A 62,642-nucleotide genomic window follows, 5' to 3' on the forward strand; every position below is an offset into this window, starting at 1 on the left:
AGCTTGGCAGCTTCTGTCTCTTTTACTGAAATCTATCAGATTGGATGGATCACAGAGATCTGTTAAAAGCCAGTCCGCATGAAAATAGTCATGAGCCGTGCAGTAGAATTAAATGGCACAGCCTGGAATAACCATCTGCTCACTTTACAGATTAAGGAGCCCTCGCACCATTACTTGAATGGCATTGCTTTCAAATGTCCTGTCAAAACAACTCGCATACTACAAAATGCCTCTGAGCAAACCACAACAATCATTAGCCAGATTCTTGGATTTATGAGGGCTCCATCTCATTCCCCTGGCACATGATGTCACGGCTATTCTTTTTCCTGTTTTTAAATCTACGTCCCCCAGCTTGTTTGGTGGATACGCCTCTACAAATTGCTAATGTGGTGTCTTACTTTCATCAACAAGTTCTCCTTGAGCATATTTTAAAGTAATATATTGTAACAGTTTATAATCTTACAAGAGCTAAGAGCCGAACATTGTATCCCTGATATATATTCAGCAATCCTAAAATTGGAATGAAAAACAGTCAGAGGCTGCACATTTGCATGGAGGAGTGGCAGGAAAATGCTGCTGAATGTTTCCCCCTCCAACCATTTTAATGACCCAAACCCAAAGCTGCTTTTTCAAAGCTGGAGAGGGCATTTTTGAATGCAGATATGACCAGAGAGGGATAAGTAGCTCCTTAAATTCCTCACTTTATGTGTGGCCCTCCAACAGATGATTTTATATATATATATTGAAACATTGGGAGACTGTTACATACAATAGTGAATTAGGGCTTAAACAAGATCAGACCAGAGCTCTTTATTTTTTAAAAAAAAATGAGTTCTGAAAATTTTCTACCAATCATTACATTAGGATTTTCAAATACTGTACTACGAAAGATGTTTGAAAATGGTTTTCTGTCTTAATATATTGAAACATGGAATAGGTCTGTTTTTGCTTTTTAATCACACATTCAGGAATGCGAATTGATGAGAGGGGAACATACCAGATAAATGCATGGCTGCTACGTTTAGTAAGGGTGGCAGCTACAGAAGAAAACAATTGCAAGGAACCTACATCTGCTCAGTGTGGGCTTTTGGTGTTGCCTTATGAAAACAGAAAACATACCTCTTTCTTTGGTTGCCTGTGTTTTAATTTGAAGAGCTGTGCTTGACTACATTGTCTTACCTGATCACAGAGTGGCAGAAACTGCTTTGTCAGTGGATCTCTGCTTTTGTGGGGTATCTGTCCGCTACTGCCACTTTTCAGTTCAGGTGCTATTTCACCCGGAAAAATACCCAAGAAACTTGCCTCCACATTGCAAGCAATTTAAGCTCTGGCTATAAATACATTCAGCGATTTGCAGCTGAATCATTACCATATTGCTGTGGGTCCCCAAGCTCATGCGCACACCTATCAGGGATGTTCGCCGACCAGAAATATGGCAACTGATAATGAAATGGCAGCAGCCCACATAGTGCTTGGCTGGTGGTGCAGAGATCATTTGTTAGGGAGAGTGGTTGAAGTACACTGTAGCCTTGAGGTTAGAATATGGCCTGAAAACATACATGACAAAACTCAGAAGGATATAGACATGAGATGGATGCAATGAGAACCCACTGGATGGCATTCAAGGAAACTGCAATCGCAGGTGGCGCTGTGGGTTAAACCACTGAGCCTAGGGCTTGCCGATCAGAAGGTGGCAGTTCGAATCCCCGCAACAGGGTGATTGCAGTTCACCGTTGCTCAGTCCCAGCTCCTGCCCACCTAGCAGTTTGAAAGCATGTCAAAGTGCAAGTAGATAAATAGACACCGCTCCGGCGGGAAGGTAAACGGCGTTTCCGTGCGCTGCTCTGGTTCTCCAGAAGCGGCTTAGTCATGCTGGCCACATGACCCGGAAGCTGTACGCCGGCTCCCTTGTCAATAAAGTGAGATGAGCGCCACAACCCCAGAGTCGGCCACGACTGGACCTAATGGTCAGGGGACCCTTTACCTTTACCTTCCACATGAAACACACATGATAAGATAGACACGTGTGCATTTATCACAGGCGCTGTGGGTAAAACCTCAGTGCCTAGGACTTGCCGATCGTATGGTCGACGGTTCATATCCCCACGGCGGGGTGAGCTCCCGTCGTTTGGTCCCAGCTCCTGCCTACCTAGCAGTTCGAAAGCACCCCTAAGTGCTAGTAGATAAATAGGTACCGCTTTATAGCGGGAAGGTAAACGGCGTTTCTGTGTGCTGCGCTGGTGCTGGCTCGCCAGAGCAGCTTTGTCACGCTGGCCACGTGACCCGGAAGTGTCTTCAGACAGCGCTGGCTCCCGGCCTCTTAAACGAGATGAGCGCGTAACCCTAGAATTGGACACGACTGGCCCGTACGGGCAGGGTACCTTTACCTTTACCTATGCTGTAACTACATAGAATTGATATTCGGGGCGGGGGCGGGGGGGGATCACTGTAAAGTGGCCCTAACTGGGACTATCTTTAGAAATGTATGGTAGGAACATCTGTACCTTAAGTTCTACCTTCTCATCCAATAGCTATGCAAACAGACTTCAACAGAGAATTATGCAAAATAAAAAGTGCACCTATAAATCACCCAGATTCAATCATAAGAGCCAGATTATCACACAGAAGAGGTGTTCAATTCACCTTAAGGTTTGCAAACAGACATAACTGATCAGATGATCAGTTTGCCTGAGCAACAAGCAGCTGTAGGCACAAGAAAAAAAGCAGTCCTTGAATCATGCCGCTAAAAGTAATGATACTTAACAATGCCTTGGGCTTCTGGAAACAAGAACCTGATGTTGCTTTTTTCAACTTTCTCCAGCTCCCCATATTAAATGAATGCAGAAGACAGATCAGAATAATGTAATTTGTAACTAATTTAATCATAAAAAATAAATCACTGCTGTGGGTGATTTTTCATTGATAGTTTTAATCCGAATCATAATTCCATAATAGGATTATTTTCCATTTATATAACTCCTTTGCATGTAGCACTCATCTTTCCAGTCCTTGATAAGCTTTAATAAATCCTCACAGCAACCCTGCATTATCCTTATTATACACCAATGAGGAAACTGACAGAATAGATTTGCAAAAGGCCACCAAGGAGGTCAGACCAGCACAGGGAAACGGCAGCAAAGACAAGACAATGCTATTAATAGCAGGCACTGTCGGCTGGCTTTACACCTCAGCAAGTGTAAAGATCAGAAATAAGCTGGGCTCTCATCTTAAAAGTGGTCATAGGAAGAAGAAGAAAACATTTGGGCAATATTTAAAGCAGCACAGAAACTCTCGAAAGTGGCAAGGCATTTGGTTGTGTTTCTGATAGAGGAAACACAAAAGGAGAACTTAACTGCATATTCTGTTCCTGGCATGGATAATCATGTTGAAGCCCTTTGTTCTGCAACATTCTCACTTGACCTTCTGAACAAGCATCTTGGCTTGCCATATGGAACAATCCCCCCTCTCCTACCACACGTAATGCTCTGGGGGTTCTCCTGGACCCCACCTGCCAGTCAACTACAAGAGCAATGGGGGGGGGGCAATTCCACTGCACAAGCAGAGGGTCTTGCTCAGGGCTACTGTTGATGGGACTCATCTGTTGAATCCTTCCCCACATGCATTCAGAAGTCCTGCTGAATCCAGATTGCTTGATTCCCAGTTATACAGGGTTAGGGTTGCACTTTTGTGATTATTTGAATTGTTTTGTAGTTATAGGTATTTCAGGTAGCAAAGCATGAGCTAGTAGTATATGGACTGGATCCAAACTACCAGAAATGATATAATGTGTATGAGAAGTGGAGAAACTACTACAAGAAAAATGATTGACCTCAGGTGATTTCCCATCTTTTCAATATAGGATACATAAAATGCACCAAAATTCCTTGTCAACTATTGTTTTTTTGATTACCAAATGTAGTGAATACCAAATACTTTCAAGGCTTACTGATCAAAAAGGAAGTAAAGGGGTTTTTTTAACCAAGATTTCCTTTATAAAGGTCTGCATTTTTACACAACTGCATTTGCTTGCTTTTAGACCAGTTACTATCATGCAAATTTGGTAATAAATATCAATATACAATAAACCTTATTTTATACTGGAGGGATGGGTGGGACGAACTCTTTGAAAAAGGACAGAGAGAATGGCAATCCAAAATGTCAATCATCTGCGATACTGCACAGATTTACAGACAAAGTTAAATTAAACTTTACCACTAGAAAATGCCCAAAAGACTCAGTGGCAGCTCATTTACAAATATACTATTTATAATGATACATTGATACAGAATGACTTATAAAAAAGCAAGGCAATCTTTTATAGACATAACAATCAACATTACAATAATTCAGAAAGTACAATTTTTGTAGACCGTTTTACACGCTTTCATTTTCAATCACAAATTAGTGTGGTCTTGTATTTAACAGGCAGAATCCTGCACTGTCCTGCTTAAGACCTAAACATTGAAATAATAAACAGAATCTTCAGATCTTTGTAGAATAAAAAAGCCATCAGATTTTTTTGCAGATATTATCATTAGTAATTGCCCTACATGTGCCTTTTAAAGTTGGTGTGTTGTGCAAATTACTGCCAAGTGTATACCTAATTAAAAGCAAGTTCTGACATGCTGATTAAATATACAATGGAAGTGCAATATTGACTATACAAATGCTCTGCTGCATTCAGGTTCTTGAATAATCAGGAAGGCATTATTCCTTTGATATGTGAAGAATACAAAACCATCCCAATGCCCCCATTCCAAAAATTGTCCAGGTCAAAGATGCTACTTTAAATTTTGCCTGCCATTTTGACAATAAGTAGCTACAGTTTTCTCTTCTTAGTACTACTATACAAAAACATTTCAATGAGCTAGAATCCCTCCTAAGCTTAAATATTTGCCAAGATAAATTGTGTAAATAAAGTCTGAAACATCAAAAAGCAAACACTGCAAAATTTTAGCAGGAAACACATTAGAAAGCCCCCACCAGGGAAGTTGGGTAAAGATCTTTAAAGCCAAATTATGCAGCCAAATTAATTTACTGCCATTAATGTAACATGAATATTATACTAAGATATATACACTGGTTTCCCAAAGAGTCAATGCCAATTATTATTCCTCCTTTGCAATTCAGTGTTGCAACTCAATCCTAAGAAGTGGAGGTTAGATTTTTGTAACTTCCCTAACTGTGGCAGAGCTGTACAAAGTGTACTTTGCAGCCCATCTAAGGGGTTCCTTCAGCAGTGCAGAGGGTGGTTTGTGCTCATTGTGCTAAAGCAGCTTTAGCACATGAGAACTGCCTTGTGTGCTAAAGCAGCACATGAGGCAGTTCCCGTCCTACTTGCCATTAAAATTCTGTTCTAACACAGTGGCACAGGGTTACTCCAACGAAGCACAGCAAGGGCTACACTGACATCCATATGCATCACATAAAAGTCATACAGGTTTTATCCCTTTGCTATACAGCTGCCAGAGAACAACACAAGAGCAGCAGCACTGATGGTGTCACCCGCATTGGAGCCAAGGTGATGACCTCGATGGACATGGCATCTGTTCTTGCACTGGGAAACCCATGTACGTGATTCTATGGGGAACAGTCTAGTAAGAATGCTCCAAATATATCTGCTGTTGTTTCCATGATGAACTTGGGAGGATATGCACTGACACCCATCAAAACTGCTTGAGAGACCTGAGAGGATTGTCACTAATTCTGAAGCTTCGCGTAGAAAGGTAGAACTGACTTAGTAGAGCTACTAAATGTGTAGTGTTACAAGAGCAAGGGGCACACTTACTAGACATCCCAAAAAGGACTATCTGGATATATGTATCTTGATAATGTTTCAGTATTACAAATCCTAGAATTTCCCCCAAATTTCTGATTGGCACAGATTCAGTTCTTAAATTCCAGTTAATACATCCTTGCTAGATTTAGGTAGACATTTCCTAATTGGTTAGAATCCATCATTTTGCCAAGGAAAGTAAATATATTCTGGGACACAATAACTTTCTATCATGAGAAATCAAATTCTAAAATTCAGAAGACAATCAGCTGCATTATGAAAATATTTTCTGATTTCTTTTTAGCCCAGAATTTATTGCTACCTCCGTCTAAATTTATTCCTTTTGCATCCTGTGCTGATTGCGGAACATAAACTTGGATTTGGGAGTCCTGTAGAGTCTGTGCTTAACAGACTATACTTTGACTCCTCTTTACATGTGATGCTGAAGTATAATTGATTCACCTTTTTTTAAAAAAGTTCATTTTTAAAATGTTTTAATGAATGAATAAAACCAGTTTCCAACATGCAAGTGATCTTTCAGAGAGAGAGAAACAGTCAGTCACATAATCCTTGGCAAGATGAACAATTGTATTAATATATTTACAGACAAAACTACCAGTTCCATAAATGCAGTTCAACTTCATCTACCCACAACTCCACAAAGTGGCAGAAGAACCCAGCCTACTAGAAGCATCCTATCCTACATCAATTCTGAAAAATCTTCCAAAGATACTATTCTCATTTTGCCTGGAATAATTTTCAATACATGGCTAAACTCTGGCTTTAAAAGTAACAGGTACAGACAATTGATTATAGAAAAGATTATCTCCCCCCTAAAAGTGCATATGGGCAGCATATAAAGACAGAGGCTGAGTTACTGGGACAAGTTTACAGCTTCAGCATAAAGTGGACTTTCACCTTTTAAACCACCACTTTGTATTTTAACACCTTAATGCTCAGATGGATAGGCTTTCACACAGCTGAAACTATACAATTTTATAAATCTAAACTGAAATAGCATTAGATTATTATTTTTCAGAAGACTGTAGTAGATATTCCTTTGTATATCCAGTGACATCTAGACTAGTTTTTGCTACCAGCTTAAGCCCGTTAAAGGTTTTATGTATCTTACCTGCCTTTCTTTCAAGATAAATTCTCCCTCGCTAGTGAGAAAACCAATCAATAAAAGCTACAATTCATATCAAAGAAAACAGAGCAAGGCAGTAAGTTATGATGGGCTCAAGCCAAAGGAACTCAGGCACATCCAAATCCCACTACAGCCTCTGACACTTGCAGAGCACTCTTAAGCATCTTTACTCAGAAGTAATTCTTAATTATACTGCCAGGAGTGTGCATCTTACTTATTTACATGGGGCAGGCATATGTGATAATCTCTGGTTTGTACTGATTAAATGGCTCTTAGTGCCAGAAATAAAAGTTCCAAAACCTTCAATAGATGAACAAGATTCCTCTGGCTTCTGTGGTGCGTACAATTGGTTCAAAAGACACAGCACTCTCTAAATTCCACAATCTCAGAAGCAAACCCAATGTAGTGAACTGACATTGAAAACAACTGCCCAGAATGCAAGATGAGTGCACAAAAAAACTAGAAATGGCACTGCAAGTGTTAGTAGCAAGTGTCTGTTTCACTGCAGCGTTATTAGCCCTTCATACAGCCACGAAAATGACAGTAAAACTGCATGTGAACCACTTTACTGCTCTTTTTTACAGAGCAAGTTTTAAGTACGAATGAAAAGGTGTCCTTTTAAAACAGACCGGTCTTTAATACTGCGATTGATAGGATGAAGCTGAGAGAATAAACCATGGTACTGAACTGATTACGTTGAAGCAAGCGTCCCACTTCTGCAGGGAAAAGTGCATTTAGTTCAGCAGCAAAACAGCACAGCATGAAAATATTGTGCTTGGATGCAGATGCTCCGTAACAATGGAAAGATGTACAAGGCAAGGCAAGATATAAAGCCAGAGTAACACTGTCAACCAACCATAAATCTTACATATACTGCAGTGCTTTAAAAGACACATTCATTAATTGTACAAAGACCGGGGGAGCTCTTACACTTGCCTGGTGTAATATATATTCATTCCTCGCCAATGCACTACTAGACCTTAACAGAATGTTGCGGGTTTTCAAATATATCTGTCAATTTATGTATCAGAATATGGTGCTTGCGCCAGATGAGGCCAACCGTAAAATAAGTGGATCAAATAAGATATGCTTACAAACGATAAACTGAAAAAGGCCTAAATTCAAGCTTTTGTTGAACTGCATCTTTTCCTACTTACACTTTTGTTTTAATATAAAATCAGACAATAAGAAGCCCTCGGCAGAAGCATATAAATTTTAGATATGAGTATAACAGAGCAAATCCAACAACAATAATAAAAAATAAAAATAATCCAGTGATTTACTCTGACTGTAAACAAATACAACACCATTTGTTTCAAATCTTAAAATAAGTTAAAGAATCTCCCCAACTAGAGGACAAATCACCCGAAAGGATTTTTGACACAGAGAATGTGCACAGAGGGGAATGATAATTAAAAAAAGTTTGTGTAATTTCAAGTTGCTTGTTTTTCCCATAGGAAGAGGGCTCCATCTAAAAATGTTTTGTCCCTTAAATTGTTCAGCAATTAGTTGGCCATTGTTTTCAGTGAACTGGTATCTCCAATTACCCAGACATCCATCAAATTCGGCAAAGAAAACTTAGACAAGCACTTTACAAAGAAAAAAAAATCTAAATGGCTATGCTTCCTCTATTAGCAGAAACACATAAACATGGTCTTGAATTTGCCTGTTTTATATTATTTATGCTTTATATATAATATAATATACAGCCTATATATTATATTATATATTCACACATACGCAATACCAATAATGCTCTTTGCATTTTGTACAGTGTATGGAACAATCCAACTTTTATCAAACCCTGGCACCGTGTGGCCTAGATAATATTATGTACACAATGATACCCTCAATGCAATTTATATTTTGTACATCATTAGGGCAGATATCCATCAGACCATGGAACGATATGGTCCCTGCATTTTGAGAAACTGGATGATAAAGGAAGGTCCACCTGCAACAATTTGAGCTGGAAGGGTATTGAGTGGGCAGTTCTCAATGCTCATTATAGACAATTTACTGCAGAGGGCCAGTTCAAAAGGAAGGCTGTTCAGATGAGGGTTGTCATTTAGATACAGTTCTTCCAGATTCTCCAGTGTACCTACAAAAGCAAAAATTGCCAATAATTAGCACTTAAAAACACCCTTGGCTGAAACTAATTTAGACCCAACTGGTGTCCTTGCACTTATGGAAGGGCTTTCCGGCTAAAGGAGAGGACGGGAGCCTGCTGTTGTTAATTCCCTCTCCCCATGGCAGTACTCCATATCACCTTCTATGCTGTTCTGAAGGATTAGACAACTGATTGGAGCAGATTTCTGGAAGGAGGGTGCCGGAGAGAGGATCACTCAATGAAAACTCCCTCCCTTCCTCTTTCATTCGGAGACACATCTGCTAGATCAAAAGCCTTCCCATGAGCGTGAGGGTGCCAACAAAACTCCACACACCACCCAGAAAGAAGCTCTCATTAAGATATTCTCAACACATAAATAGTTTGTTCTTCTGTCAGTTATCACAGTACGGCAACCCGTTTTTCCACAGGATCCAAACAGATGCCTTAAATTGAAGATGCATTTCTCATCTACTGCCATTTTCTATTGTTTGCATGCCAAACGAAAAGCAGTATGAAACTGAGAGATTGCGACTTCCCCTCATCAACTGAAGCCCATTGTAGGTAATAAAATTGTCTTATTTCTTCCTTTACTGTCTTCCCAGCTACAAAATCTTGAACTCCTAACTCCTACCTTCAAGAGACTTCATTATGCTAAAGGTCTTCTGATGAGAGATATGCTAGAAGAGACTCCCCAAACTGGCAAAGTATCTACCTAGTGCTTTCCAAATGTTACAAGAAATACAGTTCTGCCCACATTTTAAGAGAGTGCGTAGCATCCCTGGGACAATCCTGTGAGCAGGACACAACTGGAATGTAGCAAATACTGCAGATAATCAACACCTGTAGACTACATCTCCAGCATTTTACTGGTAGCTAAAACAAAACCACATCATTCCATGTATGGGTAAAACAAATATCATACCAATTTCCTCAGGAAGTTGTGTAAGAAAATTCTCTCCCAGTCCAAGATGTGTCAGATTGATGAGGTGGCCAATTCCTCTAGGAAGGGTGCTCAACTGATTATTTGTTAAGATCAACCTCTGGGAAGAAATATGCATATGTAAGCATCAAATTAATGTCATCTTCAATCACCCAGAACATAGATGGGTAACACTATCCAATCATTAGAATCACAGCCTTCCCCTCCCCGGCAACCATAGGGATGTAAGAAAAGCCTGCTGGATCAGGCCAATGGCCCACCTTGTCCCACATCCTGTCCTCACAGTGGCCAACCAAATGCCTGTAAGAAACTTGCATACATGACCCAAGCAGAAGGACACTCTCCCCACCAGTTCCCACTGTGGTTTCCAGCAACTGGTATTCAGAAGCATTACTGTCTCCAACCATGGAGACAGAGCATAGCCATAGTAGCCATTGATAGCCTTATCCCCATCCAAGTTTGTGGTCATCACTGCCTCCTGTGGGAATGAGTTCCATAGTTTAACTATGTGTCGTGTGGAGAAGTAGAAGCCTAGCATGGAATTTGTCTTGTTCACAATGGCTGCACACCAGGCCAACGTCTTGATCGAGCTATCTACTAGGACCTCAAGGTCTCATAACACATCAGTTACCCCATGCAACATGTCATGACCCAGAATTTAGGTTTTAGCACTCTGCAATGTTATCTACCATACATAGAAACCGGGAGATGTCCACACAATGACTTCTACAGTTACTTCCAGATTATCCACCCTCCTTACATGGCAATGCCACATACTGGTGAAACGTGTGTACAAAGAGACAGTCCCTAATACCAAATCAGGCAAAAAGACCCATTGATAGAGGTTCCGTTTTTATGTGGTACAGATAGGTACCTGAAGTTCCCGAAGGTACGCTATTTCATTGGGCAAGGATTCCAGCTTGTTTTCCTCTAGATCCAATTCTCTTAACTTTCGCAGGTTCCCAATGCCATGGGGAAGGTTTCTTAGAAGGTTGTTCGACAAGACAAGAACCTGAAGAAAGACGAATGTTGAACTTTTAATAAACCAGCAAGTTATTGGCGAAGTAAACATTCAGTAAACTAAGGGTTCTTCAATTAAAAAGCTGGAGGTGGCTTAATTTCGCCTACAAATGCCACATTTCAGGGATGAGGAAGTGTCCCTTGGCCTATGCCAAACTCCTCACTAGTTCTGCTTAGCATCCTCCCTGAGTGCTTCTGCCTGGTGGGAATGTGTCCTTCAACTGTGATAACGCCTCTAAGCTGGATAGAAAGGAGTGTGTAGAAATATCAGAGTTTTGCAGATTGGATCAAACGTCGCCTACTGTAGAATAAACTTTTGTCTCTGGTCCACTCATCGCTAGCATGTGGCTCTGAGAAGGTTGCGTACAAGGGAACATGGCCACTCAAGCAGAAAAAGGTCCCCTACCTCTGCCACACTGACTCCAGCAAATGAGAATCATGAAACGGCTCTCTCTCAGACAGCTATACTTTCACATTTTTTCCAGCCAATGTTTATTTTAATTAGGACAGTTTAGCAGGTTTTGCAAAACAAAACAAAAAACCCCAACCCAACAACACACATATAAAGTAGTTTAATCTTCAGTTCTAAAATTAGTTAGAGCAAAGACTGAATAATTTTAGCAACCATTTAGGAAAAAGAAACAGTACTGAGAGTAAAAGCAACCTTTCCCAGGAAATGTTTACAAAATTTATGTGTAGCTTTTTGTGAGTTCTGCACAAACCTCTTTTCTATTCCACTATTGTTGTTGTTGTTGTTGTTGTTGTTAATTAGATCAGTGTTTCCCAACCTTGGGCCTCCAGCTGTTTTTGAACTACAATTCCCATCACCCCTGACCACTGGTCTTGCTAGCTAGGGATGATGGGAGTTGTAGTCCAAAAACAGCTGGAGGCCCAAGGTTGGGAAACACTGAATTAGATTTCTATACCACCCTTCATCACAAGAGCTCAGGGCAGTTCACAAGATCTCAGTGTATTCCACTCACCTCTAGGGAAACAAGTCCAGACACATCCTCAGGAATCTTGTTGAGTTGATTTGTAGCTAAGTTCAGTTCTACCATGCTGGTCCATGTCCCAAAGTCCAAGGGAAGCGACGTCAGCTGATTGTCCTGTAATTTCATATGAAGAAGGTTTAGGAATGTGGTTGAAAAAGTAAAAGACAACTACTTGAAAAGGACATTAACTGGGTACACGAGGAATAAAATCACTTTGATTCTGACTTTAATAAAAAATACCACTGATCTGCTGCTTTAAAACTTTTAAAGCGGGGGTAGTCAACATGTTACCCTACAAATATTGTGGACTGTAACACACATCAGCCCCAGATATGTCTTCCAATAGCCAGGAATTATGGGAGTTGCAGTCCAAAAACATCTGAAAAAGCACCACATTGGCCACATCTGTTTTAAAGCTTTTTAGTTTTGTACAACTGTTCATTAATATATTTAACAGGTATCTTTACATTACAGATCTCTTTTAACTTACCTTGTCCAATTGTATTTTACTATTTTTAATATAAGCCACTGACTGTTTTCACAGAAAAGCAGGATAGAAATATTAAACTGTCAACATGACAAGGACAAATTCATCACAGGACCTGTGTGCAAACTCAATGCAGCTGTACACATCTATATAAAATTATAAGAAAGGGGATCCGAGATGCAAAGTGCTACTAATTGTATGGATTCACCTTAACCTTCATTTGGCTGAAAACCAGCTACAGTACAGCCCAAGGAACAGCTTCACACTATGTATTTACAGAACATACGAAGCCATAGTTTAAGGGGGTAATCAGGTGTGGAATGACTGCTCCATTTACCTAATGGTTGCTGCTACATATCTGGTGTGAAAACACGGCATGAAATCATCCCCATCTAAACAAGGAGATAATTTAGAATTTGAATAAGCAATTTGTTTTTAAAGGTGGCCAGGGAAGATGGGACTACAGGGTGCACAGTCCTTCCTTCTCAATTGCTGGACAGAGAGGTTTTGCAAATAGCACATGCTGGCAAAACCCAGTCACCCACAACCAATCTCCCACTGATAAAAGATGTGTGCAATTTACTCCAGCTACTCTTATGGATTTCCTTCCAGATAGTTTCCATTACACCCCAGCTGACACCTGACGCAATTCCCCAACACTGGCTGGTAGAAGGATCAATACAGAGTAAGTGCTTGTTCACTGCTTCACATGGTGGCCACATAGACATTTCATGGAGAGAAATGTGATGCTACTCTCTCCTCCATAACAATGTCCTACCAATATTTTAAATAAAAAATCTTTTGAAGGGTATATACTGCCTTTCTCCAGAATGTGAACACATCCGTGTCACCAAGTTTGGGTTTTTTACTTAAAAATAAACACACCGATTCCATATACATCAAGGCTGTTCTCTCAAATATCAAGTTAGAATAATATTGCAACTAAGGAAATCATAGCACTATTGGGAAACCCTAATAAGAGACCAATAGCTTATAAAGAAAATAGGATTTCTTTAAAGCATTATAGCTAGGAAGTCATACAAAAGAAGTCAATATTTATGCAAGGTCTACATTTTCATTAATGTTTAAAGCACTGCTACACTGTGCTTATTATTTGACTTCAAATCAGAACAGTATATTATTTGAAGTATGTACTGTCCTTGCCCAGGTGATACACTATTTAAAAAAGCAGGTTGTGGCTAGTATTTGTGTTAACTGGAAGTACAACTTATCTATATATATAAGAGCCAGTTCTCTGCAAGTAAAAGACTCACCACCTGCATTACAAGCAGCAGCATTTAATAAAGTTGGCAATACTTAGATCCTCTGTTTTAGACCATTATTAAATGAAAGAAATTATGTGTTGCAACGGAGTTCAGCTAGACTTCAAAGAAACTGACAATAAAATATTTGCTTTTGGCAATTTAATATTCAATTCAAGTATAACCAAAAATGTTTCCTACAATGTGAGCAGTCTACTTCTATGGATCTAGGCTCGAAACACCTTAACATCTTGTTCCAAATACCAAAAACCACATTTATAGTATGCAATGATCTGAGTCAACCTATTTCACCACCTCAGCAACAACTTTCAGCAACAATGGAAGCAAGCTCTTCCATTTTTCAGACTGCCAACATTTGAAACAAATTTTTAATTCCAAGTAATTTATGGATACTTGTTTGTATCCAGTGGTGCCATTCTGCTTGTGCAACAGGCTCCTGTTTGCACTAAAGAACTTGTCCCTCCTCTCCAGCTCCCGAGGCACTCTCAGAATTCACCCTGGAGGATTGGAAGACAGTCTAGAACAGATTCCGGGGGGGGGGGGAGGAGATGAGGGGCAAGTGTTGTGTGAGTCAAACTCCACCTTTGCAACCTTGGAGTATGTGGCAATGGCCCCAAACTCCACCTGTGCAACCCTGTATGTGGCAATGGCCCATTTCTCTGTTTACCTCCCCATGCATTTGTTTTTCACAAGAAAAAGGAGCAAAGACATGAACATGCTGCCCGCTTGGGCTCAGTCAATTTTAAACACTGATTATGCTTAACAGAAGTTCTCTGTCTTTTGCAAAAGCCACAAAAGCAGTAGGGGGAAAGGAAGGCTTCTGCCAGCTTCTAAAGAACAGATATTCAAATCTGCATTAAAAAAGAAGTTTGTGCTCTATTCATTTTATGCTATTCTCATCAGATATATGAAAAAAGAAGCATCAAATCAACAAAGGCTTTTTTCCAGTTTTATACTTAATATCTAACAACTCATCCACTACTGTCATGCATATCTGGTTATCTTGCACCTCTTTACTTAACTGCACTTAATGTTTGGCAACATTGGCAAGCCTGGAAGCAAAACAGTTCCTGATAGTCAGCGATGTCTCACCTTCATGTTCAGCTTACTTAACACTTTTGCTCTGGAGAAAATTCCAAAAGGGATTTTATTGATGCGGTTATGCTCCATATTGAGAGCGTAGATGGTAGAGAACTGTGAGGGGCCACCCACTGGATATGACTGGAAACAGTTCCTTGCCAGAGTGAGGCTAGTCAGATTCACAAGACTGGATAAGAGACCCTGGGGAAGTGAAATAGAAGCACACAGGTCTAAATACAAACTTGCATGAACTCTGAACACCAACATACTTGAATATAAGTTTTTCTTTTCTCTTGCATGCCACCTAATCTCCATCTTAGTGTGACAACATATGGGTTTCTGTTGTTTTTGCAAAAATGTTAACTTCACACTTTCAAAAAAACAAATACCAGTAGTCTGAACCAAAGCACATGGAAATGTTCACAAGAGATTCCATGTATACTTCAATACCAGGGAACAGTTTCATGTGCACAGTGGGAGTGTGCGCGCAGAACTGTCGCCAGAACTGATGGGAAGTATCTGCTTGCACAGAACTTGTACATACAGTGCTGTAATTGCTGATTCACATGTGTTTAAAAAAGATAAGCATGTCATTTAAAAAACCCCACTCATTACACCGGGAAATTATTTCCCCAAAGTAATGGCTGAAAATAAACTCTGGGCAACATGAAAAGCTGAGAATTAATTCCAAGTAGTGAGGTAATGTCTAGATAGCTCAGCCAATTATAGTACTTTCACACTTTGTAACAAGCTCAGCCTATGGAAAGGGAGAGACATGTAATTCATGGCTGAGGTTATGCCAGAGATTTAACTTATAGTCACCTTACCATTTATTGTTGCCTCCTCATGTAACAGGCATTCTATAACACAGCATGGCTTATCTCATTTTTGTGGAAACCAGTGCTTCCATAACACCTGTGCTATGGTTTCATTTGATAGGCACAATCAATTCTCCATCCAAATAGCTGGTGCTGCATCCATTGCTGTCTAAAACTAGAGTACTTTTAAGTGGGGTTGCAACTTTTAGTCAAGTAATCTGTTAGATTAATAGATGAAAAACTTTCAGTTAACTAAGAAAGAACCCTTTCCCCAATTGAATTGGCAAGATTTAAGCAAACTGCTAATACTTTTAATGTAAGAACTTACCACAACTGTGGCAGCAGGCACCATCTTGGAAGTTCTAAGATGGTGTCCACTGTAACATGCCCATACATGAAATAGAAGCATGCATGCTTCTTAGGAATTATTTCTTTATTTAAATGTAAATTTATGCCGAAGCAATAGACTAAACTATCTTTAACTGGGTGACAGCCTTACTTTAAAGATAACAGCTTGGATCCTTAAAAAGGAATTTCACGGAAAGAACGCTTCCTATCTCTTCACACCCTGCAGCCATTTGTGCCCAAAGATACCCTGAAAAATGTGGGATGGGGAACAGAGGACAGCTGAGGTACACAGGAATTGCTCCAAATTGGGCTGGATTTAAGGGGAGTTAGCTTAAGCAAGTTCATGAAAACAAAGTTTCCCATCCTCTCCACACACACCCTCCAGGCCACAGTATTCAGGAACCTGCCTGCGTCACCCAAAGAGGACTTTTGGGGGACATCAGATGTTGCAGGGAGAACGAGGCAACTGTGAATTTTTGTTCCATTAACTTAAGTTCCAAGACACTATGTGCTCAGATAAGGTACGTACCGTATACTGACATAACCTTTAGGATTAACAAGTTTGGGGCTTTTAACTGCACCCTCAATATTTTTTTAAGTTTAGGCTTCTGACAAATAACTGTAAGTAACGATTGAAACAAACACAAAACAGATTCAAACAGATTATATCATTCACCAGGCAAGCTGTTATATATGGGGGGGGAAAGCACCTGAAGACAGGATTGGTTTTCTTTATTTACTAAAATGGTGTCATATTCCTACTTTGTAATTTGGAAATTACAAAGAGTAGTATCGAACAGTAATGTTCCACCAATGAAAGGAAATTACTGGTCATTGACCATAATAAAGAGATTGATTGATGGAAAATATCCATTAATAGATTGGGGAAGGGAGACCATTTTTTGGAAATTTGACACAAGCTCAGCCCGCTGGGCCCAATTTTATGCAGGATGGAAACCCAACAAAACAAAATGGGGAGGCATGGGTGGCTGCAAGGGGGGGGGGATTGCAGAACATTGCCTCTTTCCCTCTTCCCCTCTTCCCCTAAGGGATGCCTTCCATCAACAGAGTAGCACCATGGGATATCACTGAAAGTTTCTTCTTCTGGTTTCTTATGCCAAACTTTCTTTCTGATGCAATTAATATTGCATCATGGTGCCTGTAATGATGGAATACTGGTAAACTTGCACAAGATTAATCATTTTAAAAATTACAGCAATACTGCAAGGTGCTCTCAAGTACTAGTTATAGGAATTTCCATCAGTAAACTCTCAAAATATCCAGCAGTAACCACCCTCCAGCAGAACATATTTTTACTGGTGCAACAGGACTTTCCCTTCTTCTTCTTTCTCCTGCAGCCCCAAGCCCACCCTCCCAAAATCTGCTCCAGAGTGCTGGGCTACCTCCAGAGCAGACTTGGGGAGAGCACAGAGAGTGAGCAAAAGTCTGCATGTTGCCCTAATCTCATAAGTTATTTCATATTAATCATATTTAGGAGAGTCCTTCATGCCAAAGATTGCAATGGAGCTTTGGCACCACCGACTTTTCAAAGAATATTGAAATCCGCAAAAGCTTGATGCTGAAGGCTGTCATATAAACTCAGCCACATAGATATTACATTTTTTAGCCATTTTCAAACACACTGATTGTTATTTTTTTAGGGATCAGAGAAGAGGCTGGATAATGAATGTACTGCTTCGAAAAGAAACAAAGTACTTACTATTTATGAATACTGTTGGACAGCTGCCTCTCCCAAACTAGTCTTTTAAGATCTAATGTTTATTAGGCATTGCATCACCATGAGCTTGGTATATTTTGCAATTCTGCAGTTTTCTTTACAAATGTTTTCTTTCTTCTGCTGCCAAAGAGACTTGCTTTAATGGATTACCCCACTACACTAACATGCAAGTGGCTCTTTTCAGCAACAATTACAATTTATACACAGACTAGCACTTCTGAATAAAGCATTTTTTATTTGTTAAAAGAGTTTTTGGATTGGGAGCCAAACTTATCTTATGATAAAGCAATCTGTTTTGCTGTCAGTCTCCTTTGTATATTTAATTACACTTGAGTAACTTTCATAATGCGCTTGGGAGGGGCAATTCAGCTTTGTTCTTAAAAGCTTCCAGGCAACTTTCTCACAGCAGCAACTTCTTCAAGCAATATCCATTCATTCCCATTCAATTAGTGCTAATGCTAATAGTTTACATCCAATTTGGCAAATTTCAGCAGCCTTCCATTTCCAGAGCATTTGTCTTCAATAAAACTAATGCTGGTTCCAGGGCTTTAGAGCAACATTTAAACAACATTAAGCTGCAATCATACAAAAACTGTAGAGTGCCTCACCTCTGGTAAAGCAGAAATCATGTTGTTCTCCAAATTCAGTTCATCAAGTTTACTGCACTGTGCTAGAGACCTGGGTATTGCTGAGAGCCGGTTATACCTCAGCCCGAGGCTTTTCAGACTGGACAGGTTTCCTAAAAACAAAAGAGGGTTAAGAGAGATTTGCTTTAGAAGCTGGGAGAAGGGGACTCCCAGTGGCTGCATTTTCTTGGAAAAGAACCAATTCCTAGAGTTTTTATTTTTCAGCAAACACATTCTTTCCACAATAATATCTCTGCATATTTTGAGCAGCAGCATATTTTCAAAGGATTTCCCAAGTATAGGCTCAAACACTGGTGAAGGATTCAGACTTTCAGCTATGTCCCATTTTGGTGTAATCAATTTACACTACTCAGCTTTGCTTTCATCTCTAGCTGCCCAGCAATTCTCTCAAAGCATACATCTAAGTTTTTTTGTTTGTTTCTTTTTAAACATTACTGGCCACTCATCACTCTAGTACTTTAGACCACTTTACACATTTCAGATTACAAGGGTAAGCATTTCTGCAAGAACAGAGGAAGGGGAAATTAGCAGACGTCAAAAGCAATACAATTAAGGACATAAAAACCTTGCATGTGAGCTGCATGTGCCAGCGGATAATTAATGAAAAACCTGCTGCCATCTCCAAATGCTTTCTGAACTTAACCCATGAGACTATATTGCAAATTGATACATCTCTCTTGGTGCAACACTGAGCATAAGATCAATATTGCCAGGGCAAGCTATCCATTTCGTCAATAGAAAGCCCCAACACTTGTCAGTCTATAAAACTTCATGAGATGCAAAATTACAGTTAAATGTTTTTTGCTACAAGGTGCTCTTATTAGGTGTGGGAGATAAATTTCTTAGGATTGGCAGTTTAAACAGAATTCACTGGTGAAGAATAAAAAACTTTGTTACTGCAGAAATATATTTATAGTCATGATTACAAAAAAATTTAATACTGGCTTTTTATGACACCTTTGTACATATCCGTTTTTATTACCAAGCTTAGCTATTTCTCAGACCAATAAGAAGAATGATTGGCACAGAAGCTTTAAGTGTAAATTTGCAAGCCACCATCACACTCTGCAGCACCTTTGGGCAGAATGACATCCCTCCCTTTTCCTGGGAACATAAGCTTCGCACTCATAAAACAAACTAATCACGATTCTAGGGAAGTTTGCAAACAGACATAAGCAAGGGGTGGCTACCTATTTTGCCAATGAAAAGCTAGATGACACAAAGCAATCTAATCTTATGTGCTCTGTACTCTGCTATGCAGACAATTTTTGTCTGCTACGCGGACACAGACTTTTTTTATCTATCAAGTATCACAGTCTTGTAAATAAACTCACAAAAGTTAGTAAATAAGGTAAAGGGACCCCTGACCATTAGGTCCAGTCGTGACCGACTCAGGGGTTGCTGCACTCATCTCGCTTTACTGGCCGAGGGAGCCGGCGTACAGCTTCCAGGTCATGTGGCCAGCATGACTAAGTCACTTCTGGTGAACCAGAGCAGCACATGGAAACGCCGTTTACCTTCCCGCTGGAGCAGTACCTATTTATCTACTTGCACTTTTACATGCTTTCAAACTGCTGGGTTGGAAGGAGCTGGGATCAAGCAACGGAAGCTCACCCCGTCGCGGGGATTCAAACCGCCGGCCTTCTGATCGGCAAGTCCTAGGCTCTGTGGTTTAACCCACAGCGCCACCCGCGTCCCTACAAAAGTTAGTAGCTTGCACATTTTTTGAGTAGCTTGCTAAGAGGCTAGTAGCCTAGGTTTACATGCTGCCTGCAGTGGGGAGGAAATTCTCCCCTATTCCAGCCCTGAAATGTAGGATACTAGCCTCTTAGCAGGTGAGTTAAAACAACTGCCTTCTGCCAAACAGGCTGGTGGTGAAAAAACAGGACCAATAGACAGATTTCCTTTTTTCTGTAGCCACAATGGAAACAAAGTAGAGAGACACAAGGATGAATGTAGACACTCTGGCCTTGCTAGCTAGGGGTGATGAGAGTTGTAGTTCAACAACATCTGGGGACCCACAGGTTGAGAAAGGCTGGCTTATGGGTACCAGGTTGATTTCAATACAAGCCTTAAGTAACAATGAGAAAGCAACATGGCATTTATGTTTTTGTTGTGTGTGTGTGTGTGTGTGTGTGTGAGAGAGAGAGAGAGAGAGAGAGCGCACGCGAACATTACAGTGGTACCTCGGGTTACAGACGCTTCAGGTTTCAGACTCTGCTAACCCAGAAATAGTACCTCGGGTTAAGAACTTTGCTTCAGGATGAGAACAGAAATTGTGCGGCGGCGGCAGTAGGAGGCCCCATTAGCTAAAGTGGTACCTCAGGTTAAGAACAGTTTCCGGTTAAGAACAGACCTCCAGAACGAATTAAGTTCTTAACCAGAGGTACCACTGTAAATCAATGGCTGCGAGGAACAGAAAGGGGGCATGGAGAATCTGTTTTACTTCTGTGATATCTCTTTTTATTAAGAAGGCTGCAATAATATTTTGAAGGTGGCCAAATTCACACCATACATTTAAAGCACTATGATGCCACTTTGAACAGCCATAGCTTCTCCCAAAGAATTCTGGGAGCTGTAGTTTGTTAAGAGTGCTGAGAGATGTTAGGAGACCCCTGTTCCCCTCAGAGCTTTTGGTATGGCCCCATGATCAAGTGCATCGTTCTGGATTTTATAATCTAGGGGGGAAACCAAGTGGATCTTGAAGCTGGCATCATGGGTCAGAACAAGCTAAACAGGAGCTGCTTATCCCAAAAAGGACCTAAAAGCTTCATACAAATTGATGCTTAGCCACCTAGCACAGCATGAGTAATACAGAAATAGACGAGGTACCAAATTACAGTGATGCTTGTAACCTTTGCCCATAACAATTTTTTGCTCATAGGCGTTTAGAAGATGCTTGTATTGAACTTGCCTGGATTTGTTTCCAAAGTACAGAACTTTACATCTGCATTTTCCTTGTTACACAAAGCTTCCCACAGAATTAGAGGCTCAACACTCCTTCTTTTTCTAAGTAAGCTATTCATAACTTAAATTTTGAATTAATAAAGACCAGAATGATGAAGATTATCACTGCTTAAACCGTCAACAAGGTCTAACAAACACGCAATGGCAAGATTAAAAAGTTGGACCTACAACTTTAACTCCATTCAGCTAAATGACTATTTTAATAGGCAGTTTGGGGGTGACACTTGACCTTTCAAAAATAATGCTGATAGTCAAAGCATTTAGAGAAGTCCTATGAGGATATTAAGTAGCCCAGAATGCAAGAAGAGGCCAGGGTAGAGAGCACAACAGATACATTAAGTCTGTAGCAAAATCTATTTTCCTGTAACCTCAGTGGATCTCAGTAGGAAGAGTAAGCAATTGTTTTCTCAAGCCTCTTTAATATTTGCAAACTGCCAAGATAGCTCCTCTTAGGAATCCCTGCTAGCAATGGATCAAAATGGTGAAGGTTACAGAAAAAGGCCTATGAAAAGCTTTTGAAAATTATTCAAGTTAAAGCATATGTATCCGAATACAGTGGGCCAGATTTCATATTGCAGGGCTTGGGATCCACCTACCATTGAAGTCCTTAACTCTCTGTTCACCCTAGTGAACAGCAGTGATAAGTTCGTATGAGAGCTACTTGACTCTCATCTTCATCAAGCAGCCACCATCTTAAATCATCCACAATAAGTGCCATAGGGATGATGGAGTCTCCAGCATTAGCAAGCTACCAGGCTATCCTGAAGAGTGTAATGCTTTTTTGCAAGGAGCAAGTCTACACACAGTACAAGCTATTTAATTATAGGAAACTCTTCCTAGAAGCGTTTCTCTTTTTTAAAAGATGAGCTACAACCTTTAATTTACATACCTTTTTGATTAGTTGGAGATATATATAATAAACCAGGAAGATAATGTTTTCTAATGTTTGCTTTCATACAGGTTATTTACAAGAACTACAGAGGCAGGACTTGGGCAAGTGTCTCTTTTAATGCAGAAGGACTTGCAGCAATAGGCAACCACCTCTCCAGTAAAGATAAGGATTGATGGTTAATTTAAATGAAACAAATTTAGAACAGTATCTGGGTTGGTAATGACTTCGGGGAGAGATCAATTTGGGATTATCTGGATAGGGTATGGGGAACTAAGTAGGGCTTATCAGGATGTAATTTGAGGTTATTAATTATGGAGGGAATGATTTTAAGCAGAATCTGGGAGTGAAATTAACTGAAGGAAAATAAATTGATGAGGAACTGATCTGGGGTAATTTGGGTGGGATATTAATTCAGCAAATTAAATTATATTAAGGGAAATATGGGTGGTATTTGTGATAGTTTTTAAAAGCATTTATACTATTTGGTTAGTTCGTTAGTCACTTTGTAAAGGTTATTTGCTTGGGAATGCAGAACATAAATACTTAAGATTTAAAAAATAAAAATATAATGAGCTAACAAATAAACTGAAGCTCTCCAAAAAACTTGTTCACATCCTTAGACACAGGGATCCTCTAAAGGGAACCACCACCAAATATGCCCCTTTACAAACAGTAATTCTGTGTAAGAGCTCAGCTTCCATCAGCTTGATTTCCACTATGATGATACATTGGGCAAGACCTGTCACATGAAAAGAAGTACAGAAGGTTACATCTCCTCCCAAACCTCAGAACAACCTCTGAGAGCTGCCCCAATAAAGCTGATGCTCGGGTTGCGAACGTGATCCGTGCGGGATGCACGTTCGCAACCCGTAGCGTTCACAACCCACGTCTGCGCGGGTTGCAATTCGGCGCTTCTGTGCACGTGCAAAGCACAATTTAGTGCTTCTGCGCATGCGCGACTGCCGAAACCTGGAAGTAACCCGTTCTGGTACTTCCGGGTTTCGGCAATCCGTAACCCGAAAAAACACAACCTGAAGCGGCTGTAACCTGAGGTATGACTGTACAGTGGTGCCCCACAAGACGAATGCCTCGCAAGACGGAAAACTCGCTAGACGAAAGAGTTTTCCGTTTTGGAGGTGCTTCGCAAAACGAATTTCCTATGGGCTTGCTTCGCAAGACGACAATGTCTTGCGAGGTTCTGCTGGTTTTTTTCCTCCCCCCCCTTTTTCTAAGCCGCTAAGCCGCTTATCAGCTGATCCGATCAGCAGATAAACCGCTAAAAGCCGTTAATAGCACTAATCCACTAATCCGTCAATGGGCTTGATTCGCAAGACAAAAAAACTGCTAGACGAAGAGACTCACAGAACGGATTCTTTTCGTCTTGCGAGGCACCACTGTACACAGGAATCAAAAATAAAGCAGGCTGCATGTAAAGTAGTAATTTGGGAATATCAAGAGCTGCCACATGCTCAGATCTAATTTGAATTTAAAAATAAACAATGCCTTTTGAAAAATGAAGAAGTGCTAATTTGAGATTAAGGGCCAAACAATAAACAACATTGGTCACATATTTAAACAAGGGTACTTAGCAAGGCTCCTTTTATTTTGGATTAGAAAACAACCCAATCTGGAACATGCACCTGGGTCCAAATTCGGGGGCCACAACATTTTTGTCCTGAAAATAACACACTTCTGGCTGATTGACCCCAAAGTGTTGTTTGCTGCAAACAACAACTGGGGTGGGAGACAGCACCCAGATAAGGAGTGACATTCAGCAGAAACCAGTGTGGATCTAAGCCAGGCACATGCCGCAGATCAGGATGCTTTTTCTCCAAAATAAAAAAGAGGCCATGTTAAGCACACTTGTTTAAATATATGGCTTGTGTCACTTGTAGTTTGGCCCTAAGATTTGGCTTACAATATACAAAGCTTTTAGAAGGCCACTACCAAGGAAGGAAAATCGCTAGTGTTTTTGGTTTTAAATCATTCACTGGTTTTGTGGCATTTATGCATTTGAATTGATTTTTATGTTATCTACATGTGCCTTTTCTATATTAGTGCCTCATTAATTTTTTTAATAAATGATAACTATGAGATGCTTCATCTCTGAATTTATATTTATTTAGCATTCACCAGCCTCTCCAGGGTTGCAGCAAGTTAGGCCTGGAAAGGTGATGAAATATTTTTCCTGCAGATAGCTGGGCAGGAACATAGCAGCTCTCTTACATGGAACTGAGTGTCCTTCCATGTATGGAAATTTCTGGTGAACTGTGCCTCTGAAGAACAATGAAGAAGAAGAAGAAGAGGGAGGACAGAAATTTAAATCTAAAGACAAAAACCTGTTTCAATAATTAAAAACCTATACTTATCTATAGCAAACCATTCCCAAAAGAAGGTACAAAGGGGGAGAAAAGCACAGTCGGTTGAGTTCAGAGGTTGGTGTGTAGTTCTTGATATAACTAAGAGGTGAGTGACTGCTACAATCTGCTTGAAGATGATTACATTTAATCTCTTAATTGAAATGAAACAATAATGCTGCTGAAGACTGAAGTTAAAGACAGACAGGCATACTTTAGGACCACCAGCCCATCTACTCTGTTGTGTTTGTTAATTTCAAGATTTATGCCCTGACTTTCAGGCAAATGTTTCATGCTGCTAACAATTATATTTTCATGCATCCAATGCACATCTATGATCCACTGGAGCCAAGTGCTGGATGTTGTAAGGAAAACTGTTGTCAGTTTTCACACACACACACACACACACACACACACACACACACACACACCCTTTATGATCTTTACAGAAGTCTCTGGGAAGGCGTGTTGAACCTTAATGATGGGACATCAATAGTACCTGGAATGATGCCTGAACACGCATATGATGGTGTCAATATCTAAGTTATGGTAATCATCTGCAATGGCAAAACCTATTAGCAATTTCACTATTCAAAATCCTTGTGTGGGCTGCGATCTAAATCTGACAGGCAGAATCTTGCCTGCAAAAGCTAATGCCAAACAAAAGTTCTTAGACTAACCTTAAAGTCACAAGGGAGTAAGTCGATCACTCCCTTCCTCAACTGATCTGTTTGGATCAGCTGAGTTGGGGGAAGGGGAGCTGTGTACTCGTACCATGTCCAAACACACATGTGTCTGTGTGTATATGTTTGTGTATGCATGGTGTGTGTTCATGCTTGCAAGAGCCTACATGGATGAGCGTGGGGTGGTCACACCCACCGCTGGCATGTAGCCTCTGAAGAGCTGGTCAAGGGTGAATGTGGCTCTTGAGACAAAACCATGTCAACCACCCCTTACTCTACAAAGTAGATGGAGCAGGGGATGCAAAACCATGGATATGGGGGAGGTATGTAACAACCTGGGTTGAGCTCTTTAAATATATATATATATTGTTCATGTATATTCAGCTGAATAAGACATCAGCCTCCTGCAGGTTATCCCCAACCTATTTAAAACTCAGATTAAGCAGTCCAAAGCCTTGGCAGAAAAAACAATGTCAAAGATCTCAATATAATTAGAGCTGATGCAAGGCTTCTAGATATGGTCTCTGGAGTTGCTAGGCTCAAGTCTGTTTGCTGGACTTCATCAAAATTAGTGCTTGAGGGAGCTTTGAGAAACAGTTAAAAACAGTCCTTCTAGGGCTCTGGAAAACCTGGAGATGGATCAGGATTCTAGGACATGGGTTTTTCCCATAAGGGCAAAATACTGTTCATGGGTAATGACACCCATTAAGCTTTGGGATTTGTTATTCGTGTTGTCTACATACAAGTTTGAGCAATGAGAAAATGTCCTTTGGGGAAATATAAATTTCCACTCACAGGAAATAATTTGTACTAAATCAATAAATGGCACAAATTAACTAAATAACTGTAATTCACTACACAGGCAGACATGTGGTAACATGGAGTTATTAAAGCAGTTTAGAAAGAATATTCATTCCATTCATGTTGAAGTTTACAAACAGTATTTCCATTTAGGTGGTAGCAAAAGGTTTTTCAGAAATACAGCCAGATTTTTTACAAAAAAATAAACTTTATAAATTTCAAAGTGAGCAAATTTTAGCAGTCATTGAATGAGATAATCACAAATCTTGTCAAATCAAATTTAATTTTTAAAAGTTACATTAAAAGCATGTATTTAAGCAACAATAATTACTGTTGGTCATCTTTAGACTAATTAGCTTCTATATTTACCTGCCTTCAATACTGATTCTCAGCAAATGTGGCTAGAGATTTGGGCACAGAATGGCAAGGGATAAGTCCAAATGCCTGCATTGGATTACCCTGGACTAGTCACGCTCCCCAAAACGGGAAGCCAAAAAATAAAGATATTTACATACCTATGGTATCTGGAAGGTCCAGGAGCTCGTTGTGCTGTAGGTCAAGTTTGGTGATCTGTGTACAATTTCCAATCTCCTTTGGAAGATGCTCAAGCTGATTGTGTGCTACATCCAGTGTTATGAGGTTAAACAACTCACCTGAAAGTGCACAAAGATACATGTATGAATAAGTCATTGTTCTGCCCAGGACTAAACAGTGCAGACGCAAAAAGCCACCTTTAAGGCATGCATGGCATTGTCAAGTTTCAACCTCTAATCCCAACCCACACAATTTCACAATTTCTCTTCTCAATGTAATGTAGTAAAGTAGGAATAAGAATAGTAATTGTATAGTGCTGGTATTCTTCCCAATAGAAGAATCTGCATTTTAAATTTCTTCTTTCTGTTTTGCACCAATGTGGCTGCTCTTATACCTAGTACTTTTCACAGCACTAAAATTATCTTGCTGACATGGTATTTATAAGGACAGTTTTCCCTAAATTAAAAACCTGGCAAGAACTGATTAATTCTAATTTAAGGCAGGAATTCAAGGCTGGAATTCTTTGCTTACTTACCTGGAAGTAAGTCCCATGAACCTAATTACTTCTGATAAAACAACTAATGGATTGAAGTTGAATCCTGACAAGACAGAAGTACTGTTTCTGGGGGACAGGAGGCGGGCAGGTGTGGAGGATTCCCTGGTCCTGAATGGGGTAACTGTGCCCCTGAAGCACCAGGTGCGCAGCCTGGGAGTCATTTTGGACTCACAGCTGTCCATGGAGGCACAGGTCAGTTCTGTATCCAGGGCAGCTGTCTACCAACTCCACCTGGTACGCAGGCTGAGACCCTACCTGCCCGCGGACTGTCTCGCCAGAGTGGTGCATGCTCTAGTTATCTCCCGCTTGGACTACTGCAATGCGCTCTACGTGGGGCTACCTTTGAGGGTGACTCAGAAACTACAACTAATCCAGAATGCAGCAGCTAGACTGGTGACTGGGGGCAGCCGCCGAGACCACATAACACCGGTCTTGAAAGACCTACATTGGCTCCCAGTACGTTTCCGAGCACAATTCAAAGTGCTGGTGTTGACCTTTAAAGCCCTAAACGGCCTCGGCCCACTATACCTGAAGGAGCGTCTCCACCCCATCGTTCTGCCCGGAAGCTGAGGTCCAGCGCCGAGGGCCTTCTGGCGGTTCCCTCATTGCGAGAAGCAAAGCTACAGGGAACCAGGCAGAAGGCCTTCTCGGTAGTGGCGCCCGCCCTGTGGAACGCTCTCCCATCAGATGTCAAAGCGATAAACAACTACCTGACATTCAGAAGACATCTTAAGGCAGCCCTGTTCAGGGAAGTTTTTAATGTGTGATATTTTAGTGTATTTTTGGTTTCTATGGAAGCTGCCCGGAGTGGCTGGGGAAACCCAGCCAGATGGGCGGGGTACAAATAATAATAATAATAATAATAATAATAATAATAATAATAATGGTGATGATGATTTGAGACACTTTGGTTGGCCTAGTAAAGGTGTTGCCATGATGCAGACTTTATAATTTTTCTTACAGCCATCATGGCTACCTTCACTTTTTGTGAACCATGTATGTATGTATGTATGTATGTATGTATATACAGATGTATTCTTCCTGCCACAATTAACTTGGTGGAAAATATTTGAGACTGCAAGGATGATATGCAACTCTCCTGACCAGCTGCAGACTCTAGCTCTCTCCATAAGCAGATTGAAAATTCTAAAACCCTTTACATCATGATAAATCCTGCAGCAGAGGGAATGGATAGAGAGCTTTCCCTGGGCACATAAGGAAAAGGAACTTAGGAATATTAGCAATTCTAGATTTTTGCTTCAATTAGCATTTGTCTTCTGACCTCTTCTCTCCCCTCAATTTTTCTTAAGCTGTGCTAGCCCACTGAGGAGTATTATGAGACCTGAACACATTATCCAGCATACTGATTGCATTAAATAAAATTTTAGTAACAAGCAGATGAGTCAAACTAAGTCAGTACAGAGCAGTCAATGTCATACGTGTATGTCTGCTAGCAACAGTGTTTATTAATCCTCTTCCAGACTCTACCTACATAAAAAGGTAACCTAAATTATATTGTTATAACACCTAAGAATTTAAAAACTTGAAGTATTTTTTTAAAATTCTGGCATTGAAAAATATTACTAAGCTTATAGTAAGTACTGTACTGGAATTTCTATACCCTGATTGATTTTTAAAGTGCCAGTACAGTGGTACCTGGGGTTAAGAACTTAATTTGTTCTGGAGGTCTGTTCTTAACCTGAAACTGTTTTTAACCTGAAGCACCACTTTAGCTAATGGGGCCTCCTGCTGCTGCCACACTGCCATCACACGATTTCTGTTCTCATTGTGAAGCAAAGTTCTTAACCAGAGGTACTATTTCTGGTTAGCGGAGTCTGTAACCTGAAGCATATGTAACCTGAAGCGTATGTAACCCGAGGTACCACTGTATACCAAAAACAATGAGCCTTCATTTTTCTTTTCCTGCCAGCTACCCATGTAAGAACAATTATCTTATGAATTCTGATCAGGAGTCCACTAAGCTCTTAGAAATCCATTCTCATTTAAACATATACAACCGCAAGCTGTCTTACTGGCTCTGGGTTTACCTGGAGCACTGCCCATCAATCATATCTCATATCTACAATTCTATTGCTGTCTTGTGAAAAACTCAGAAGGTAGCACAGGTTACGCTCACCTTATAGAAGAGCGGAAAACAATTTCTTTTAATTAAATTAAATAAGCTTTACATCTCTTGGGCATGGCAACCAACAACTCCCATTACACACCATCCACCCCTTACTTGAAAAACCTGTCCAACAGGGATGCTCAAAATATGTAGGTCAGCCTTTACTGCAATTTCCCCAAACCACCCCAAATTGAATTATTTTAGAAGCATCTGCTTTCACCTGCTTTGCTACTTACATGTGCATATCTGTGAAAAATAGAGAAACCTGTCACCATTTCAGTCAGTAGTTTTATTAGAGAATGCATGCATTGAATAATAAAGCTATTTTGTGTAAAAATAAAACTAATTGTATGACGTGCCTCTAGAAATGAACATGTACAACAAACTAGCTATAAAAGAATGCATAAGATAAACCTAAGATTACAAGAATGCACTGGATTCAGTCAGAGACACTCCCATTTGTTTCTTCATATTTCTCATGCTTCTTCTGTGACTCACTATAATTTTGAATTTTATCCCACTCTTCACCCTTGCTTCAATGGAATGTAGGATTTCCTAGAGAGATATGGAAAATAAGCTAGATCTACCTTAGGCAATAGGGGATCCCCAATGTTTTCTTCAGGAATGCATAATTCTTAGCATTAGCTGTTGGCAGGACTTTGCATATTTAATACAGTGTGACACCTCAGACTAAACAGTTCAGAGAAGAGAAAAATAAACCTCCTTTGGTGGTTTCTCTGGAGCCACAGTGGATATACAAAAATACACAAGCACTGTGTAGTCCTTCTCCCAACAGACACAGCAGAGAACAGTATTTCCAATTGCTTTCCTCAAAGGTACCACACAAGTCAAAAGGGCAGCAGCAATAAGTCTTCTTCCAAAAGCAAGACAAATACAAGCAGCTATCAATAAAAGTGGTAAGGATTAGTCTGATATCACTGCGCAAAGGCAGAGATTAACAGCTAAAGTAAACAGGAGCCATTTGTGAGAATCAAGTTGTTGCTTGTTTCTACTGTTCTTTAAATTGTCCACAGATCAGTTCACACACTTTATACAAATTCAACCTGACCTAAGCTGAATTATGCTGCTGCCACATCAAACATCCCCTGACGCCTAACCATTTTTACTTAATTTTGCACTAGATGTGCACCTTATGCCCTTCAGCAGCAAAAAAATATTACACTGTATTTACTTAAAGAAGCTGCAGTGGGCAAAGGTTGGCAAAACTAATACTTGTTTCAAAACTATACTAAACAAGTGAATATATTAAGTTCACTTCAACCACAAAAATGGAGCCCCTCCCACCCCGAGGTTTCTATGAGTTTTTAGAGAGTAACTTGCCCTAAGGAAGAGTCTAAAGCAATAAACAGCCTTCATAATCCCTCTCCAACTGTTTCCAAGTACAAGAACTGTATAGAAGCATACACTGCGTGAACAGGCAACAAAGCAAAGTAGGTGATCACACATATATCCTGGTACATACATTTGTATATAGTTACGTAGTTATTTAGGAACTGTTTAAGATGTACATAGTTTAAATGTGGAAATTTTTGCTCTGCATGATACTTCTTCAGGTCTTTATGCTATCTCCATATCTCCATATGGTCTTAATTCAAGACACCAGCCAACATATTCCCTAAACCTCATCCCTCCTAACAGTACTGTCAAATGATCATAGCCTTTTCAGTATTACGGCTTATAGGAAAGGAGTTGGAAAGTTATTGAATTTCTATAGGCAATTCATAATGGAATCTCTTGACCTATTTTAAAAATATTAAATTTACTCAGATTCTTAGTTAGAATACTAGCCGTGCCATTTTTGCAACTTAAGCAAGTTTCCACTCCTGAAAGAAATGTGAATTCATGATTCAATGTTACATTTATGAAAAGATTAATTGCAGGCATACTGATCAATAATTAGATAGCACCAAAACTGCTTTCTCCTAAAGTGTTGTTTGTATCCCAGTTCTTAAGAAGGTATTTCTAACTTTCTCTACTTTACCCCCAAAGTACTACTTGTATCTTAGGCAGCACAGATACACAATCCTTAATATCTAACAGTGTATCTGGGAGCCAATAAATGGTTGTATTCTTTCCTCAAGAACTAAGCCTGTTTCAAGGAGTCCAATATGAAGGAATAAAATTTGAGGGACAGTAGCTGAAAACCAGAGAAATATATGAAGTATGGTTCAGTGCTTTAGGAATCTAATGGCCACATAGCATGCATTAATTTGGTGAAGCCAATCCACCAGCAGAATGGACATTACTTGCACAGCAGATTGAGCATTAGCGGACACTAGAGAGCAGATTTGGGGGTCCTAGGGAGCAGGAGTTCATTTCTGCAATGGTGGCTCTTGCCCATGGATAGCAATTCAATCCACTGTTACATAATAAGATTTAATACAGGGTTTTAAAAATCACTCTTACCAATTTCTTCAGGTAGTTGCTTGATTTTGTTCTCCCGTATGCTGAGCATGATGAGTATCGACAAGTTTTTGATATCCTTTTCCACAGCTGTGATACGATTAAAGCGTAGATAAAGTGTGGTGAGAGACCTTAGCCTGTACACCACTGGGGGAATTTCTCTCAGTTTGTTGTGTCGTAAATCAACCATGCGAAGCTGCTTCAAGTTATCAAGAGAGTCAGGGAGGCTGGTAAGTGAGTTCTCGTTCAGGGCCAGTGTCACCAGATTCACAAGACAGCCCACCTCAGATGGTAGTGACTGCAGTTTGTTTCCATATAAATAAAGTTCCGTCAACTGCGTTAACTCTTTGACAGATGGTGGGAGTATGTGTATCGACCTCTTGGCCAAGTCCAAGCGTACTGAATTTTCTTCCCGACATTTGTTTAGCTCTTTGATCACCTCGGCATTGCTGGACTTCTTGCGAGCACCTGGAGCTGGATTAGGTCGTTTTATTGTATTGTCCACTGAAAAAGCCACACCCGGCTGTGCACCGCTGGAGTCCTTCTTCCCATCTTTGGCTTCTTTCCCTTTGGTCTTAAGCTCTCTCTCTTTGCTTTCTTTCCCAAATCCACCAGAAGTCTTGGCCTCTTTTTCCCTTTCCTTTGCTGAAGACCCTTTTGGGTCCTTTTCCTTACAATCTTTTTCTTTCCCAAGATTACTACTCATGGTTCCTCAGTTTAACAAAAAACCACGTGAAATCCAATTTCAGTTTCTGTCAACGAAACTCATTCACCACCCAAGAAATAAGAATCCCTAGAATGATTCTTTCACTGCTGAAAGCACAGGGAAGTCTAGAAGACAAACACCTTGGCCAAAAGCAGCAAATCTGACGGAACAGTAGCTATCTGCTACATGTTGGTTTCAGAAGTACTTTCTCCCAGCTTTGATATCCGAGGATCCAGTTATTAGAGCTCAGATAATCATAGGATCTTCATTAGAAGTTCTGCAAAATAAAAAGGTAGAAAGGGTAGGTAATATGTTGAGAATTACAAAAAATGAGAGACATGAAATAATACCCCATTACCAACTTTTTCAAACTGGTCTACTGTAAATGAGAGTATGAGTATGTGTACTTCTGCAGTTGTCCTACTGCCTATCTAGCAGGTTGTATTTATTTATGGAGGTGCTTTTATCTTATGCTGATCTATGACCATAATAAAGATTTGGATTGGACTGGATTGGTTTGGAAACATCCTAAAGGCAAAGAAGGTTTAATATATTTCCCGAAGGTGTAAAATGCAAAGAAAAATACCGAATATCTACAGTTCTTAAGCTGATTTATCAACTAGAATGCCAAGGAGGTTCCCCTGCCTTTTTCTGAGCTGATCTTTCCTACTGTTACAGTGTACCACAGTGCTCTGAGAGTCAGCTTGGTGTACTACCTTTAAAAATGTAAACATCTGAAAAGGCAACTGCAGATATATTTGGGATGCCTAAGATGTTATGCAACTAAAGTTAGATTAAAAAAACAAATATTTATTCCCCAAGCAAAAGCTACCTAACCACCTAGTTCAAATGTTCTTATAAATTTGTAAATCAAATTACATAAAGGCTATGTTGAAGAATACTATTTGTTGATGTTATGGAAGAAAAAGAATGTGGGAAATGTTAAACAGCACTTTGTGCCTCTCAGTATAAACACCAAATTTCATTCTTTTGACAACAGAATTTATCACCACTTTCTTCTGCTATGCCTTATCACCAATATGCTTATCTACGATGCTTAGGAAACAGGTTTGCTTCCTTAAATACTCTTAAAAAACCCCTGCTACATGCATGCTAAGGGGCAGTGTATCTCCACCCAAGTACCAAACACTAGGAACAAATAATGGAAGCCATTTTTTATACTCTTAGTAAAAATTCTAGATACAGGTAGGTAGCCGTGTTGGTCTGTCGTAGTCGAAACAAAATAAAAAAAATCCTTCCAGTAGCACCTTAGAGACCATCTAAGTTTGTTATTGGTATGAGCTTCCGTGTGCATGCACACTTCTTCAAATACACTGCATGCACACGAAAGCTCATGGAAGTCCATCAACCTCACCAAGAAACTTGCACAGGTACAGACTGACATCTTCTTTCTGACTAAATGCAAGGACCTGGACATTATACCTAAGGGTCTTAGAATTAAGAACCCTCTACAATCCACTTATCCTACTGAATATGCAATCACCCATTCCCACCACCCTTCTGAGTAATACCCCTCCCCACCCTCTCTCTATATTCAGAAATATATAACCTTCACAGACATTCCACATGGCCAACATGTATGTAAGTGTATATATCTCCATCGTTCAATTTCAAACCAAACATGTAAATATCTACTACACATACGGAGCAAACATTTCAGACAGCAGAGAAAAAAAACCAAACAAATAAATTATATATCTGGGAAAGGAAGGAGAGAACACGAGAAAAACCATGTCCTACTTTGTTGTTGTTGTTTTTACTCACTGCTCCTGTCTGTCTGTTCCTTCCTCCCACCTGATATTTCAAGAAATGTTGGAGGGATGGTACACAGAAAGTAATAGTCTGGATAAAACTAAAATCTTGCTCCATTTTAAAAGGATACATAGGCAATTCTAACCAATGATATTTCTGGGGGGTTTTCCTGCCTACTTTTCTACTAAGCCATAATCAGGCCATGTGTATCCTTCCAAACAACGTCTCCATATCATTATGTCCCCAGGATATTAACACACAAAGATGCCTTCTCCTTAAGAGGTCCAGAGGGTGGCAACACGAAAACGGGCCTTCTCTGCAGCGTCTCCCTGTCTGTGGAATCTCTCCCCAGGGAACATCACCTGTCGCCTTCATTATTCACTTTTAGGCACCGGGCAAAAATGTTCCTTTTTAACCAGGCCTTTGGTTGATTTGATTGACATCCTATGCCCTTTTAAAATGTGGGGTTTGGGGGGGGAGAGGGGTTACTGGATTGTTGTATTTATTTTAATTATATATTTAGTGTTTTTATATTTTGATTTTGTTCTGTGAATCGTCCTGGGACCTCCGGGTATAGGGCAGTATATAAATTCAATTGAAGATGATGATGATGATGATGATGATGATGTTACACTTCAGTTTCTGCCTCCAAATTTACAAGTCCCAAGTTATGCGCAACACAAGTAATTTTGCCTGCCAGTGGCAGCAAATTTATTACAGCAGAGACTGCTTAACTGCAGTTGTAAGTGAAAACAGTCAGGATTTATCAGGACATTCACAATAAACTTTGTCAGTATGTCCACTTTAGACTTTAGCAAATACTCTGTGAAGCAGTGTTCAGATAGCAATCCTTTTATTCTGCATTATCTCACCTCTGGTGATTGGAAACAGTTTGTACACCAGCCCATGTGGTTCCTCAGCACGTACATTTTTTAGTTCTTTATCACTGTTGTCATGGCAATTTGTGGTGTATTGCAATTTTGCATAATCTGTAAAATCTTGAAAGCCATAAATTGCTCTGAGTGATGGTCTTAGCTCCATCTGATAACACCCACATTACAAAAATGCTAGCTAGCACTACTGACATGTTTGTTGATAAATGGGAGTATACACAAATGTTGAATGGCTTTGGAAACTAAGTTACACTAGTTTAAGTTAAATATGTGCTAAAGAGTATGGTGAGCAAAACTAAGAGAAAACTGACACAATTCAAAGGAGTTTCTCCCTTATCCTGTACACGATCACAAGAAGAATTTTCCACTGGCATTACTCCACAGGATCTCAGCAAGTTTTTGGACCCACTCCCAAATGTTTCATTATTGGAATGTTGATAACGAGAACATGTGTACCATCACAATACAAAATATATTCTTAGAATAACAGAACTGGAGAATGAGGGTGCTGGGAGGGTGAGAGAATGGGACGAAAGGAAAACACAAAAATTACAAAATCCCTAACAGGGCAATAACTTCATTAGGACCAAATAAACTCATTGCCCAGTTGTGGGGGGTTTGCAGTGTTTTTTTCTCCTTATGGACCAGCATGGCTACCCTTGCTTTTTATATAAACAAAGTGGTAAGTATGATGGGTATATTTCTACAGGTAACTGTCAATATTTTGAGGTGCTTCGTGGGTAACTAATGGACTCTGGAATTGTAACACGGGGACAAGCAGAAACTCAATTCTAGAAAAAATATGGATCTGTTCATGATAACTTTTTACTTTTAACTTGCATCCTGTTCCTACGGGGCAGAGCAGACCAACCTGACCCTCCAAATGTTGCTCGACTCCCAATTCCCACCCCACCCCTCACCCAGCACAGCCAATGGTCGGCAAAGAAAAAGCAATGGCCTCCAGAAACTTATCACCAATCAACTGTGCAAGGTTATTACAGTTTTTGTGAGTATGCGTCGTGGCTGCTCTTGTAGTTGAGAGCGTTTCACCCACCGCCCCTGAAGCTACTGTCACAACAGCATTGTGAATGTAATGTCTTAAGCACAAAAGACAGAAAAAATGTTTCATGATATTTTGTCAATTTTGGTACACTCAAGGCTTATTAGGGAAGAGCTGCTTAAATACCACAGACTGCGTAGAATTAAACAGAATGCTGTTCATCATCCCCATGGCTTCACAAGGACACAGAATCACAAAAGTCTACCAGGAAATTAAGTACACTTACTGGGTTAACAACCACTATTCCCCTGCCTTCCCATCTTCTCTGCTACAAATACAGTAGGTGGCATTTTATTACTCACTGATTTTCAGTAGTTGGGGTTTTACTTACATGAATGCAACAGTCAATACGCAGTTCAACGATACAGTGGTGCCTCGCAAGACGAAATTAATCCATTCCGCGAGTCTCTTCGTCTAGCGGTTTTTTCGTCTTGCGAAGCAACCCTATTAGCGGCTTAGCGGATTAGCGCTATTAGCGGTTTAGCAGCTATTAAAGGCTTAGCGGATTAGCGGCTAAAAGGCTATTAGCGGCTTAGAAAAAGGGGGGAAAGCGGAAAAAAATTGGAATACTCGCAAGACGTTTTCGTCTTGCAAAGCAAGCCCATAGGGAAAATCGTCTTGCGAAGCAGCTCAAAAACGGAAAACCCTTTCGTCTAGCGGGTTTTCCGTCTTGCAAGGCATTCGTCTTGCGGGGCACCACTGTATTTTATTTTCCATTTTGCACACTGGGAGCACATACATGTTACACAAATGCATCTTCTGTGCAAAACTTCTAACGTCCTTCCTTTTGTGGCTATGTGGAAATCACTTTTGAAAGGCCAAAGCTGAGTTCCATAATCAGAATTGTCACAAATCCCAAGAACGCCATGTCATTTCTAAAGAGGCATTTCACTTGCTACTACAGCCTGGTTTGCTGCACTAAGTACACAGGATGATATCCAAGCACGGCATCCCAACTGTTTAAGGGATTTACGCTGTCTCTCTTCCACCATGCAGCCCCCTACGATCCCTCAAACTCTGCTCCAGAGGGTTAGCAGACTCTCCATAGACAATTGGGAGGGTGTGGGTGTTGCAGGCAGGAAGAGAGCAAGGGAAGTCCTGCTGCAATGTTGAATCTCACTCATGGAACCTTCCATCCAGTGGTTTGATGAGTAGAAGGCAGCTTCTGTGGTTTGGTGACCCTCATTAACAGTGGAACTGTGTTGCACAAGACTGCAATGATAGGGGGAAAGCACCATTGGGTGTGGGGATAATGCTCCAATGGCCACGATATCTATTTTATCCTGATCTGGGTGGTTTCCCCTTCACATTTCAACCCATACGAAACAGATGCCACTGTTCAGGAGGGCTCCCCAAACCTCTGAAGTTGGTCTTAGGGGAGGAGGAGAGGAAAAGAAAATTGATTGCATAAGCAGCTTTCCATTTGCACAACCACTGAATACAGCCCACACTGTGAAAGGACTCATGCAGTGGATTGGTGCCAGGGGAACTATGGCAACTTGCAACTCCTGTGTGTGTGTGTGTGTGTGTGTGTGTGTGTATGTATATACATATATACATGTCTTCCTTCCTCAGTATGTGTTTACTGCAACAATCAGTAGCACAGCCTGGGCAAACAGGACTGCAATGTGAAGAGTGAAACAGCTCTGCAATGGAAGAAGAGCCTATGCTGCAGATCACTTGCTCTTGCAAGGAAAGGGAGGAAATGTTAAGAGATGTGAACATGGGTGAGGAAAAGACAAATGGTGAACAATCCCAGGCTACATCTGTGATGAAGAGCTGTAAACATAAGAATGAAAAGGACTGTAATCCTGTTTTAATTATGCTCAAGCTACCACACTATAGTAGATTAAGAGTGGAGCAATGTTCTCTAACCCAATTACCAAGTATATTGGAAGGGAGGCTTACCCAAACCAAAATCTGTGGGCAAGGAAGAAAACAACAAAGATGTTTTGGAAATTTCTGTGATACCAGGAGCGCTGCATTTCTGGTGCGATCAGCCATTTGCAAGCATAGACTTACATACGGCAGAGTCTGCGCTTTGGCAACTTTGCTGATAAAATAGGCTATAAATACGAATGTTTGCTCTCGCAGAAAAATGTGCATACAATTTAAATATGAAAATATATTTATAGCAAAAGCAAACTTTTAAAGCTGATGCACAGCAACAATGATAAACAGCTACACCAATTGCTAATTACGATGGTATTTAAAATCCCAGGATCACTTTTTTTTAAAAAAAAATTATGCTGCAACTGACAAGAGTACTGGGACTCTTCCGTAAAGTTAATTACATCACTTTACTAGAGGACACATCAAAGACCACAAAAACGGTCACAGTGTTACACCACAAGGCATGGTCAGCAAAAAAACAACAACCAGGAACTCTTAATCACCAGTTCATAAGGAAACTTCTAAGACAACAATACATATCTTTTAACAGGTTAAAAGTGTTCAACATCTCTGTATTCCAATGCAAGACAGCACAGATCCAGACAGGAAGAGGCAAATACTAGAATACAGGTAGAAAATAGTTCTTCCTTAGGCCAAACGAGATGTAACATCATTCATGCACCCCCATGAATAGTTCTCTTATAGTAATAATATGGAGGCTGCCCACAAACTCAGATCTTCCAGCCTCCCTGACTTAACAGCAACTGTCCCTGCTGCCAACTCTATCGAATATGAGAAGAGAAATGCTGTGTGTGTTTGTGTGGCCAGTTTCATAACAGTGATACTTGCTAATGTCAAGCACAGTCGCTCAGAATGAAATGTAACATATTGAAGGAGAAAGAATCACTGTAACAGCATTCTGAAGTCAAAGGACCTCAGGTGCAATATAAATTGTAACCAAATTGTTTCAGATACATTTGTGTGCTGCCTTCCCACAGTTCAAACCATGCTCAAGGGAGCTTAGAACATGAAAATAAGAGGTGCATCCTCTTCATTTGGCCTTTGGTGCTGCTACCTTCTTTGTGAACAGAGCCTGCATTATTATTATTTTTGCTTGGACTGCTGTTTTATCTCCAAGTGTATTTTTATATTCTATTTTGATCTGCTAGTTGAGCTGAGGTGTGTCACCTTCAGCCTCAAAAGGTGACAAAAATAAATAAATCATCTCATGAAAAACTGAGCAGCTTCAGAAGATCTTATCCCTGCAAGAGGGGAGAAGTGGGGAGGTACTTTCCAAACAGACTCTACAAAGTCTGTTTAAATGATGTATCACGTTTTTAAACACATGCACTCAATGACATTTCTGCTGTGGGGGGTGGGAGCTGGAAATCAGACTCTCACCATATGCTAGTTAGATACTATAGTCTTCAGAACATTTAAGCTGCAAGAGTGTATAAGTGCTTTATACATGTGAATTACCAAAATTCCCCACAGAAAACAAATTAAGCCAAGATTTAATACCGATCTGTTTTTATGTGTCATGAATAAAAGTGCTTTAGATCTCCATATTTTCAAATTAAAAAGGAAGGGAAGCACATATTGACTATTACAAAGCCACAAGCAGTTTATTGTTAAACAGATCAATGCCATTTGTATTAAACACACATATATACCTATTTGGTCATTAATAGGTATTTTCAATTTTTTGCACTCTCTCTTTCATAAATGGAATTTATAAATCTTCATGGTGGGATTAAAAAACACTCTGGCAAAATACTGCTTTTCTGTTATCTCAACATATTTTCTGGGAAAATATGAGATAAGACTCATATCTAATCAGAAATGTATTTTGGTCCATGACCAGCACAAAATGCATATTATAACTCAATGCTAAACATTGCTAGCATGATTATTACATCAGATGCTCCAAATCCAGGGAAGTTAAAACTGCATACATTGAACTTTTCCACTCAGCAATAAGAATTTCCAGAGGGAGTACAAAGTAACCCTGTAAAAACAGGCAGAATCTCTTAAACAAAGTTCTAGCCTTAATGTAATTCAACATTTAGACAGCAGTTTTCAGTATTCAAAAATGCCTTAAGACAAGTTTTCAATAATGCCCACAGCAGACCTGTATGACAGGTCAGTATGAGAGGACCACAGATATGATCACCAGTAGTGATGTTACATTTAATTCTGGCTATCACATTGCACCATCCACAGCATCAAGAGGCAGAAACAGAGCCCTCAAAGCCTAGCAGAAAGCACTGGGTTGGAGACAGTGAGCAGTATTCTACTGAATAGTTGTGCTAGCACAAGAATTATAACTTGCCACAATGGGATTCCCCTCTCTCCTGCCCCTGCACATACCCCAAATCTGCTCCAGAGGGTTGGGTAAAACCCCAGAACAGGTTTAGGGGTGCAGAGGAGGGAGAAGGAGAAAATGTTTGGGCAGGAGAAACATGTGTGCTGATGGAGCAATATGCCTAATGCTGTATTGAATGCAGCCTATCCTAAATTACTTGAACTTAATTCCTATTGAAATCAACAGGAGGCATGTTTAACAATCTATGGTCTTTTAAATTGTTGGTGGGGGTTGTTGCTTTTGTTTGTTATTATGGTATGTATTTATTGTGTTTTTATGCTGTGAACCACCATGTGATCTTCAGAGGAACGGTGGTATAGAAATGTAATAAATAACAATAGTAATAATTGTTCTGTTCATTTCAACTGGAACTAAGTTCAACTTAGTCTGGATCCAACCCTCTCAGTTTATTCTGGGAGCAAGAGGCAGCACAGCCCACACCTACCCTCACATGCATGCATGCAGAGAACTTGGGGAAAACGCAGGCTCTCGTGTCTCACTTTGCATAAGACATGCCAGGAAAGCTAGAAGCACTGAGGAAGACCTGTGCTGTTCCTGGCCTTCTCCAAAACCAGTTAAAATGAGGGCCCAGTGTTAGGGTAGGAGGAAAGAAAGTGTTAGCAGTGATTGTAAATAATGTCTGGCTTCCAAGTCCTGCAAAAGTGTGTGGACTGCTGCTCAGTATTATCCCCATACCACTGACAGGGGGCTAACTCAAATATAATGGCTTTCCTAACATATTTGAACTTAGAACTGAGAATTTCTGACTCCCCTCACCGTGATTATGCAACACAAACTTTCTCCTTGTGCAAAAACATCACAACTGAAGTATATGCCAGGTGGGAACGGCAGCATTCACAACTTCTAAAGCCAAACTCTTGCAAAACAACAACACCACACACACACACCTTCTTCTTTCTGCTTCACATATTATGTTCCTATCATAATTCATGTTTCTCTTTCTAACATACCCCCAACCCCACCTCTCACACACAAAAATCCTGATTCCACATTTTGCAAATGCAGTCCACAGCACCCGCACCCATGTCTCCCAAGCTCAATTATCCATTAAGAACTCAGAAAACAACTAGCTTAGCACAGACATAGCTACGTCACCAAGTGAACAGAGATGCTTATCGCCATGGAGACCTTTGCACTCTCTCCTCTGTTCCCACTATAATTTTAGAAGATAAGCATTGTGCTAATAGGAATGCTTTTGCTGGTTAAAAGAACAACTTCCAATTCAACCAGAGCAATTCCATTCCAACAAAACCACAGCAGAATTCCCTTGATAGTTTATAAGCACCTTGACTGGAATTACATGCTAAAGAAGAACATATTCTAGACTGAGATCATAGAATTGTCGAGTTAGGATCATCTAGACTAACTGACTTTGATGGATCTTGGCCTCTGGGAAACATGTTGGCCATTTTAAATAATCTTATCACATAAAAGGACAGTGTAAATCAGATTTATTAGGATAACAAACAGGTCTAAAACTAAGATGGAACATGCCTCAACTGGAGGCCAAATGAAACATCATTACAAATGTGGGAAACTAATAACATTATTTTATTATAAGAATACCTGAAACTGATCCTGATGTTTTTAAATGGAAAATTTGGCTGATTCGTGTTTTTTTAATGGACTATTGTTTTCATAAAGTTTCCAGCATCTCATTTAAACATCTCCCAACACACGTGTGAAAACACACATGTGCACACACATGGAATAAGGAGAATAACCAAAAATACAGTAAATTCTGCTGTGCATGACTTATAGATCAGGCAAAAGAGCCCAGGCAATAAGGTTAATAATGTAAAATCATTTGCAGAATTAATTTTTAACTGCAATATTATATCTCGGTTAAGGTTTTCTCTTTGAATCTGCAAGTATTTACACTTCAAACAAACTTTTACTGCCCAAGCTATGAATTTGAGGTTTACTGTACTCCAAATATACCTTGAAACATTGTGTTCACTGTTAACTTTTTTTAAATTAAAGAATAAACTTTAATTTAGACTTATGTGAGAAAAAGCAGACAGCGCTTGTTTAGACCGATTGTGATAAAGCAAAAGAAAAACCGATAGTGAAATAGTGTATTGCTAGCGTGGGTTGAAAAATACCATCTGCTGCAATTACAATTTGCTTCCCTTACTTTGCAGTAAGAGCTTTTAACTTCTTGGTTCCGGTTTCTGTTTTTGGCTTCATGCTAATAGATTTGTTCAGATCAAGTACACTCACCCAAAGCAGAACTCAATCGCAACTGCAAACATAAAACTGATAACTATTCTTTCCATATTTCTGTATATTATTTCACATATGAGGTAAAGTATCGTGCCAATTCCTAACAAATTCACTCTAGAGGGGGCAAAATCAGCTTCTTGCTCCAAGCACTAGAATTGCCAAGAGCAAGTTTAGCCCCCTCCTGAGTGGTGTGCATGCCTTTACAGTGGTACCTCAGGGTGCGAACGGGATCAGTTCCGGAGCCCTGTTCTCATCCCAAACGAAACGCAAGACGCAATGGCATGTCTGCGCGTGTGCGGGTCACGTTTTGCCGCTTCCGTGCATGTGCGTGACGTCATTTTGAGCGTCTGCGCATGCGCGAGCGGCAAAACCCAGAAGTAACGCGCTCCGTTACTTCCGGGTTGCCGCGGAGCGCAACTCGAACGCGCTCAACCCAAAGCACATTCAACTCGAGGTATAACTGTACTTTTCCATATAAGGAATGGGGGGGGGGAATCCTATTCATTCCTATGAGAGAAAACAAAGAGTTACACCTGGGGATAATATCACACACAACCATAATTAACCCCAACAGTGGCTGGCAATACCAGTACTGGAAAGCAGCCCATGGGAGACAACAGTACCTCCCCTCCTGAAAACGCCTTCAGGGTTCTAAAGGAAGGGCAACATATTTCTGAAACTTCCTTTTCCCTCCAACCCATAAAAACTAGAGGGATGTTTGAAAGTGCGGAATGGGAGGAGGCAGCAGTATGAACTATAACATTAATATACAAATGTTGCTCAATTATCTGAAGGAACGTGTCCACCCCCATCGTTCTGCCGGGACACTGAGATCCCGCGCCGAGGGCCTTCTTGGTAGTGGTGCCTGCCCTGTGGAACGCCCTCCCATCAGGTGTCAAGGAAATAAGCAGCTATCTTATCTTTAAAAGACATCTGAAGGCAGCCCTGTTTAGGGAAATTTTTAATATTTAATGCTGTATTGTTTTTAACACTTGACTGGGAGCTGCCCAGAGTGGTTGGGTATAAATAATAAATTATTTTATTATTATTATTATCCTTTAGGAGGAATTATTGGAAACACAACACAAAGCTAGGGCAATCCCCAACAGCATTCCAGTACAACATTAAGATACAGGAAGGGATACAGAAGCTGATGTGTTATATTTAATACACACACAAAATAGACACATATGAATACACATAGGTAGGTAGGTAGGTAGGTACACACACACACACACACACACCTTAATGCCAAAATGACTTCTAAGCAGAGGAGCAAGCAGCAATGCCACAGAGAAGTAGGCAGGAGTGCAGGTCTGACTTCATGCTAGAACCAGACAGCCTTACCTCCACTATTTAGCATAAATGATATCTGAGAATATTGTTTATTTCATCAGGCTCCAAAACACCAGAATATGTGTTCTAAAAACTTTTACTGGTTCCTTCAAGATAACCTGAGCTGCAATATGCAGGAGTAAGGAAAGTGTTGGGTGCAGCAGATTGCTACGTACTTAAAGAGAATTTTTCACACAAACAATAGCAGACATCCAAAACAATGTTTTGAGGCATGTGGATATCTATTATTTCAGCAAGAGTCATATACTGAGGGACTTGAGCCATTAGACTTGTCAGCTGCCTCATACCAATTCATCTTGCAGCCTGCAAAACTTGATTCACCGCTTTTTCCAGTGTTCATGTAGTGGCAGACCTTTCAGTATACACGTAGCTGCCCTCCAATTTATGCAATGCCATACATTTTGGCTTCTGCTTCCTTGCCACCCACTGTGTCAAGGCACATCAACCTAGTTTGTAAAGTGAACTTCTTGTATTGCTTTAATTATTAATAACTGGGAGAAGCTACGGTGTAGTTTCACAAGTCTCCCGAACACCGACACACACAGCCCACCATTACATCACTGGAGCTTTAAGCATTCAATATCAAAGTTATCACTTTTATCGCCTTTTTGGTCATAAGAGCTTCATTCATAGCACACACAAAAAAGGCAATAAAAGTGGTAACTTTGATAGACCCTAAAACTAACCTATGTACCAAGGGTGTAAATTGTATGCAGGGTGTAAGAGTCATTTTAACCATCATGCTAAGGAATCTTTAGTAAACTCTAAAGTATTGAGGAATTGAATCAATGATTGCTTGCAAAAACTTTCCTCTATAGGCACACACATTGGCCACACAATTTACCGTATTTTTCGCTCTATAACACGCAGATTTTTGCTCCTAAAAAGGAAGGGGAAATGTCTGTGCGTGTTATGGAGCGAATGTGTGCTCCCTGGAGCCGAAAAATGAGGCAAAAATCAAACCGCGCTTCAGGGAGAAGGGAGCTCCGTGAGACAGGAAGTGGCAGTTTTCCTGCATTCTGCCTCAGGGTCTTACTGCCCACCATGCTCTGTTTCGTTACTGTGTTTGCTCAAACGGAACAAAGAGCAGGGAAAGCCCCTCCCCTCCAGGCAAGTAGAGAGGAGAGCAGAGCGTCGCTCTATCCTGTCCCTGCTCCGGAGGGAACAATGTATGTGAAGGGAAGAGAGATTACAGGTTCGGCTTAAAATTCTGATTTGACTTCCTACTTTTTGTTTTTGGAGACACACAGCATTCAAATATGCTTTCTTCCATTTAAAAGGATGAAATCCTTAAACAGTGTTTTGCCTGTAAATTCATGCGAACTGGAAGATTACAGTGTCTGTACCTCTTAAGGGATGGCAAAGCTTAGGTTTCGCTGCTAAATAGTTCTTAATGCAGTTAAAATGCTTTCTTCTGTCATGCTGGTGGGAGGGAGAGAGAGAGAGAGAGAGAGAGAGCGCACGCTGGCTGGCTTGGCTGGGTGGGTGGGGGGACTTTTGCCTTCCTTTCCTCACGTTATAGCCCTCTCCTGCATTCTTAGCCTTCTGTGTTTTTCCTTCCCTCCCCACTTAAAATGTGGTTACAAAGCATGGATCCACATGGATCCTCAGGATCTTTGCATTGGGTCAGCCAAAATTCACCATCAGAGCACATAGCATGTCCATGGCTACAGCCTGTCCCCCCCCCAAAAAAAAATCACGCACCCACTGTTGCCTGGGGCTGCAATGGTGCAAAAACGTGGTTACAAAGCATGGATCCACAGGGATTCTCAGGATTTTTGCATTGGGTCACCCCAAATTCACCATCAGATCACATGTCTGTGGCCACAGCATGAAGCACAAAAATGATACGTCCACTGTTTCATTCAGAATATTTTTTCCCTTGTTTTCCTCCTCTAAAAACGATGTGCGTGTTATGGTCAGGTGCGTGTTATAGAGCGAAAAATACGGTACATAGGCAGCAACCATGTGGTGAATAGCTTTTCTATCCCAGTTTCTAGCACTGCTCTTGGAAGGGAGAATGAGCATCAGTAGTTAGCCACCCATTTTAGAGCCATTTACTGCTATTGGAACTCCAACAGCTGGAGCAAGGAGTTTCTTTCAACAGCTTTGGCCAGTACATCAGCAATGGCTATTCCTAGACACCCTGATGTATGGTCCGGAAGCTGTAGATAATGCAGAATGATAGAACTGCACTGGCTGCTGACTTGCTACCAGACCAGGTATTAACCTACAAAGCCTAAACAACTTTGGGCTGGGCTATTCATGTGAATGCCTTCTGCAATACTGACCAGTCCAGCTACTGTGGTCATCATCAGAGACCCTCCTGGTGTAACCAACTGCATCTGGCAACAGCTGGCAAAAGCCAAGAAGAGGACCTCTTCTGTGATAGCAGCCTTACCATGTAATAGCTTCCCCCTGAAATAAAGTATGCCTTGACTTTGTTGAACCATAGGCACATGCTGAAAATGTTCTTTTTTGCATCAGCATCTGATGGTTCATAATGCCAGCCACTATAATTTTAAGACTCACTACTGCTTGCGTTGTGTTGCTGTTTTTAGTATATTGTATACATGTGCTTGACTGTATTGTACACCACTTGCATGTTTTACATGACAGAAAGCATATAAATATTTTAAGATAAATGCTGGAGCTATATTGCCAGACAAACCCCATAGACAGAATATGTAACAATAATGACTGAGACAACTTTGAGGGAAGAGATTTTCAACATGACATGCCTTAGACAGTACTCAGTTTATGAACGGGGGTCTCCAGTTTTTTCCAGAATCATTATGCTTGCATAATATATATCCTCCAAGAGTGTACCATCTAAGGAGATTCTATATACCAAGAATTCAAGCTTTCGTTTAAATGCATGAACCATTCCTAAAAGCACATGTCTTTTGATATTACTACCAGCAGGGCTCTGCAACAAAATGTTGCAATGCAGAACACTTCTGACCAAGGTTGCAGCCACTCATTTCATCTCCCCACCCCACCCCTACCCTCAACCAGGGTAGCATTCTGTGCCCACTGAGCATGCTCAGATTCATGGATCCCTATCAGCGATTCTCACTTCGGTCCCTAGGGACACTTAAAACAGATTCATCATGTGAACTAGAATATATCAAGATAATGAGACAGTTCTCTCTTCCCTTTTTATCTCTATGTGCCTCTTCCTCAGGCTTCCTTTTCCAGTTGCCCCATTCCATCATCCTCCCACTCCGTTTTCTGTTTTTTCCAGTCTATGTTAGTCAGCAATGTGTGGCCACATTGGGGGAGGGGGGGAGGGGCAGAGGAGAAACCACCATGGGATATTTCCCTGAAGTTTTTATACTCCTGTTATCCTGAGCCTCCTGACACCTCATTCTTGTGGGTGGTGCATTTCTGTCTACCTTTGCACAAGCATGTGAAGACTTGCATCAGAAATAAAGAGGACACTGATAACCTGTGTCTAAATATGAAAGAAGTTATCTGGAGAGAAAGCTCTCTAAAATTGGCTTCAGCGCTCTCTCATCACCAAATCAGGATGATTTTCATTGCATAAATTTGTTTTTAAGTCGCCTGAATGTATCTTCTAGTACTTTCAGTCTCAAAGTTATTTTTAATTTCTCCGCAAGCATTCATTGCAAAGGGCATAGCACAACAGACTTGTGTTTAAAACAGCAAGCTGGTACAAGTCCAACTAACATTAATGCTGCATTCTCAAGAGGAGCAATTTCAGTGATTGGCCCAACTTTAAATAGCCATGTAAACAAAAGAAGAAACTTCATGACATGTCATCAGTGACAAATTCTTTGCTTATGAAAGCATGAGTTTCTTCCACTGCTCCCAAACTAAGCTTGTTCAGCATGAATAAATTCTGTGTTTTACAACCATCATAATTTCTGAAAGAAATTGAAAAAACACACCAATTTTTTCACATGATCAGGATTTTTACTAAACCCTAAACAGTCTTAGAAATACTGAATTGCAGAAACCAGTGACGAATATTCACTTCTAGATCACAAAATAATTTTGAAATCACTTTGAGCTGTGCCTAATCGCAGTTTGCCTAGTTTCGTCACCTTGCATTTAAATCTGTGTACTACATGTTTTCATCCCCTTTTTATATATACAATTAAGGGGGGAAGGGTTCAGTGGAGGCTACAGATTGTCAGCATGGACAATAGGAGCACAGGCTATCACAAAAAAGGAAAGAAAATAGTACCTAGTTGGTATTAACCACTCAATTTAAAGACACATGGATTTGGAAGGAACTGTGCTGCTAGAGGAAGAGGAGAATATTGTTTTACACCAAGAATGTTACCTCAATAGAGATACGATTGATCACTGATCAGTATCAGCATGCTAAATGAGGACAAATGAGAGGGAGAGAGAGAGATCTAAGCATAATTTACAGAATTCTGTATCTTTTCAGTAACACACACCACCACTACCACCACCAATTATTTCAATAATTATTGATCTTTCCAGTCAGTTTGAGCTCTCTTAAAGTATGAAACAAATTGTATATTATTGTCTTTTTAGAAAACACAATTAAGGGAGGGCAGGGTTGGTGGAAGCTACTCACACTGCTGGCCACTGTGGATAATAATGTTATTAGGGTCATGGACTATCAAAAAAGGTCATTTCATTTAATTCTTCCAGATGGTACCAACCATCCTTTCTAGTCCATAGATTAGGAATATATGGAAGAGAAACTGTACTCCCTAACTGTCAGCAACCTTGCCTATTAGCAGTAACATCCTGCACAATCCTCTTTTAATAAAGCACACTGCCAGCTCTGAGCAAATCTCCATAAACATAATACTGTATATTTTAGCATCAACAGTTAGACAGCAAGCATGAACTCAGCTGTGCAGCAAGCAATATTTCGTAAGTCATGAGAGTACAAATGCAGAAGATATTTCAAAATTTACTTGCATCATGTAAAAGGCATTGCTCCTTTATAGCAGGGGTAGGAAATCCTTTTTCTCTCAAGGGCTGCATTCCCTCAAAGTAGTCAGGGGTTGCATGCTGGTGTTTGGTGGAGGTAGGGACAGCGGTGGGTGTGGCCAGAGCCAAAAGTGGGCAGGGCACCACCCCCCCATTTCTCTTTCTGCCACGCCCTTCTCTTTTGGTCTCTCTTGACATCCACATGAGGTTAGAAAGGAGATGGACTTAGCTGCCTCAAACTGCACAAACTTCCCACATAGAAGCCAGTTCCATTTATGAAAGTGTGCAAGTTGCATGCATATCATCTACCCCACTGAACACACGTATGCTGGGAAACGGCAACTGGTCATTTGCACAAGCATCAGAAAGGACACACATATTCACAAGGCTATGGACACATTGTCTTCAGAGATAATGGCGGTCTGAGGGGGAAAGCACATTATAAAAAACAACAGCAACATGATAATGATAAAAGCAATTACAGTGGTACCTCAGGTTAAGTACTTAATTAGTTCCGGAGGTCCGTACTTAACCTGAAACTGTTCTTAACCTGGAGCACCACTTTAGCTAATGGGGCCTCCTGCTGCTGCCGCGCCGCTGGAGCACGGTTTTTGTTCTCGTCCTGAAGCAAAGTACTTAACCCGAGGTAGTATTTCTGGGTTAGAGGAGTCTGTAACCTGAAGCGTATGTAACCTGAGGTACCACTGTATCATGTTTGGCACTGCCTTTAAAAATAATGTGACTGTTAACTAACATAAGTAAAGGCAACTTCCTTTACAGCCCATCTTGAGTTCCATCTTGGGAGACCAAAGGATGAAAGGAAAGAATCAGAAATGTACATAAAATTCGCTCCCTTTTCACAGTGATCTGACAGGTAAGTGCCCCCACCCCAGATCCGGTCCCTCACATCAGGTCTACACAATTAACACAGAACTGCCTAAAATCAGTACAGTTGCTTCATGAGATAATGACTGGAAAAACACATAGCAATGATATTACGCTGAAAAGAATGTTATGCTGGAAAATACTTCTGCTTGAAGCCAGATTGAGTACTTTAGGCGTGTCTAATGGAAAATGAGCTCTAGGCAGTGCAGGTAAATGAAACAATGTTATCAACTCATAGACACTTACCATATCAACAAAATGGAATTTTAAAACAGAAATAATAATATAGCTATCAGCCACAGCAATTCTAACACAGAGACAAGTGTTTGGGTCCTGACACACTGAAGAGGGTTTGTCATTTATTCCTCCATGTCAGCATTTGCTAACTTGATGCCCTCCCTATGTTCTGGACTATTAGCCCCACCAAAAACATCTCGAGGGCTCCTGGTCGGCAACAATCTACTTCTTCATACACACAAACTTTCATTCTCCTTTTTCCTCTCTGGTCCCTTATTCTGTTTAAATAGTTGAAGTACCCAGTCTCAGAATTGAGTGCAATCAGTTTCAGCTTATGCAATCAGCTGATGTGGGCAAGGTACTGGCGGCAATATATCCAATCGCATGCCCTCTTGACCCCTGTCCCTCCTGGCTCATTAAATCTAGCAGAGGTGGTCTGACTGGTTGGGTCCAGAGCATGAAAAACACTGCATTGCATGAGGGTTCCTGCCTTGAAAGAAAACAGTGGTGCAGCACTCCTAGATTTCTTAGACTAGAACTACCAATGAAAAACACACCTTTCGGGGAGAAGGTGGTGATGAGGATGGTGGTGGGGCATGACACAGGTTATTTAGAACCATTCCAATCTGGGTTCAGGCCTGCCCATGGGTTCCCTGATGGATAACCTTTGCAAAGAGCAGAGCAAGGGAAGTTTGACCTTGCCTCGTGATCTGTCCTCGGCTTTTGATGACACTGACCATGGTATCCCCCTGGACCTGCTCTGGGGAACAGGAAATGGGGGCACTGTGTTACAGTGATTCCAATCCTACCTCCAGGGCCAAGTCCAGAGAGCTGGATTAGCAGAGTGCTTTGTAGCCCCCGGCAGCTGTGTTATGGGTTGCCACAAGGTACTATTTCCAATGCTATTTAATATCTAGATGAGACCCCAGGAGATCTGGGGCAAGGTCCCATCAGCATTCTGATGACACTCAGCCCTATTTCTCCATAACATCTGAATCAGGAGATGCTGTGCAGTCCCTGGACCAATGCCTGGATGAATTGAGGAAGAACAAGATCAGCTTGAACCCTGGCAAGATAGAGACACGGTGGGTTGGGGGGGGGGTTCCTGTGTCCAATAAATTAGTCAGTTGGCTATCCTGGATGGGGTTGCACCAAAATTCATACTGCACAAAGGCGTTGTATGACCGTGACAGAGGAAAAACTTGCACAAGCTTGGTTTGTCATACATTAATCAACACAGAAGGAAATAAAAGTAGCAGGGAACAAGTTTTGATGGGGAAAGATACATAAATGAACACCAGTGAGCCATGAAAGCTATAGGTGAAGATAAATGAAAACCTCTATTTGCCATTGCCTTTCATCTGAAAAGAATTATCTGATCAACTTTACCACAAACAGTTTGGGCAAAACCAGCAAATAATATATGAGCTGCCCTGAACCTTTAATCTGTGTCCAATGCTTACACAGCATATTACAGTGTTTACAGTATTCAAAAATTAAATTCTTAAATTCTTCTTGCAAAATTGTCTTCTCATGACATTTTACAAAAGCCTTTATTAATTTTGATCCAATCTAGAATGTTTATCCATATCAGTCCTTGGACACATTTCTTAGAACTGAAACATGATAATGTATATGAATTTTTGACGGCTGATCCTGTTTCTTTTTGATATTGTTTTATGGAACTGTAATGTTATATATGCTGTAAGCCACCCTTGGTGGACAAGATACTACTGTTTTAATAAAACAAATAAATACCACCGCACATATTGAATTTATTGCCTCACAAAATTAATATGTCAAAATGAAACTGTTGCCATGGATGAGCTCACTAGAAGAATCATCAAATGAAACTGAAGGAGTGCACACAGAAAATATGAACACATCCATAAATCAGGATACCCAGAAACTGTTGCAGAAATTATACACTTGTGCAATGAAAATTTGACCATCTCACCCAATTAAAACAAGAACCAGCATGATAGTATACTGTAACTATCAAGATAATATATGTGCAAGCCTCTCCCTGCCCTCTATGACATCTGCAAACACTGGAAAAACTAACTAGCAGCAGCTCTGCACACAGTGACAGCACTGTTTACAAACCTTACTTCTATCATAATCCATAGCACAGATAAGGAAATCACTTTCTACATCTATAAACTACTGGGAGCATGGGAGCCTGCAGACTTTCATGTAATTCCAGCCATGCTTCTACATTTTAAAGCTATTGCAAGCGGAGCTCCAAGTACAAAGTAGCTCTCCCCCCCCCCCCCGAAAACCTGCTGCTTCCCCAAATCATATGTAAATAACCATGGCCTGTTAATTTCACTTGCTACATCTACAGAAACTCCAAAGCTCAACAAACCAATTTACATGTGATGATTATCACAAACTAAAATGAATCCAGCTGCCATCTATTGGGAAATCTTACTTGCTAAGAGCTCTTGGGATAAATCACTGAGACAATCTAAATATTTAAACCCATGTCAACAGTAATGGAGTCTGAAAAATCAGCTTATCTAAAATACGACACTAAACAGAATAAATGTATTGATAAGAACTAGGTGGAACTCCAGAGATCAAGAAAGTATTTATGCTTAAAGCATGACTGCATATATTGTGTAACTTCTAAGAATGCCAAGCATGCCTTACAGTGCAATCCTACACAAGTCTACTCAGAAGTACGGTAACTTCACTGGGTTCAATAGGACGCACCCCCATATGATTGCTGATTGTATTTCCCCTTATTTTTTAATCCCATTTTAAACTTAAGGCTACAATCGCTTTTTTAAAAAAAACAAACCTCTGTTGAAAATGACTAAGAATCTGCGTCAATTGTGGGAAATGCTCTTTTAACTTATGTTTGAGCAATTTTATAGTTCCAAAAGGCAGGCTATGATATACAATTAAAACTCAGCCATAATTGCTATTTGCCTGTGAAAACATATTTCTTCATGCGCATATGCAGTTACTAAAAATGAATGATTTTACATACCAGTTTAAGCTACATTATGAAATGTTGCACTGAAAATGCTGAATTAAAGTTTGTCTTTTAAAAAATGCATTTTAAAATCTTTTAAAATAGTCTTGAAAAAATCAAAACACCCAACATTGAAATCTCATGCTGCATTAAATAAAACTGTATTTATACAGTTAGCAAACAGACACACACATTTGTTCAACGTAATAAATGGAAACAGATTTCAAACTACTTTAGTGTTTATCAAATGGCAATCACTAAAATCAAATCCTTTAAATTTGATAGCCAGATGATTAAAGACAGTAGAATCATATACGGAAAACTGAAATATAATCACAATGAAATAGGAAAAGAATTACATACACGTCCTCTAGAAAGGAAAGCAGGGCTTTTCAGAATCAACATCCAGTGTTAAAAATGGAAATACAACAGTGGTGCTGATTACAGTCAAAATCCCTGAAACAACTTTCCCCCTTGATCTTCATGTTTGGTGAAAGACAAGCTGCCCATCTCTGCTTCTGTAATTGACATCACTCCTCCACAGTATATACTGTACACACTTTCTCTTGACACCAGACATTTTATCTTAGAGCAAATAATCCAACTCTCACCCATCTGAGGACACTGGCTATACCTGCTGGGAAAGGGCGTCAGTGCTTTGTGCGTTCAGGGCTTCCTGCTTCTTCTCGCGACTACCTTCTGCTGCTGCTGCTGCCGCCGTTTCTCCTTCTGCCTTGTGGCCTCTTAGGCCCAAACCCCTGCCTCCTGTCAGCAGCACAAGCAGCAGCCCTAGACAAGCCTTGGATCAGAGGCTTCTCCACCTACACCCTTGCTGCAGCAGCAGCAGCAGCCAGCAAAGCAGCGGCGCACACGCGCAAAGGCTCAGGCACACGCGCGCCCTTTCGCCAACCACCTCCCGAGCCCTTTCCCCTGCATACTCCACCCACTGCCCGAGGTCGACCCGGAGGGGTCCCCCTTGCAGCCTCGCCCTTCTCCCTGGGCCACAGCAGCCTTCCCTAACACCACCACCGGCTGGGGCTGCCTCCCTAAACAAGGGCTTCCATTGCACAGGTGCAAACAACAACACCCCCTGCTTGGGAGGGAGGCAGGAGGGGCCTTCGCTTGCCACTGCGTCCCCTCCTCCTTCTTCTCCCCCCTTGGCACCCATCGCCCCCTTTCTCCACGCACGCCTTGCCTTCGGAACCTCCCACTTTTCAGCTGCTCTCCTTCCTTCCCCTGCAGCCCAACCTTCCCCTCCCCATCCATTTTCCCCTTGAAAAGGCGGGTTCGTGTGCGCCCCCCCCCCAGACGCGCCCCCTGCCCGATCCGGAGCCCCATTTCCTCCCTTCCCCTCCGCGCTCACCTTTGCGCAGAGTCCCCTTCGCCCTCCCTCCCGCCGCCTCCCCTTTCCCAGCTGCCAACGACAGCCCCCCACCCCCGCCTCGGTTGCAGCCCCGCCGACCTCCCGCATTCCTCCGCCTCTCCCACCCCGCCCTCCAGCGAAGGCTCCCGCCTCCCTTCCCAAGCTCCCGATACCCCGCTCGAGCCGCCCGCCTCCCTCCCTCCCTCCCTCCCGGCTGCCCTTACCCCTACAAGACGGCCGCCCTTCCCACTTCCCTCCCCTCCCTCCACATTCCAGCTGCAGCCCCCTAGCTGCCCCTGCCGCCGCCCCATAGCTGCCACCCCCCGCCCTCAGGCCTTCTTGCCCCCCGAGCTTTCCTTACCGTGGAGGCTCCTCCGCCATCCCCTCCTCACAGCCGCTTCCACCGTCCGCCTCACCCGCCCGCCTGCCTGCCGCCGTCACCGCGCACCGAGCGGCCCGTCACGGGACTCCCCGCCCACAGACCTCCACGGTAACCATAGAGAGAGAGAAAGTGGCAGGTGGAGCGGCGCGCCGGCTTCAGCGCCCGGACGCCGCCATGTTAACCGGAGGCAGGGAGAGTGAGGTGGAGGGGGGGGAGTCTTCGTTGCTATTGGCAACGGACGAGCACGACTCAAGGCATTAATGGCGGAGGGGATACCGGGGCAAACACCGTGATGCGTGTACATATAAATAAAGTCTTTCGTTAGGACTCCAAAGTCTAACAAACGAAGTTGGTTTTATGAAACGTGACACAGAATAAAGCACCCGCTGCCCTCGCTAGGTAGGCAGCCGCGCTGAGGGTAAAAATGCCGCCCTCTCCTCCCCCTCGTACCAAGAGGCATGGCTGTCCGTTTGCCGCACAAAAGGGCGAGGACGTCGCCGCTGCCGTTCGCCCGGTTGCGCGCTCGCGAGAGACCCCTGGGCGAGGCCGAGCGCTGGGACGGGGCTGAGACCAGCCGGCCTGGCTCCGAATGGGTTTTAATCGCGGCGGATAATGGAGAAAACAAATAAGGAAATAAAGCTCCCTTGCGGATTGAATTCCAAGTCAGGATTCCGTCTTCCCGCCGACACCCATTTTAGCGTGTCATCAACGTCAGGAATTCATTGCCACCCTATAGAATAACCATAGGTCCTGGAGAACTTTTTTTTACAGGCAAAAGTGGGGGTTTGACACCAAAACACATAGGAAGCTTCCTTGTGCATGCATGCATTTTGTTAACTGGGGGGCAGGGAAGAGAAGCAAAGGAGGTCCATGTTTAAATCAAAGAGAATTGTGCAGTGGTGGCCCTCGATTTAATTCCACAAGCTCCTCTCCCGACGTCTCCCAGTTTTGGGCCAAATAAGTTCTCCCTGTGGTCTCCTCAAAACGGGAACGGGGTGTCACGTAAAGTAAGGGAGTGGGGCATCGCCCACTCTGCCTGCCTGAAATCCAAGCACGAAAAGTATACAGTATTGTGTAGGGAAAGCCAAATATTTTTGCAGAGATCTACAGAGGCCCAATTTCAACATGTTAGGCATACAAAAATATATTGGGTATTATGTAGCTGGCATAACCTCTAAACTGAGATGCCTTCCCCTACATGAGCATGCTAGGGATCCATGGTGCAAGGGATGCTGCACTCACATTGCAGGGTCCTGTATGGGGTCCAGCAATCCAATTAAAACATGGCACTGGCCAAGTGGAATCCCACACAAGTAAGGGCTTCACCACACACATTTACCATAAACTGGACTGAGAAATGGCTTTGAATATCACAGCACCCTCGGCCATCCACAGTGGTAAGTGGCTCATGCTTCCATTTTCAAAGTCCAAAGGGGAACTTGGGAGTGAATGGCAAGTGGGATATGAATTCAAATCTTGTGCAGTAGCACCACCACTGGAAACATAGCACACTTAAATATCTTAGTGCTGTAATGTCCAAAGCTACTTAGATCATTGGGATTTACTTTGCTGGAAGCTTGTTTGGGATTGCAGCCTGGGCTCCTGCTCACTAGAGCAGGTGGGGAAGAAGATGGATGAAATGACAGACAGATGGATGGCTCTCCTTCCTCCAAAGGCACTCAGGGCAATGTACAACAAACCATGACATGGTACTTACTTACTTACTTACTTACATTCAGAGGTTTAGTTAGTTATTTAGTGGAGGAGTCTTCAGTCAGATCAGCTCCCATTTGCTGTGTGAAGTGGTGCAGTCCAGACACAGGTTTGCCACCACAGCATTAACTACACAGCCAAACTAGATGTTGCATGCAGGCACTTGTGAATTCCCCCAACTGCTTCTTATCACCATGCGACCTGAAGCTTTAAGCAGAAGAGGGGATGGGACTGCTTAACCCTTTGCCCCACAGCTATTTTTCTGTCCCAACTTTTTTGCACCATAGTTAGGCCCATAGACGAAGGACAAGGTAGAAATATTTGAGCGGAGAGGGCTTTATGTAACTAAGCAAAAAAAGCAAAACAAATTTTCAAAAAAAATAAATGTGGGGTATGATTTTTCACAAGAAGAAGCAGAGATCTGAAACTAAATTCCCATGCAACGGTAGTAACAACCATTAGGTTTTGCATAGATTTCATTGAAGCCTTAATTAATTGTTTAACAATGTGACAATTTTAAAAACCGGTAACAAGGAGGATGTTTTATATCTCTTCTATTCTCCATGCCTAACAGTTCAACCCTACATATGTTTACCCTGAAATAAGTCCCACTATGTTCAGTGGAAATTATTTCCTAGTACTGTAACTGTGTTTAGAACTGCAGCCTAAAGCACAATTTAAAAATTTTTAAAAAGTAACTGTAGCCTTCCCTGCATAACCACCACAACAACATTGCAGAAATGGACTGTTTCCTTGGGACACCCTGTGATCATGAATGTACCCCAAACTGCGTCCAGTAAAGTATTTCTGATCTCACTGTTGCATCTCTGAAGGTACTGCATAGAATTAACCACCAGTTTAGTGCTTTTCAAGAGGGGAAAAAATGGCTTGAATTAATCATGGAAATGTAAGTCACCACACAGGCAAAAAGAGCTAGGATATGGGAGGCAGGACAATACTGATGAGACCCAAAAGATTCCAAACATTTAAACAGGAAAAGTCATCCATTTTCTTCATATGACACTAGCTGTTTAGCAATGCAATTTCTTCAGCCAAATGTATACAATGCAGTCATGTGTCTCCTGGCTGCCAAGTGTGGTTTTGTTTTTTTGAAGAGCTCATTTCCTCTTAATAGCCCTGCTCTTGGCAGGCAGAAGTTTACAAGGTGAAGTTTCTCCTATCAATTCATTTCCATGCCAGGAAATGCTTCACCTGCTGGATTTCAGCCCTGAAACAGCAAATGTTGGCAACCAGACAGCCAAGTTGTTAAGAGTTTCAGGACCACTTACCATATTGCGACTAGAATTGCATACTTTGTTTTGTGCTTCCAAACCAGAAGCTGCCCTAGAAGGCCTGTGGCTACCCTGGCTGGAAGGAATGCTGCTCCCTTAGGCTACATATGTCCTGCCCACAGCTCCAATCCAATTCAGCCATTCTGTTGGCATGTTTCAGGACTCATTCATACTTCCACTTGTCCTGCTGCTTTCCCCCAGGGAAACCACTGAATGGTTTCACTGAATGTCATTCGGGTTTTCTGCAGATTGACATTTGCTTCGATTCAGTGGTAAATACAGTGGTACCTGGGGTTAAGAACTTAATTCGTTCTGGAGGTCCATTCTTAACCTGAAACTGTTCTTAACCTGAAGCACCACTTTAGCTAATGGGGCCTCCCGCTGCTGCCGTGCCACCGGAGCACGATTTCTGTTCTCATCCTGAAGCAAAGTTCTTAACCCGAGGTACTATTTCTGGGTTAGCGGAGTCTGTAACCTGAAGCGTATGTAAGCTGAAGCATATGTTACCTGAGGTACCACTGTATCTGGTATTTGGCCAGCGAAATATGGATTTCACCATTAGCCCCCTCATCTGATTGATTTTAGGTATAGTATTGTATTCTAAATCACACAAGGATGTCTCTCTCTTCTTGCTTACTCTCTTCCTGTGCAGCCCATCCAAACTGCAAACAACAGATGTTTCCATGCATCACAAAATCTGCTCAATGTGGTTTGTCTCTGGGCTGATTTGTGATGCATGAAAGCTGCTGCTCTTTTACCAACACATGACAGTGACATGGCTTGTGATTGCCAATGCACATTCCTACAGTTGTTTCAATTTATCAACAGGCAACGGTTTCCAAACGTTGGAAAACTTGTATGATTCTGCTCAGGAACAGCAGTCATTATATCTGAGACCACAAGAGGGCAGTCTTTCATATATATTGGATTTGACGCATCAATGTCTTTTTGACCATGATTTCCTGGGAAGAGTGTTAGTGAGGGCTACACATTTGAAGTCTTCCAGTCGTTTCAAAATTTAGCCTTGCCCATTTGACCAGAGGTGATTGCATCGTCCTCTGCATTACTAACCTTCTTGAAAGAATGAGGCTAAAGATCTCCCTACACGGTATTAGAAACACAGCTAATTTGCATCTGTTAGCACCTTTCTTCATAAACACATTAATAATTTGCATGAATTATTCAATACTGTATTTGAAAATACATCTTCCTTAACTAACTGGTGTCTCTTCTACCAATTTCCCTTCCCTGTATTTTTTTTGGGGGGGGGGCGGTGTTTGCAGGGAATAGTGATTGTTCAAGAGCAATCAAACAACTGTTCTATGTTTTTCAAGGAGGCACAACATTGATCCAGAACTTCTCTGTTTAGCAAGAGAGCAGCTTTCGAAAGGCAGGGCATCTATCAGTGAGTATTAGCCATGATAATCCAAGTGATCCTTTCGCTTCTGAGATTGTATACCAGTTTCTCAGGGTGGGGCTTCATATGGTGCTGTGTGCGCTTCCCAGAAGCATATGGCTGGCTACTGTGGGTAAGCAGGAAGCTGAAATTAAAAAGACAAGTCCATTAGAAAGCAAGACACAAAGGGGTAGATGAAACTCTGTTGGGAGGCTATTCTATAATTTAGGATGGAGTCACTTCCGAAAAGGGGCTGCTCTCTTGTCCCTAACCGCCATACTTTGTTGGCAAAAGGACAGTGAGGAGGACCTCAGGAACTGAACACAGTTCTTAAGCGTGTTCCTACGAAAGGAGAGAGACACTGACTTCAAAACCTTGGCGTAATACAGGGTGATTCATAATGAAGTATAGTTTCCAGATGCTGTAAAACAGACCACAACTGCGAACCGTGAGGTAGATGTACTGATAAAGTTTGTGTTCTGCTACTGAGGGAAGTGACGTAGGCTTGTTGTTGTTTAGTCATTTAGTCGTGTCCGACTCTTCATGATCCCATGGACCAGAGCACGCCAGGCACTCCTGTCTTCCACTGCCTCCCGCAGTTTGGTCAGAAACTGACGTAGACTAGTCAGGCAAAATGGCTGCATCTGCAGTGGAGAAGGCGTGTTGTGTTCTTGAATTGAGCAGAACGGAATCTGTAACTGTTGTGCAACAGCATTTTTGATCACGATTCGGGGGGGAAACCTCCAAGCAGAAAATGTATCTGTGACTGTTTCAAAAAAAAACTTTAAACATTCCCCTACAATTCTGTTACAGATAACATAAGATATATTATAGTCTTCTTTTTTTATAGTGCGTTGAAACTGTATACTGCATTATGAATCACCCCGTATATGTTCTTACGCCTCACCATCAATAGCTGCAGAATGATTTCAACAAATCTAGGAGCAGATTTTCAAAAATAAAAATGGAATTGTAACAGGGTCCACGAAATTCAATAGAGTATCATTGTCAGAATCTTGTCTCATGAGCCAACCCGGACCCTGTGATCATCATCATCTGAGGCAATGCTTTTCTAAAGAAAAAAAGGTACCGGTATTCAACACAAAGCTGTTACAGTAAGTGTCACACTTTTAACATCTGAAAGGAAAAAGGTGCTGGTGGTGCCTACCCTTGAGTGCCCCCAGAAAAAAGCACTGATCTGAGGCCATTCTTTGTGTGCCCCCTCCATGAGAGGCGGTTTGATTATTACTTCCTAAGATTAAAGACTCCAGTGTACTTCCTAAAAAGAAAGCCCAACTGCATTTAGTGGGGCTCAGTTCTGGGCTGCAAAATGTGGAAGGTTTGTCCAAAGCAGGGGTGGGCAGCCTGTATTCCAAGGGTGCATGAAGCCCTTAGTCCGATTTCAGATGGGTGGGAGAGCCAGAAGGAGAGGTGGGTAGGAAAAGGCCACAATGGATGGAGCAATGGAGCAAAGCTTGTTTGCTGTTGACTCTGCAGCTCCCTTGTTGTTCTGAGTTGAAATTTCATTGTACTTCTGGCCAGTGGCGGAGCTTCATGGTCCGACACCAGGGAGCAGAGAGCAGGCGGGGGTGAGGCTTGCGTGCATCCCGGGGGTGTGCCGTGCCACCCACAGGGGCATGGCACCCAGTGCAGGCAGGGGGCAGCCGCGATGGCATCCCACCAGGATCGCGCTGCCGGGGGTGGTGCGCTCCCCCTGCACTTCTCTTCCTCTGCCACTGCTTCTGGCCTTGCCCCCCACACCACACCACCTTGCTATTGCATATGAAAGGCAGCATAGATATATTTAGGGCTTTTTTTCAGCCGGAACTGTTTCAGCACCTCTCAGGTGGGCTCTATTGCCATTATAAGAAAACAAGGGTGTTCATACTGAGCTCCAGCACATCTTTTTCTATAAAAATAGCACTGGATATATTTAAATAAATGAATGAAAAAGGTAACATGATACCTAGTAGGAATTAACATGTAACATTCATGTTGCATAAGCACTGGTTTCTCTGTGCAATTAACCAGAGTTGTTTATACCCACAAACATGCAAACTTATTCCCGTGAATGAACTTAAATTATGGGCAAACAAGAAGTGGACATTGGATGTGGATGGTAGGAAACATGGATTTCTGTCTAGATGAAACCAGTCATCTATGCTACCACATATGATATGAACAAACCGAAAAGTTATCTTCGACGTGTTCAGAAAATTCCAGCGAAGGGATATTCTTGAGCACCCATGAGAATAAATTGCCCCATGTTATATAGCAGATGCAAAATTTCCTCATGATCTTAATAGGTAAAAAAAGGAGGCTTCCAAAAGCCCACACACATTATAAATGCCAGAGGATTTTAAACCGCACAAACTGGCACAGCTCACTCATTTTTCGTCTTCTTGTGAAACTCAACTTAAAACATCTTTGGCACAAACTGCACAAAGACAGGAAATAAAACACAGCCTCGCCCTTTGCAAGTTACTGACAAGGCTGTCATTCATTTTCTACAGAAAAGTTTTCAAGTAAAAACTGAAACTTTCTGAACTAAATAGTGCAGTGCTTGAAGAGGGCGTGTTAAAAATCTTGCGGCATCCATTAGATAGGTGAGATCACCTGCCTTGGGTAGCAGCTATCAGATCTGAAGTATTAATAAAGAACACAAATGGTCAATTATTTAAATATTTCATATTTTTACCATAGGGTGAGGCAACATCTGATATCAAATATATTACGATTTAATTTAATAAAATCTGTGACATTCTTACGCAGTTATGGAAAAGCTTTTGACTAAGAATGCTTCCAGATGGAAGCTTAATATTTAAACAGGCTGGTGAAATATCATAAATGAGTTATTGGCAACAGGGTTGTTGTTTTTTAAAAAAGTGTGTGTGTGTGTGTGTGTGTGTGTGTGTGGTATTGGGTTTCCACTGCAAAGGATAAATCTGGATTGAATGTGGGGGGATATGGGCTGGTGTTTTAATGGCACTGTTGTGTGGGTATGGCAAAAAAACCAACAACACTTCCATGCGTGGGGAGCACCAGTTCCACAATAAACACCTGTCTGAAGCAGTGCTTGAAACTCCCATTGTTCTAGGAGCATTTTGCGACAAGGCATTTCATTAGCGAAAGCGGTTTCTGAGCTTTTTACAGAATCCCAAATGTACATTGGTAGTTGCCAGGCTGGTAATCAAAAGAGGAATATGTTACCGAGTTTGTTATACAGATCCAGGTCATCAGTAGACTGACAAGCCCCAACAAAAGTAGGCCCCAGCTAAAGATAATGAATCCCTAAAGTAATTCCCAGAAGTTTTGAAAATGGAAACCAGCCAATTGCATTTTGAACTATCAAGTCAACACAGAGAGTTATATTTCTTCTCCAAAACACACCCACATCCACAGGCTGCAAAGCGAGTTAACAAAATCTCT

General features: G+C 41.3%; 1 protein-coding gene across 5 annotated transcripts; it reads right to left on the bottom strand.

The window, feature by feature from the left end:
- Positions 1–4,245: 4,245 nt before the first annotated feature.
- SHOC2 (SHOC2 leucine rich repeat scaffold protein) lies at positions 4,246–55,005 on the bottom strand. 5 transcript variants are annotated; one of them, XR_014526635.1, is made up of 10 exons: positions 54,792–54,913; positions 31,732–32,711; positions 26,602–26,739; positions 18,348–18,478; positions 14,848–15,036; positions 11,977–12,099; positions 10,848–10,985; positions 9,956–10,073; positions 5,338–9,024; positions 4,246–5,296 (listed from the first exon to the last, which is right to left on the bottom strand). XR_014526635.1 is itself a non-coding variant. In XM_083504966.1 (9 exons), exons 2-9 carry the CDS (start codon positions 32,432–32,434, stop codon positions 8,816–8,818), a joined length of 1,749 nt encoding a protein of 582 aa, XP_083361092.1. In that variant the 5' UTR covers positions 32,435–32,711; positions 54,792–55,005; the 3' UTR covers positions 4,246–8,815. The 5 variants fall into 5 exon arrangements, 3 of the variants coding, with proteins under 3 accessions (XP_083361092.1, XP_083361094.1, XP_083361093.1); XR_014526636.1 differs by lacking the exon at positions 54,792–54,913 and adding an exon at positions 53,702–54,508; XM_083504966.1 differs by having other exon boundaries at positions 4,246–9,024; positions 54,792–55,005.
- Positions 55,006–62,642: the final 7,637 nt, after the last annotated feature.

Source organism: Podarcis liolepis (assembly GCF_965112155.1).
Source record: "Podarcis liolepis genome assembly, chromosome: 5".
NCBI lineage: Eukaryota > Metazoa > Chordata > Lepidosauria > Squamata > Lacertidae > Podarcis > Podarcis liolepis.

What these genes read in the sequence shown, in the direction of transcription:
- SHOC2 (XM_083504966.1), bottom strand. Translation starts at nt 32,434, where the DNA reads ATGAGTAGTAATCTTGGGAAAGAAAAAGATTGTAAGGAAAAGGACCCA. An exon ending in GCAACTACCTGAAGAAATTG is followed by an intron (nt 26,740 to 31,731) that starts GTAAGAGTGATT and finishes GTGCACTTTCAG; the next exon opens with GTGAGTTGTTTAACCTCATA. An exon ending in ACAACTTCCTGAGGAAATTG is followed by an intron (nt 9,025 to 9,955) that starts GTATGATATTTG and finishes TTGCTTTTGTAG; the next exon opens with GTACACTGGAGAATCTGGAA.